The sequence below is a fragment of the Panulirus ornatus genome, chromosome 59 (assembly GCF_036320965.1).
Source record: "Panulirus ornatus isolate Po-2019 chromosome 59, ASM3632096v1, whole genome shotgun sequence".
Taxonomy (NCBI): domain Eukaryota; kingdom Metazoa; phylum Arthropoda; class Malacostraca; order Decapoda; family Palinuridae; genus Panulirus; species Panulirus ornatus.
This window is the reverse complement of record NC_092282.1, coordinates 23,100,891-23,172,979: the sequence shown is the minus strand read 5'-3', so window position 1 is coordinate 23,172,979 and position 72,089 is coordinate 23,100,891. Positions and strand designations below refer to the sequence as shown.

At 44.5% G+C, this 72,089-nt stretch overlaps 3 protein-coding genes and 2 long non-coding RNA genes across 9 annotated transcripts in view; 2 read left to right on the top strand and 3 right to left on the bottom strand.

Annotated features, from left to right (window-relative positions):
• LOC139767257 (paired box protein Pax-6-like) overlaps positions 1 to 10,525 on the top strand; it is a 224,616-nt gene extending 214,091 nt beyond the window's left edge. For all 5 annotated transcript variants that reach the window (XM_071696419.1, XM_071696418.1, XM_071696415.1 and 2 more), the window contains 4 exons: positions 139 to 221; positions 523 to 701; positions 5,401 to 5,723; positions 6,652 to 10,525. In XM_071696419.1, the coding sequence (XP_071552520.1) occupies positions 139 to 221; positions 523 to 701; positions 5,401 to 5,723; positions 6,652 to 6,740 (674 nt within the window). In that variant the 3' untranslated portion in view covers positions 6,741 to 10,525. The remainder of the gene's footprint in view (positions 1 to 138; positions 222 to 522; positions 702 to 5,400; positions 5,724 to 6,651) is intronic.
• Positions 10,526 to 10,527: 2 nt separating this feature from the next.
• LOC139767258 (uncharacterized) lies at positions 10,528 to 15,305 on the bottom strand. Its single transcript, XR_011717028.1, has 2 exons — positions 12,118 to 15,305; positions 10,528 to 10,736 (listed from the first exon to the last, which is right to left on the bottom strand). It is a non-coding gene; the product is annotated as an uncharacterized lncRNA (long non-coding RNA).
• A 5,631-nt stretch (positions 15,306 to 20,936) lies between these two features.
• Positions 20,937 to 42,279, bottom strand: LOC139767254 (uncharacterized). Its single transcript, XM_071696413.1, has 12 exons — positions 42,146 to 42,279; positions 41,818 to 42,032; positions 38,744 to 38,951; positions 36,482 to 36,705; positions 33,519 to 33,720; positions 32,072 to 32,153; positions 30,942 to 31,044; positions 30,363 to 30,543; positions 29,639 to 29,757; positions 28,473 to 28,642; positions 26,334 to 26,473; positions 20,937 to 21,613 (listed from the first exon to the last, which is right to left on the bottom strand). Exons 1-12 carry the CDS (start codon positions 42,195 to 42,197, stop codon positions 21,474 to 21,476), a joined length of 1,836 nt encoding a protein of 611 aa, XP_071552514.1. The 5' UTR covers positions 42,198 to 42,279; the 3' UTR covers positions 20,937 to 21,473.
• LOC139767256 (uncharacterized) lies at positions 26,400 to 57,969 on the top strand. Its single transcript, XR_011717027.1, has 3 exons — positions 26,400 to 26,504; positions 26,911 to 27,040; positions 55,013 to 57,969. It is a non-coding gene; the product is annotated as an uncharacterized lncRNA (long non-coding RNA).
• A 7,319-nt stretch (positions 57,970 to 65,288) lies between these two features.
• Positions 65,289 to 72,089, bottom strand: part of Cad99C (cadherin 99C) — a 175,790-nt gene continuing 168,989 nt past the window's right edge. The window contains exons 30-32 of the mRNA XM_071696412.1: positions 67,358 to 67,466; positions 66,942 to 67,056; positions 65,289 to 66,837 (exon numbers count right to left, since the gene is read on the bottom strand). Of these exons, the coding sequence (XP_071552513.1) occupies positions 66,503 to 66,837; positions 66,942 to 67,056; positions 67,358 to 67,466 (559 nt within the window). The 3' untranslated portion in view covers positions 65,289 to 66,502. The remainder of the gene's footprint in view (positions 66,838 to 66,941; positions 67,057 to 67,357; positions 67,467 to 72,089) is intronic.

The following is a 72,089-nucleotide window of genomic DNA, read 5'->3' as shown; positions in this document are numbered from 1 at the left end:
TTGAAGGTATGATTCATAGAGTTATCATGTGCTTTGCTTGATGGGTAATCTCAATGTGATTCGATGTTTTTTTTTTTTATATTTAGTTGAGGCAATTCTTGACGACTTTTCCTCTCACCTTCTGCCGCTTGTCCACAGAATTCGAACGCACCCACTACCCGGATGTGTTCGCGCGAGAGAGACTTGCTGCTAAAATTGGCCTTCCTGAAGCACGAATACAGGTAAGTTCCTCTGGCTCAGCTCCAACACAGCTGACGAAGTGTTTCCTCTGATCAAAATGTTGGTTTCTGTACAATCCCCTGCGTTAGTTAGGTCAAAGTGAGACACGGCAAGCATAAAACATTAATACTCATTATACCAGAAGAATTTCAGATGACTAATTGTCTTTTAAGCAAAATATACACATATGCATCATGTCCAAGAAGGAGAAATAATTCCTAAATGTAAGGAAGTTAATTAAATAAGAAATTAAGATATAATTATCGCTAAATAAGGCATTACAATGATCTGTGTCTGAGGCAGGTTTGGTTCAGTAACCGACGCGCAAAATGGCGGCGGGAGGAGAAACTGCGGAACCAGAGGCGGGCGGCCGAGAGCGTAGCGCCTTCCTCGCCCACAAGAATTATCAACAACTCCTTCACGCCCACGCCCATGTACACGCCGCTACCGCCGCCCCCGATGTCCGTGGCTGATACCTATGGGTGAGTCCCGTAAACAGTGATTGAGCAGAATTATAGAAAATGTTTACCATTATAATTATATATATATCATTATCATTATTATTATTATACTTTGTCGCTGTCTCTCGCATTAGCGAGGTAGCGCAAGGAAACAGACGAAAGAATGGCCAAACCCACCCACATACACATTTGTATACAGACACGTCCACACACGCACTATATATACATACCTATACATTTCAGCGTATACATATATATACATACACAGACATATACATATATACACATATACATAATTCATACTTGCTGCCTTTATTCATTCTCGTCGCCACCACGCCACACATGAAATGACAACTCCCTCCCCCCCCATGCGCGCGAGGTAGCGCTAGGAAAAGATAACAGAGGCTACATTCGTTCACACTCAGTCTTTAGCTGTCATGTATAATGCACCGAAACCACAGCCCCCTTTCCACATCCAGGCCCCACAAAACTTCCATGGTTTACCCCAGACGCTTCACATGCCCTGGTTCAATCCATTGACAGCACGTCGACCCCGGTATGCCACATCGTTCCAATTCACTCTGTTCCTTGCGCGCCTTTCACCCACTTGCATGGTCAGGCCCCGATCGCTCAAAATCTTTTTCACTCCATCCTTCCACCTCCAATTTGGTCTCCCACTTCTCCTCGTTCCCTCAACCTCTGACACATAATCCTCTTTGTCAATCTTTCCTCACTCATTCTCTCCATGTGACCATACCATATCAAAACACCCTCCTCTGCTCTCTCAACCACGCTCTTTTTATTACCACACATCTCTCTTACCCTTTCATTACTTATTCGATCAAACCACCTCACACCACATATTGTCCTCAAACATCTCATTTCCAGCACATCCACCCCCCTCTGCACAACTCTATCTATAGCCCACGCCTTGCAACTATATAACATTGTTGGAACCACTATTCCTTCAAACATACCCATTTTTGCTTTCCGAGATAATGTTCTCGCCTTCCACACATTTTACAACGCTCCCAGAACTTTCGTCCCCTCCCCCACCCTGTGATTCACTTCCGCTTCCATGGTTCCATCCGCTGCCAAATCCACTCCCAGATATCTTAAACACTTTACCTCCTCCAGTTTTTCTCCATTCAAACTTACCTCCCAATTGACTTGTCCTTCAACCCTACTGTACCTAATAATCTTGCTCTTATTCCCATTTACTCTCAGCTTTCTTCTTTCACACAGTTTACCAAACTCAGTCACCAACTTCTGCAGTTTCTCAGCCGAATCAGCCACCAGCGCTGTATCATCAGCGAACAACTGACTCGCTTCCCAAGCCCTCTCATCCACAACAGACTGCGTACTTTCCCCTCTCTCCAAAACTCTTGCATTCACCTCCCTAACAACCCCATCCATAAACAAATTAGACAACCATGGAGACATCACGCTTCCCTGCCGAAAACCGACATTCACTGAGAACCAATCACTTTCCTCTCTTCCTACACGTACACATGCTCTACATCCTCGATAAAAACTTTTCACTGCTTCTAACAACTTACCTCCCACACCATATATTCTTAATACCTTCCACCGAGCATCTCTATCAACTCTATCGTATGCCTTCTCCAGATCCATAAATGCTACATACAAATCCTTTTGCTTTTCTAAGTATTTCTTACATACATTCTTCAAAGCAAACACCTGATCCACACATTCTCTACCACTTCTGAAACCACGCTGCTCACCCCCAATCTGATGCTCTGTACATGCCTTCACCCTCTCAATCAATACCCTCCCATATAATTTCCCAGGAATACTCAACAAACTTATACCTCTGTAATTTCAGCACTCACCTTTATCCCCTTTGCCTTTGTACAATGGCACTATGCATGCATTCCGCCATTCCTCAGGCACCTCACCATGAGTCATACATACATTACATAACCTTACCAACCAGTCAACATCACAGTCACCCCCTTTTTTAATAAATTCCACTGCAATACCATCCAAACCCGCTGCCTTGCCAGCTTTCATCTTCTGCAAAGCTTTTACTACCTCTTCTCTGTTTACCAAATCATTCTCCCTAACACCACCTTGACCAAAACACCCTATATCTAACACTGTATCTCACTCCATCTCCTAACATCACCACTACTTGTTATCATCTCCTCATTAGCCTCCTTCACTGATGTTCCCATTTGTTCTCTTGTCTTACGCACTTTATTTACCTCCTTCCAAAACATCTTTTTATTCTCCCTAACATTTAATGATACTCTCTCACCCCAACTCTCATTTGCCCTCTTTTTCACCTCCTGCACCTTTCTCTTGACCCCCTTTATATATATATATATATATATATATATATATATATATATATATATATATATATATATATATATATATATATATATATGTATATGTGTGTGTGTGTGTGTGTGTGTATTTGACCTCCACGGTCGGGTTGTGGCGTCTCGTCTTTGTTCATTTAGTCATCATATTCTTGCTTCTTTCCCTTAATGAGACTGTCAGTTGTTCATACACGAATGGAATTCCTTCCGATTCTTTGCCTCCATTTATTTTCTTCAAACATACTTACGTTTTAATTAACAACAGCAGTTCATTTTGCATGACGAATGGTGTTGACATCTTGTCAGAAATTATTTCATACCTCCGTCTATTTTGGTTGGTAACCGTCTTTGTCTTGGTAACCTGTTACTTTGTCCTGGTAACCATATTTTACTTTGTCCTGGTAACCATCTTTTACTTTGTCCTAGTAACCAATCTTTTACATTGTCCTGGTAACCTGTTACTTTGTCCTGGTAACCTATTACTTTGTCCAGGTGATCATATTTCACTTTGTCCTTAACCTACTCTCCCATGATCACGTTTACTAAACTAGAAGTAAACAAACAAACAAATCAAACATTTAAGAAATCTTTCATCATAAATAATACACTGCAAAGATTTTTTTAATAATAAATGTTTAACGTTCATAATCCCTCCTGAAAATCATCCCTTTTACCTTTCTAGAAAAAAAAATCCTACAATGGGGATAGGGGAGAAAGAATACTTCCCACGTATTCCCTGCGTGTCGTAGAAGGCGACTAAAAGGGGAGGGAGCGGGGGGGGGGGGGGGCTGGAAATTCTCCCATCTCGTTTTTTTTTTTGATTTTCCAAAAGAAGGAACAGAGAAGGGGGTCAGGTGAGGATATGCCATCTAAGGTTCAGTCCTCTGTTCTTAAAGCTACCTCGCTAACGCGGGAAATGGCGAATACGCAGAGAGAGAGAGAGAGAGAGAGAGAGAGAGAGAGAGAGAGAGAGAATTATATATGTATATATATATATATATATATATATATATATATATATATATATATATATATATATATATATATATATATTCACGTACATATACATATACACACTTGTCCATATTCATACTTGCTCGCCCTTATCCATTCCCGGCGCCACCGTGCCCCCATAGGAAACAGGATCGCCACCCCCTGCGTCACCAAGGTAGCGCCAGGAAACATAAGACGAAAGACCACATCCGCGCACATCCATTCTCTAGCTGTCATATGTAATGCACCGAAACCACAGCTCCCTATCCACATCCAGGCCCCACAGACCTTTCCATGGTTTACCCCAGACGTTAAACATGCGTCCTGTGATGCCCTGTGTTATCAGGGATAGACCATAGCTGACCATGTGATTATTACCTTTCCATGAATTTCATTATAGTTTGATACCTGTTCAGAATTCCTACAAAGCTGAGCTGTACGGTTCTTTTATTCCTTTTGTCTTTCCCTTTCCCTGTAACCTTGGCTTTCCCTGTAACCTTGGCTTTCCCTGTAACCTTGGCTTTCCCTGTAACCTTGGCTTTCCCTGTAACCTTGGCTTTCCCTGTAACCTTGGCTTTACCTCTCCCTGTAACCTTGTCTTTCCCTTTCCCTGTAACCTTGGCTTTACCTCTCCCTGTAACCTTGGCTTTCCCTCTCCCTGTAACCTTGGCTTTCCCTGTAACCTTGTCTTTCCCTTTCCCTGTAACCTTGGCTTTCCCTGTAACCTTGGCTTTCCCTGTAACCTTGGCTTTCCCTGTAACCTTGGCTTTCCCTGTAACCTTGGCTTTCCCTGTAACCTTGGCTTTACCTCTCCCTGTAACCTTGTCTTTCCCTCTCCCTGTAACCTTGTCTTTCCCTTTCCCTGTAACCTTGGCTTTCCCTCTCCCTGTAACCTTGGCTTTCCCTGTAACCTTGTCTTTCCCTTTCCCTGTAACCTTGGCTTTCCCTCTCCCTGTAACCTTGGCTTTCCCTCTTCCTGTAACATGTAACAGACACCTGGAAAGCCTTGGTCATTTCTGCCTTCCTTTCCTTAATAAGAATTGAACTTAGATTAGGCAAGTTTGACTCGTGCTATGTTGGTCACTATATCTATATATTTAAGCTATGTTAACTTGCAGGTCAGAATGATCCATTGCTTCAATAAGAATATTTCTATTGTTCATTCCGACAGCGATAGTCAAACAAGAATATTTCTGTCGTTTATTTCTGTGGGAATCACCAGCGATAGTCAAACGACCCGTATTCTTAAGGTTGACCTCTGTAGTAAACAGAATGGCAACTACATCTTAAAGTAGTGTCGTAAGTAAACAACTTTTAACGGGTGATCAGACTTGGTGTTTGTCTTGTTGCCTTGTTGACTGTTTTCCTTTTCGTCTTAGGTCAATGGGCGGTGGCGGAGGAGGGTTTGGTATGACTTCAAGTGTTGGACCCGTGGCTTCGAGCCCCAGTTGCCTCGGGCCACAGCAGCCTCCACCGACAGTCGTCCACTCCAGCAGCCCGGCCACCGCTGGGATGGCTGTCAGCAGGGACAACGCCCACGGCCACAACCCATACATGGCGCGCCCCACGTACGACTCCCTGTACTCCCACGCCCGCGCCTCGCCCACGTGCCCTCCCATGCTCTACCACCCAGCTTCCCACCATCACCAGTCCCCACACGCCCACGAGTACAACACGCCCACACCGCCCAACTCACAGGCTGGTAAGTTGAACCTCCTCCTTCTTCCTTTACCTCCAGCTGCCCCAGGGTTGTGTCCCCCACCACACTGGATGTCCTCCAACACACTGGGTGTCCTCCACCAACACACTGGGTGTCCTCCACCACCGCACTGGGTGTCCTCCACCACCGCACTGGGTGTCCTGTACCACACTGGGTGTCCTGTACCACACTGGGTGTCCTGTGCCACACTGGGTGTCCTGTGCCACACTGGGTGTCCTGTGCCACACTGAGTGTCCTGTGCCACACTGAGTGTCCTGTGCCACACTGGGTGTCCTGTACCACACTGGGTGTCAGGAAAGCTTCAACCAGAAAACTATTCAGATGTCGCGTGTTGTTTGTGGTAGAGATTGTGGTACAAGTGTGTTGCTAGCATCACTCACATTAGAAGACTTGACCAACACTTTCCCACCTTGACTGTAGTACTGTAGGCTCACAGTTGACAGCTGTAGTTTTACTGTAGCGAATCTTACAGAACATTTCTGAAACAGAGATATTCTCACATTGTTGTTAACTATACTTGTGGTAATATATAGTCAATCAACATGCTCGACTTTGTGATAAATGGTCATTTATCGACGATATAGTTATCAGGGGATAATGCATTTGATACAGCATCTTCATCTTTATTGGGTAGATGCCTTTCTTCCATCCAGACTCACAGAAAGAATGTACTGTGTGCCTTTACTTCACAACAGATGCTGGTATTTCATACCATGAACTTTATATACACACATCCATGAGCACAGATGTGTGTGTGTATGTCTTCTGTTCTTAGCACCCCATGTGAGCATTTGTTATTGATTTTGAGGGCAACCAGTGAGTTCTGTCTGTGAGTTGGGACTTATGAGAGGCCCTATCTATACCTGTTGTGTGGTTCATGTGGTAAAAATTACATATGTATGTATTCCAGGTCTACTGTCTCCTGGTGTATCGGTCCCTGTTGCCGTGCCTGGCCAACACCACGACATGAACACCCAGTACTGGACACGCCTACAGTAACCCCGAGGCTCGACCTGCTCCTAGAAGAGGGCGAGGGAGTGAGGCAGCTGTGCTGGACGAGACGGTGGAGCGAAGAACGTAGGGACGTGGGTTGGGATGTGTTTGCTGATGTCTCGTGTCTGCCTGCCACCGGGTGTGTCATGCCACCCCTGCTGCCACCAATGGCCAGTGGTGGGATGTGTGTCATGCCATCAGCACCCAGTGATGGGATGTGTAACATGCCACCAGCATCCAGTGATGGGATGTGTGTCATGCCACCAGCACCCAGTGATGGGATGTGTAACATGCCACCAGCATATAGTGATGAGATGTGTGTCATGCCACTGCTGCTGCTGCCACCTAGTGATGGGACGTGTCATTGAACACAAAACACTGAAATGCATCTGCAGTTATTAACCACGGTAGCAACACATTGCTTCTGGTCACCATATTAACACAGCTTTTTATTAACCAAGTCTGTCTCTATCAACACAATGTTGCTCTCTGGCTTGGGTTACCTGAGGGTGTGGTATACCTCCTCCTCCTTCTCCTCCTCCTCCTCTTCCTCCTCCTTCACTCCACTATATCACAACCTTATCACAACCTTAGCGTAACCCATGATTGTTGAAATTTCTCTCGGTTGTGACTCTAGCCAAAGTGAACCTGGATGGTTTGCTGAAACATTCCAATTTACCGATTAAAATACAAGTACCTCTTTATATATTCAGTTTTCATTCTTGACTGCAGTGCAAAGCCTTGTCATACAAAGAAAAGTGAAGAAAGATATATATAGGTATACATATATATATATAAATATATTTTTAAATTCCATTACTTATATTTCGGTGAATATTTACTAGTCTCAAGCTTCGTATATTGATACACATAAGTCTTATTTATTTTTCAAATTCCCTGGATTAAAAACAAAAAAAAGAGGAAAGTTGTTTACCAGTTAGATTTATTTTGTGAGACAAAATTGACTGCTGTAAATGTACGATTGATGGACAGGTTGAGGGTCTGTGTTGACTACTGTCTGACGAATGAAAATGAGGACCACCACTGTGGCCAATTGCGTCCAAGTGGGGTAGTTTATGAGATGAAATCACTGACCTAAGACCGGCTCTTCGATCCATGCTGACTGTCAGGAAGGCCACGACAGACCACTCAGCCTCCTGATGGAGGGGCTGTAGATAAACACGGAAGATAAGGTCATACAATCAGCTCCTCTTTGAAGGCCCTCCTCCTCTTCCCCTTCCCCATGAGATCAGGGAGGGATTAAGGGGGAGTTGGAGGGATGACAGCTCGAGCTAAACCAACCAACACCACAACAACATGTATGTGATATATATATATATATATATATATATATATATATATTCACTGTTCCTTTTCTCCATTCTTGTAGGTATCATTTCACTGCTGACAGTGCTAACACTCTGCATTTGTGCTCCTCGAATCACAACACTTGAACCTCGGCCTTGAGAGAGTGTGTGTGTGTGTGTGTGTGTGTGTGTGCGTAATCCTCCACCTCACTGTGTAATATATATCGTGACGCGAGGGCGAGTCTATGAACACGTAAGCGACAGCAGTTTCCATTGTTGGGTTTAATGGCCATTGACCCAGTGACAGGTCATATCAAGCCGCCTTGAGCTTTGCATCAGGGTAATTTGGAGGGACGACCTGACCTGATATTTTAAGACAGGATCCACTTGTGACTGTACATAGGAAAGTACTGTATAAATGGGACAATTAATATAAATGGGACAATTGATTAATAATCAGGTACTTGTTTATTTGTGTGTACATTCGAACTAGGCTTAAGTGACGTTTGTGAACTTCTTCTTTTTTTTTTTTCTTTTAAGTTTTGGGGGATATAGTCGAGAGGGGAGGGAGGGGGGTGGGTGCCTCTCTCTCTCTCTCTCTCTCTCTCTCTCTCTCTCTCTCTCTCTCTCTCTCTCTCTCTCTCTCTCTCTCTCTCTCTCTCTCTTGAAGGTCGAGAGGGAACAATTTTTGTATTGTTCTCCCCATGAATGAACATTGCCACATTCCAGCGTCTTGTTCAACTGATTAGAATTTCCTTTAAAATTCCTCCTTAGTCAACAAATGACTTCATCTGCCTGTAACGTATATATATATATATATATATATATATATATATATATATATATATATATATATATATATATATATATATATATATATATGTATGTATATATATTGGTCTCTCGATGCACAAAGTACCCCAGCGTTATCCATGACTTATGTACTTTCATTTTCATTCAGTTACATGAAGATAGAAGAGATGTGCAGCTTCAGAACTGATTTCAGGAACCCATGTGGTCTTCAGGGCTCGTTCGGGAACCCATGTGGTCTTCAGGACTAGTTTCAGGAACCCATGTGGTCTTCAGGACTAGTTTCAGGAACCCATGTGGTCTTCAGGGCTAGTTCAGGAACCCATGTGGTCTTCAGGACTAGTTTCAGGGACCCGTGTGGTCTTCAGGACTAGTTTGAGAAGGTCACTGGCCGCTTGGGAAGTACCTGACATCATTGCATAGTTTCCTGACAGTGACCTGTTCTACAGGCAGTTCTCTTCCCCAGCTACTGTTCTACAGGCAGTTCTCTTCCCCAGCTACTGTTCTACAGACAGTTCTCTTCCCCAGCTACTGTTCTACAGACAGTTCTCTTCCCCAGCTACTGTTCTACAGGCAGTTCTCTTCCCCAGCTACTGTTCTACAGACAGTTCTCTTCCCCAGCTACTGTTCTACAGATAGTTCTCTTCCCCAGCTACTGTTCTACAGACAGTTCTCTTCCCCAGCTACTGTTCTACAGACAGTTCTCTTCCCCAGCTACTGTTCTACAGACAGTTCTCTTCCCCCAGTTCTACAGTGGTGTTGACAATACTCCAAGGCCCTCTGTTCCTACAGTTCATACAGTGTTGAGGAAACAGACCAGCTTGTCTGTGTCTCGGTTTTCAAGATTTCCAGCACATTGCTTCTGTTCGTTTCACTATGCTTCGTTGCTACTGACAAAATAAATATTAATAATGATAATAATAATAATAAAAAAAAAAACATGTTATTGAGGAGTGTGGGTGAATGATACCTTTGCCTTATATTACATATATGGCACATTATTTTCTTTTTTTTCCCCTTTGTGTTTCTCTAAAGGGTCAACCACCTTGTTGAATTAGCTTAGGGGATGAAGGTGACTTGGTGTGGAGATGGTGGAGGCAGCAAACATGGGACAGAGATATATATATTTCCCCTCTCACTCACTCCCACGGTAGGATGGCCCATGACCTTTGACCTGACCCTTATAGGGGAAAGACGGGGCCATCCTAGGGGGGGGGGGTTGGTGGGTCGTACCATCATGTTCCAAGGGGTCGTACCGTGTGTGTAAGGTGGTCGTCCTTGTAAGTCGAGTATCATATACTTAAATATGATACTCGACTTACAAGGACGACCTCCTTACACACAGTGGCCTCCTCCACCAACCCACTTGGTCATCCTTGATCAGTCATTTTCTAACAAAAGTCAAACACGTAGCCTTTGTTGATAATTGTCCTTTAATTTGTAAGGGGCTGCCACGCCACTCTATTGGCCTTTGGCGGGGGGCCAAAGGCCATTTCCCTGGGGGGGGGGGCTTTTAAACTGGTGTTAGTCTTGCCCAAAGGTGTTACGTGGCTAAGTTGACGAGGTGTCTTTGTTGATCCCCCTCCCATTCATCCATGGTGGAGTAACGTGTTTTTTGACAGAAGTTGCTTTGTGGTATGGACTATAGTCTGTAATAAAAAGGTTTCATAAGGACATTTCTCTCTCATTTATCCCCTTTTTTATTATTATTCTTTCTTACAAACTATGGAATCAAAAGTTTACTACACGTTGGTGATTTGGCGTCGGGTCTAACGACTTTGTAAGGGTCGTTCAAGGCCGACAAGGTCAAATCATAACAGCCAACACAGTGGAACGATGATGAACACCCTTCTTCAGGTGTTCATGTTCTCACTACACACATGACCTGTGTTACAAGATGTCGTCATTCACATGAAGAACATACACATGAAGAACATATACATGAAGAACATACACATGATGAACATTCACATCAAAAACATACACATGAAGAACATTAACATGAAGAACATACGCATGAAGAACATTCACATGAAGAATATACACATGAAGAACATTCACATGAAGAACATACACATGAAGAACATTCACATGAAGAATATGCACATGAAGAACATTCACATAAAGAACATACACATGAAGAACATTCACATGAAGAACATACACATGAAGAACACACTTTTTTAACGGAAAAAATTTTAAAAGCTAAATTATCAATATTATTATTATGACTCGAAAGAAAAAAATCTAATTTCCAACTCTGAATATTTTGTTTACTTAATCCTTTAAACATTTAGGTACTACGTTATGATTATTGTATGTTGTATACTGGAATATACAATATACAGACCCTCCACTCCTATATACTGCATTACACAAACCATTCCAATTTCTTAATAATCTTTTTGACTGTTTGAAATAGTAATGTTAATTCGATTCTCGATTCGTTGAATAATTTACACCCAGAAATAGAAAATGGACAGCGTCCACACAGCACAGAGAACGGGAGTACTTCAGACATGGGTTAGCTGAAGCACTCCTCTTCCCTCACAGTTACTGGAATGGGTGGTCTCCTGACTGTTCATTCATGACTGGGATGGAACTGCTTTTCCACCGGATTGTATACACTGGGACGGGCCCGTAGTGCTTGTGGTGGTGGCAAACATCAACTAAGGGACGAGGGATATCCTATGGAAGGAAGTGACGAACATCAACTAAGGGACGAGGGATATCCTTTGGAAGGAAGTGACGAACATCAACTAAGGGACGAGGGATATCCTTTGGAAGGAAGTGACGAACATCAACTAAGGGACGAGGGATATCCTTTGGAAGGAAGTGACGAACATCAACTAAGGAACGAGGGATATCCTTTGGAAGGAAGTGACGGTGGCGGGGTGATGCTGTGGACGCTGGCATGGTGGGGGTGATGTGAGGTGGGAAATGTAGGAGCAGCACTTGAGTGCGCAGGCGCGGGCGCGTCCTGTCTGACAGGTGGTGTAGGAGGGAGGAGAGGAGGCCCTACCACACCCTCCTATCCTGCCAGTCCAGGGACGTTCAGTCCGAGTGTCTTGAGTCCAGGGACGTACAGTCCGAGTGTCTTGAGTCTAGGAACGCACAGTCCGAGTGTCTTGAGTCCAGAGGGGCGTACGGTCCGAGTGTCTTGAGTCCAGAGGGACGTACGGTCCGAGTGTCTTGAGTCCAGAGGGACGTACAGATGATGATAACTGGACTTGATGATGAAGGTGGTGGTGACTCTGAAGTCTTACTTGGTGGAAGAACTTGGAGGGGGTCGGGAATGGTCTGTTAAGACGGCCAGCAGACCACCCTCCTCCTCACGAAGGCCAGCAGACCCCCCTCCTCCTCACGACGACCAGCAGACCCCCCTCCCTCGTAACAGCCATCTGTAGTAAACCAGATCTTTAAGTTCACTATATTCTCATAGGGTCTGACAGACTGAAGGAGCCATATTGTAAACTCCAGATATTTACAACCGTGATAGAAATAGCGACGATGAAAACAATGTCGCAGGGAAGCTGTAAATTCACACACAGAGATCAGGATGTTATTTACAGTGATGTTATGAATATTTACATATTTACAACAGCGAGTGATACGCAACATATTTGACTTAAAGAAAAATAGCGAGTTTAAGGGGGCTAGCGAATGCTACAGAATAATATCAATAGCTGGAAAAAAAAAAAAAAAGCATAGAAGAGTCATAGATTATAGAGAGAGCAAGACAGTGACCTGTTTGAAGGAAGCAACATTGTAATCCCATGTTAAATACAACGTGTGACAGAGTAAGTTGAAAAGCAAGGTATAGCAGTATCGTACTTTGTATAAATTCTCACGTAAAAAATAGTATTAGAAACTGTGAGTTAAACATGAATTGCCTCGAAGGTGATACAAAAAAAAGGGGGTTTATTAGGAATCATGGGAAAAGTAATTTTCTGAAACATAACAGAATACGTGTTGAAAAAAGTACAATGTTTTTTCTGTCTTGCGGAAATGGCGTTGCGGTATCGTACACTACGTTGGCGGAGGTACGACTCGTATCATTTGAATTCTGCTTATCTCTTATACATACGCATCTAGATCACTTCAATTTATGCGCATAGAAAACACTGAGTTAACAAGTACTGGTTGTATGTATCATAACGAAGTTTTAGTCGGTATGTGAAGGTGAATTAATTAAGTCAGTAATAGACAACTTGATACCCGTTTATGTAAACATTGCAGGACCTCGCCATTTTTGAGGTAGAGTTCGCACGACAGGCCGGGGGGACGCTACGCACCGTCCCTTGTGCTCCAGGATGGCGTGACACACTTGCAATTACTTTATTCCAGCCGCTGACAGGTACGTGAGGGTCGAGGTTGACTCAGGAGGGCAAAATGGATGAGAATGGCCACAGTGATATAGACAGGAATTCATTATTAGTCATTAGGTAGGGGAGTTGAACTGCTAGTTTGGCCATTAGGTTGGAAATGGCAGGAGAGAGGCTCTTTTTTATTTAGCAATTATGATGGGAATCATTGTAGGATAACGGAAGCCATCCTGAAGCGTAATTATTCTGTAGGATTATTATTCATAGTTGTAGGTTCAGCCGCCTCCACCTACACAACCCAGGGACACTCAAGGTTGTGAACCCTTTCGTTCGGTGAGGTGTGAACCCGAGTGAGTATCGCTCGCTCGCTCGCTGCTTCGAAGCTTTCATTTAGTGAGGTGTGAATCTAAGGGAGTATCGCTCGCTCGCTCGCTGCTTCGAAGCTTTCATTTAGTGAGGTGTGGACTCAAGGGAGTATCGCTCGCTCGCTCGCTGCTTCGAAGCTTTCATTTAGTGAGGTGTGGACTCAAGGGAGTATCGCTCGCTCGCTCGCTGCTTCGAAGCTTTCATTTACTGAGGTGTGGACCCAAGAGAGTATCGCTCGCTCCCTCGCTGCTTCGAAGCTTTCATTGAGTGAAGCTGGAGCGTAGTGGGTCACAGTTCACAACCTGGAACATAGATGTTGTTTGTTGAAGTGTAACGGTGGATGATGTAGTGACATCACCAGACATGTAAGAAGAGTTAGGAGTCAAGCATCATCACACAAGGTTACACCTGTATGTTGTGGTTAGTAAGCAGTGGATAGTATACTGTGGTGGTTGTGGTTGATAGTATACTGTGGTGGTGGAGGTTGATAGTATGCTGTGGTGGTTGTGGTTGATAGTATACTGTGGTGGTGGAGGTTGATAGTATGCTGTGGTGGTTGTGGTTGATAGTATACTGTGGTGGTTATGGTTGATAGAATACTGTGGTGGTGGTGGTTGTGGTTGATAGTATACTGTGGTTGTGGTTGATAGTATACTGTGGTGGTTGTGGTTGATAGAATACTGTGGTGGTGGTGGTTGATAGTATACTGTGGTGGTTGTGGTTGATAGTATACTGTGGTGGTGGTGGTTGATAGTATACTGTGGTGGTGGTGGTTGATAGTATACTGTGGTGGTTGTGGTTGATAGTATACTATGGTGATGGTTGATAGTATACTGTGGTGGTGGTGGTTGATAGTATACTGTGGTGGTTATGGTTGATAGTATACTGTTTTGGTTGTGGTTGATAGTATACTGTGGTGGTGGTGGTTGATAGTATACTGTGGTGGTGGTGGTTGATAGTATACTGTGGTGGTTATGGTTGATAGTATACTGTGGTGGTGGTGGTTGATAGTATACTATGGTGATGGTTGATAGTATACTGTGGTGGTGGTGGTTGATAGTATACTGTGGTGGTTGTGGTTGATAGTATACTGTGGTGGTTGTGGTTGATAGTATATTGTGGTGGTGGTTGATAGTAGTATACTGTGGTGGTGGTTGATCATAGTATACTGTGGTGGTCTTGATGATAGTATACTGTGGTTGTGGTTGATAGTATACTGTGGTGGTGGTGGCTGATAGTATACTGTGGTGGTGGCTGGATGGCCTTCAGCAATAACTAGTTCAAGGAAGTGTTTGCCGCTGTGTTAAGAATACGTGATTTATACAAGCTCTTTCGGCGAATTCACTGTAAACTGTCATGGCGCTAGAAAAATTAAATTAAACTGTTGAAAATGGGGATGGCCAGATATTAATGGGAATGGAGTCATTTCTTCCCCATTTATTATTCATATCGTTATTAAGTTGAGTCTAATGGCGTTGGGTAGGTTCGACAAGTTATTTAAAAGCTCTGTCTCTAAGGCGAAGTAATATATATATATGTATATATATATATATATATATATATATATATATATATATATATATATATATATATATATATTTTTTTTTTATACTTTGTCGCTGTCTCCCGCGTTTGCGAGGTAGCGCAAGGAAACAGACGAAAGAAATGGCCCAACCCCCCCCCATACACATGTATATACATACGTCCACACACGCAAATATACATACCTACACAGCTTTCCATGGTTTACCCCAGACGCTTCACATGCCTTGATTCAATCCACTGACAGCACGTCAACCCCGGTATACCACATCGCTCCAATTCACTCTATTCCTTGCCCTCCTTTCACCCTCCTGCATGTTCAGGCCCCGATCACACAAAATCTTTTTCACTCCATCTTTCCACCTCCAATTTGGTCTCCCTCTTCTCCTCGTTCCCTCCACCTCCGACACATATATCCTCTTGGTCAATCTTTCCTCACTCATTCTCTCCATGTGCCCAAACCACTTCAAAACACCCTCTTCTGCTCTCTCAACCACGCTCTTTTTATTTCCACACATCTCTCTTAACCTTACGTTACTCACTCGATCAAACCACCTCACACCACACATTGTCCTCAAACATCTCATTTCCAGCACATCCATCCTCCTGCGCACAACTCTATCCATAGCCCACGCCTCGCAACCATACAACATTGTTGGAACCACTATTCCTTCAAACATACCCATTTTTGCTTTCCGAGATAATGTTCTCGACTTCCACACATTCTTCAGGGCCCCCAGAATTTTTGCCCCCTCCCCCACCCTATGATCCACTTCCGCTTCCATGGTTCCATCCGCTGCCAGATCCACTCCCAGATATCTAAAACACTTCACTTCCTCCAGTTTTTCTCCATTCAAACTCACCTCCCAATTGACTTGACCCTCAACCCTACTGTACCTAATAACCTTGCTCTTATTCACATTTACTCTTAACTTTCTTCTTCCACACACTTTACCAAACTCAGTCACCAGCTTCTGCAGTTTCTCACATGAATCAGCCACCAGCGCTGTATCATCAGCGAACAACAACTGACTCACTTCCCAAGCTCTCTCATCCCCAACAGACTTCATACTTGCCCCTCTTTCCAAAACTCTTGCATTTACCTCCCTAACAACCCCATCCATAAACAAATTAAACAACCATGGAGACATCACACACCCCTGCCGCAAACCTACATTCACTGAGAACCAATCACTTTCCTCTCTTCCTACACGTACACATGCCTTACATCCTCGATAAAAACTTTTCACTGCTTCTAACAACTTTCCTCCCACACCATATATTCTTAATACCTTCCACAGAGCATCTCTATCAACTCTATCATATGCCTTCTCCAGATCCATAAATGCTACATACAAATCCATTTGCTTTTCTAAGTATTTCTCACATACATTCTTCAAAGCAAACACCTGAACATCAGATTGGGGATGAGCAGTGTGGTTTCAGAAGTGGTAGAGGATGTGTGGATCAGGTGTTTGCTTTGAAGAATGTATGTGAGAAATACTTAGAAAAGTAAATGGATTTGTATGTAGCATCTATGGATCTGGAGAAGGCATATGATAGAGTTGATAGAGATGCTCTGCGGAAGGTATTAAGAGTATATGGTATGGGAGGCAAGTTGCTAGAAGCAGTGAAAATTTTTTATTGCTGTAAGGCATGTGTACGAGTAGGAAGGGAGGAAAGTGATTGGTTCCCAGTGAATGTCGGTTTGCGGCAGGGGTGCGTGATGTCTCAATGGTTGTCTAATTTGTTTGTGGATGGGGTTGTTAGGGAGGTACATGCAAGAGTTTTGGAGAGAGGGGCAAGTATGCAGTCTGTTGTGGATGAGAGGGCTTGGGAAGTGAGTCAGTTGTTCGCTGATGATACAGCGCTGGAGGCTGATTCGGCTGAGAAACTGCAGAAGCTGGTGACTGAGTTTGGTACAATGTGTGAAAGAAGAAAGCTAAGAGTGAATGTGAAAAGAGCAAGGTTATTAGGTACAATAGGGTTGAGGGACAAGTCAATTGGGAGGTAAGTTTGAATGGAGAAAAACTGGAGGAAGTGAAGTGTTTTAGATACCTGGGAGTGGATTTGGCAGCGGATGGAACCATGGAAGCGGAAGTGAGTCACAGGGTGGGGAAGAGGGCGAAGGCTCTGGGAACGTTGAAAAATGTGTGAAAGGCGGGAACATTATCTCGGAATGCAAAAATGGGTATGTTTGATGGAATAGTGGTTCCAACAATGTTGTATGGTTGCGAGGCGTGGGCTGTAGATAGGGTTGTTCGGAGGAGAGTGGATGTTTTGGAAATGAGATATCTGAGGACAATATGTGGTGTGAGGTGGTTTGATCGAGTATGTAATGAAAGGGTATGAGAGATGTGTGGTAATTAAAAAGAGTGTGGCTGAGAGAGCAGAAGAGGGTCTTTGGAAATGGTTTGGTCACATAGAGAGAATGAGTGAGGAAAGATTGAGAAAGAGGATATATGTGTCAGAGATGGAGGGAACAGAGAAGTGGGAAACCAAATTGGAGGTGGAAGGATGGAGTGGAAAAAGATTTTGAGGGTGAAAGGCGTGCAAGGAATAGAGTGAATTGGAACGATGTAGTATACCAAGGTCGACGTGCTTTCAATGGACTGAACCAGGCGCATGTGAAGCGTCTGGGGTAAACCATGAAAGTTTTGTGGGACCTGGATGTGGAAAGGGAGCTGTGGTTTCGGTGCATTATTACATGACAGCTAGAGACTGAGTGTGAACGAATGTGGCCTTTGTTGTCTTTTCCTAGCGCTACCTCGCGCTCGTGCGAGAGAGGGGGGTTGTCATTGCATGTTTGGTGGTTTGGCGACAGGAATGAATAAAGGCAGCAAGTATGAATTTTATCGACTAATGCCAAACTGGATGTATGTGTGGATCACACATGACGACTCCTAGCTAATATATGACCCGTACCACAGCCACGACGAACACCACACTCACGCCACACTCACACCACACGAACACCACACTCACGCCACGACGAACACCACCACACTCACACCACACTCACACCACACGAACACCACACGAACACCTCACTCACGCCACGACGAACACCACCACACTCCCACCACACGAACACCGCACTCACGCCACGACGAACACCACCACACTCCCAACTCACTCACGCCACACGAACTCCACACGAACACTGCACTCACGCCGCACTCCCACCACACTCACGACGCACTCCCACCGCACTCACGACGCACTCACGCCACACTCGTCCCCGCTCACACGCCACACTCCTACCGCACTCACGACGCAATCCCGCCACACTCACGATGTAGCCCCACCACACTCACGCCACACTCCCACCACACTCCGTGAGAAAGCCAACCATTGGCCTCCATTTTCCTCACGTCTTATGTTTTCCTCTTACTAAATCACCTTCACATGTTGCACACCATTACACCATACCAACGAAGTCGGCGTAACATTCATGAGACACGTGTAACCACGCGTGAGCCCTCATCCACACTAGGTGCAGCCCTACATACTGTAGGATTTCTAACAGAAAAAAAAACGGGAAATTATTGTTGTTGTGTTACATGGATTAAAGATCTTTTTTTATGAATGCGATAATCACCAGCCCGTAAGAGAGAGAGAGAGAGAGAGAGAGAGAGAGAGAGAGAGAGAGAGAGAGAGAGAGAGATATTTGACATAAATCATTCTAATCTATTGTATGTGGTTCATTAATGGCCACAGTTTAAGGTGGGTGGGGGGGGGGGGGGAACATCCAGTGGGTAGCGCAGGAATAAACCAGCGAAGTGCTGTTAGAACATGACATCGTCCACTAAGGTTACTCCATAAAGTTACCATTGTTACCCCCCCCCTGCACCATGCTAGGATTACCAGAAGCAGCCCAGCCTCCCCCCCCCCCAACCCCCAACACACACACACACACACACACACACCATGCTTCACTCTACCCCTACTTCCTCGTTTTCCCTCGCCACCACCACCACCCAACCACTCCACTGGCATTTTCACCTCCGGACAGGTAAATCATCCTCAGGTATTGGGTAATTATTCATTTAGTGTTCGTTTTTTTGTGTTTTTTTTTTTTTTAAGTTAAAATCCATTTATGAATTGATATATATGGCGGGATGGTCAAGTTGGCATTCGCCTACGGCAGTCGCTGGCGTCATCGGGAGACGGACGTGGCCTCAGTGTGAGCTGAGAAGCCGACTCATTTTGGCTCCTACGTCTGGCTCCCACTTCACCACATAACCCCACCCCAGGTTCACAGGCTACGGAGGGGCGGGGCGCGCTTGGGGTGGAGCTGTGGCGTCGAATTGACTTCTTCGTTTATCCTAAGTTAACGTTACCTCATTTATTGAGACGGTGTTCGAATACTGGGAACGTCCCCCACCGATGAGCGAAACTCTGGGTGACGAAAGCTTCGGGGAAAAAGCTTCATATGGAAGCTTGGGAGAGAACTGCTTCGTGATGGAGGCTTCGAAGCAGCGAAGTCTCGATACTCCATTGGGTTCACACCTCACGGAAGGAGAGAGTTGACAACGCTGACTCTCTCTCTCTCTCTCTCTCTCTCTCTCTCTCTCTCTCTCTCTCGTGGCAAGTGTAGGCGGCTAAACGTACTAGCATACATAAGTATACATGACCATACATGTGTATACATGCCCATACATCCAGACACATGCATGCATTTATATTTATACATATAGCCTTACATGTTTATATACACATGCATTCATGCACATGTGTACCAACCTTTATGTATTTGTACATCGCCATTTCCCGCGTTTGCGAGGTAGCGTTGAGAACAGAGGACTGAGCCTAAGAGGGAATATCCTCACTTCGCTCGTTCTCTGTTCCATTTTTCGGACAATTAGAAACGGGAGGGAGGATTTCCAGTCCCCCCGCTCCCTCCCCTTTTTAGTCGCCTTCTACGACACGTGTAATGATCACATCGTCAGATGAAATACAAAAATGCGATGTAGGACGTAGAACAGCCTGTTGATATACAGGGAAGAGACGTAGCTAAGACGCCATTGGTAAACAAGCGTTACCAAATGGTGATATTCGGGTCTGGTGGCATTATGCCTGTCATAGAAGTTTTATTATGTGGACAGGAAAGGGAACTGTTTTCAAATTGTGCGTACGACAAAACTTTATCAAGTTTGTATAGACCTTCAGTAATGTTACAATCTTTGTGTCATTAATGAGAGAAGATTCAAAGATTCGGTGAAAATTTCTCGTGGTAAAGGAGTTACAGATAATAACTGAATGGGCGTTACTGCAGCCAGTACAGTGGTCATAATGTTATAAGAACAGAACAAGAACAAAGCATTTGATTCTGGTTCTGTTCTTATACTGCATTTATGTTGCTTAAGTCTGACATAAAATCCATAGCAGTCTGCCCAACGTACATCATATAACAGTTCTTACAAGGTATTCTGTAAACACAGCCCGCAGACTTTTCTGGTGAGTTTTTCAGATATTTTTAATAGTATTGTAATTGCTGAAGATTACATTTACATCTAAGGATTTAAGCAACCTGGGGAAACAATGTAGAATTATCACTTAAAGGAAGAACTAAAAGATTCATAATATCAAGGGAAGGTTTGGGTTTAACTTTATAAAGTAATTTCTTTGCCAAATTAAGGGATTTATCAATGAAAGGTTTTTGATACTTTAACTTGGATCCAGTAGAATGTGTCTTCTCAAACTCGTCAATAAATTCCGGACTGTATATACGTAATGCCTTATGGAACATCGACTGAAATTATGATAATTTAGCTCTCTCATGTTGAGATGAGTAATAATGAATATATGAACATGTCATGTTGAGTTGAGTAATAATGAATATGTGAACAAACATTGATGGATTTATTGTGCTAAACTTAAACATGTTTCTATCCCTATGGATTATGCAATCTGAAAATGGCAACATATAATTGTTTTCCACTTCCACAGTAGAGTTGTTAGAAGGAACTAGATAGTTAAGTAAAGGGAGAAATGTTTGTAGATTTCCTTTGTGACAATCCATGCATGTTAGTTGTGGGGTCACAAGCCAGTAACCTGTTGTAGGATTTCTAAAACGAGTTCCCTCTGCATATTGATGTGGTAGAAGCCTTATAGTGGAAGTAGTTGTAACGGTGTGGCTGACGAGAAAATACAGATTAAATAGGTCAACCCTAAAAGCAGGGAGTGATAATGCAGTTGTATTTTACTCAGGAGAAGGGAGGAGGAGGAGAATGAGACAGTAACAGATAACAAGGCACTGTCCCCACCACACACACACAAACATAAGCCTTTCACTGAGCAGTAGGAGAGGCGCGGGGTTGCGCGAGCCACTCTCGTAGAATGGGACGCGCACGGGTCCTGTAGACATGCAAACGTCTGGAGAAGTCCTAGAGCTCAGGCATGTAGGAGCCGCAGGTGGGGAAGCCCTTGGGTAAGGGCGGGAGGTCCTGGGGTTCCCCGACATGCAGGAGGGCTGCCATTCCCAGCTCGGCGTGAAACACAAGGTGACAGTGTAGCAGCCACCATCCTGCCGGGTGAACATACCACATTACTGTACCACACTTACAACCTGCATCATGCAACTACCACACTTACAACCTGCATCATGCAACTACCACACTTACAACCTGCATCATGCAACTACCACACTTACAACCTGCATCATGCAACTACCACACTTACAACATGCATCTTACAGCTGTACCACACTTACAACCTGCATCATGCAACTACCACACTTACAACCTGCATCATGCAACTACCACACTTACAACCTGCATCATGCAACTACCACACTTACAACCTGCATCATGCAACTACCACACTTACAACATGCATCTTACAGCTGTACCACACTTACAACCTGCATCATGCAACTACCACACTTACAACCTGCATCATGCAACTACCACACTTACAACCTGCATCATGCAACTACCACACTTACAACCTGCATCATGCAACTACCACACTTACAACATGCATCTTACAGCTGTACCACACTTACAACCTGCATCATGCAACTACCACACTTACAACCTGCATCATGCAACTACCACACTTACAACCTGCATCATGCAACTACCACACTTACAACCTGCATCTTACAGCTGTACCACACTTACAACCTGCATCATGCAACTACCACACTTACAACCTGCATCATACAGCTGTACCACACTTACAACCTGCATCATGCAACTACCACACTTACAACCTGCATCATGCAACTACCACACTTACAACCTGCATCTTACAGCTGTACCACACTCACCTCCTGCATCATGCAACTACCACACTTACAACCTGCATCTTACAGCTGTACCACACTCACCTCCTGCATCATGCAACTACCACACTTACAACCTGCATCTTACAGCTGTACCACACTTACAACCTGCATCATGCAACTACCACACTTACAACATGCATCTTACAGCTGTACCACACTTACAACCTGCATCATGCAACTACCACACTTACAAACATTGCATCATGGCAACTACCACACTTACAACCTGCATCTTACAGCTGTACCACACTCACCTCCTGCATCATGCAACTCACCACACTTACAACATGCATCTACCGCTGTACCCACACTCACCCCTCATCATGCAACTACCACACTTTACACCTGCATCTACAGCTGTACACACCCCCCCATCAACTACCACACATTACAACCTTGCTCTTACAGCTGTACCACACTTTACCACCTGCAAACATAGAACTACCACACTCACAACATGCATCTTACAGCTGTACCACACTCACAACCTGCATCATAGAACTACCACACTCACAACATGCATCTTACAGCTGTACCACACTTACAACCTGCATCATGCAACTACCACACTTACAACATGCATCTTACAGCTGTACCACACTTACAACCTGCAACATAGAACTACCACACTCACAACATGCATCATACAGCTGTACCACACTCACAACCTGCATCATGCAACTACCACGCTTACAACATGCATCTTACAGCTGTACCACACTCACAACCTGCATCATGCAACTACCACACTTACAACATGCATCTTACAGCTGTACCACACTCACAACCTTGCTATCATGCAACTACCACACTTACAACCTGCATCATTACAAAGGGCTTAACACACTCACAACCTGCATCATGCCCAACTACCACACTTACAACCTGCATCTTACAGCTGTACCACACTCACAATCCTGCAACATTGCTACTACCACACTTACAACCTGCATCTTACAGCTGTACCACACTCACAACCTGCATCATGCAACGACCACACTTACAACCTGCATCATACAGCTGTACCACACCCACAACCTGCATCACAGAACTACCACACTCACAACATGCATCTTACAGCTGTACCACACTCACAACCTGCATCATGCAACTACCACACTTTACAAAATGCATCTTACAGCTGTACCTCACTCAAAACCTGCATCATGCAACTACCACACTTACAACCTGCATCATACAGCTGTACCACACTCACAACCTGCATCACAGAACTACCACACTCACAACCTGCATCATACAGCTGTACCACACTCACAACATGCATCATACTGCTCTACCACACTTACAACATGCATCACAGAACTACCACACTCACAACATGCATCATGCTGCTGTACCACACTCACAACCTGCATCATACAGCTGTACCACACTCACAACCTGCATCATACAACTGTACCACACTTACAACCTGCATCATAGAACTACCACACTCACAACATGCATCATACAGCTGTACCACACTTACTTCATGCATTATACAGTTGTACCACACTCACAACATGCATCATACTGCTGTACCACAATCACAGCATGCATCATACAGCTGTACCACACTTACATCATGCATCATACAGCTGTACCACACTTACATCATGCATCATACAGCTGTACCACACTTACATCATGCATCATACAGCTGTACCACACTTACATCATTCATCATACAGCTGTACCACACTTACATCATGCATCATACAGCTGTACCACACTTACAACATGCATCATACAGCTGTACCACACTTACAACCTGCATCATGCAACTACCACACTCACAACCTACATCATACAGCTGTACCACACTCACAACCTACATCATACAGCTGTACCACACTTACAACCTGCAGCATGCAACTACCACACTTACAACCTGCATCATACTGCCGTACCACACTCACAACATGCATCATACTGCTGTACCACACTTACATCATGCATCATACAGCTGTACCACTCTTACATCATGCATCATACAGTTGTACCACACTCACAACCTACATCATACAGCTGTACCACACTTACAACATGCATCATACTGCTGTACCACACTCACAACCTGCATCATACAGCTGTACCACACTCACAACAAGCATGATACAGCTGTACCACACTTACAACCTGCATCATACTGCTGTACCACACTTACAACCTGCGTAATACAGCTGTACCACACTTACAATCTGCATCATGCAACTACCACACTCACAACATGCATCATATGCTGTACCACACTTACATCATGCATCATACAGGTGTACCACACTCACAACCTACATCATACAGCTGTACCACACTCACAACCTACATCATACAGCTGTACCACACTTACAACCTTCATCATACTGCTGTACCACACTTACAACCTTCATCATACAGCTGTACCACACTTACAACCTTCATCATACTGCTGTACCACACTTACAACCTTCATCATACAGCTGTACCACACTCACAACAAGCATCATACAGCTGTACCACACTTACAACCTGCATCATACAGCTGTACCACACTTACAACCTTCATCATACTGCTGTACCACACTCACAACATGCATCATACAGCTGTACCACACTCACAACAAGCATGATACAGCTGTACCACACTTACAACCTGCATCATACAGCTGTACCACACTTACAACCAGCATCATACAGCTGTACCACACTTACATCATGCATCATACTGCTGTACTACACTTACAACCTGCATCATACAGCTGTACCACACTCACAACAAGCATGATACAGCATGATACAGCTGTACCACACTTACAACCTGCATCATACAGCTGTACCACACTTACAACCAGCATCATACAGCTGTACCACACTTACATCATGCATCATACTGCTGTACTACACTTACAACCTGCATCATACAGCTGTACCACACTCACAACAAGCATGATACAGCTGTACCACACTTATAACCTGCATCATACAACTACCACACTCACAACATGCATGATACTGCTGTACCACACTCACAACCTGCATCATACTGCCTTCTTTCCCAGACTTACTTCAAAAGTTAACCCCCTTGCCCTACGCCGCAATGTTTGTTCACTTTCCTTCTATAGGTATTACTTTGGTCTTTGCTCCCGAGAACTGGATGCTTGTGCGCCCCCCACCACCAGATACACCAAGCAATACTTGGCAAGTTGCTGTCACGTCACGTGATTACCGTGTGGCCAATTAGCACCTCTAGGATGGGTTGTTCTGATGAATGTTTCTTCCCCTACACCTCGAAGCTTTGGAACTCTGCCTTCTTGTGTCTTTCCCAATAACTGTGCCGTGACACATTTCAAAAGACATCTTGTTCATTTCCTCCAAAATTTTTGAATACTTTCCCTTGTCTCTCTCCTTTTTCCCCCCACTCATAAACCTCTCTATTTTTCAATTAAGGCCCGGCCTTGATATGGACTTTTGTCCATATATATATATATATATATATATATATATATATATATATATATATATATATATATATATATATATATTATATTATCCCTGGGGATAGGGGAGAAAGAATACTTCCCACGTATTCCCTGCGTGTCGTAGAAGGCGACTAAAAGGGAAGGGAGCGGGGGGCTGGAAATCCTCCCCTCTCGTTTTTTTTTTTTATTTTTTTTTTCCAAAAGAAGGAACAGAGAAGGGGGCCAGGTGAGGATATTCCCTCAAAGGCCCAGTCCTCTGTTCTTAGCGCTACCTCGCTAATGCGGGAAATGGCGAATAGTATGAAAAAAAAAAAAGAAAAAAAAAATATATATATATGACCTGCCAGCTACTATGACCCCACCTGCTACTATAACCCTACTTCCTACTGTAACCCTACCTACTGCTATGACCCTACCATCCTACTATAACCTGCCAGCCACTATGACCTTGGGAAAGTTACAGTTTGTTGAATGACCTCTGTAGATTATGTCCTTACCAGGGTTGTTAGCAGTAAACCTGATGATGGTGTAGCCACCATCAGGAATTGTGACCGTGTCCTTCTTCACAGGATTCTCCAGCTTCCTGGGGATGCCTCCAGCAGCGTCCAGGGCCGCCACTTCCTCCGCCGACGTGTGGCTGTCATGGTCAAGCAGGAAAATACAATTAGGTAAGTTTGGGGTCGTAAGATGATTAGAGAAAACGGGTATTTGAGAGATTACGAAAACATGAGAGAAAACGGGTATTTTGGGGATACTATATAAAAGTAATGTTCCTCTTGCAAGTCTAGAAATAATGTGCAGTAGAATATAACTCAACAAGAAGAGAGCAGATTAGGCTTAACGGTTTTGGGGAAATCATCAAGAGTTCAGGTGGATATTTGAGAGATGACTACGGAAAATTTTACGCTCCGTCAGTAGCAGGGCAGGGTTTGTGGAGCTGGTGGTAGACGACATGTTTCTAAGGGTTTATGACGGGTCTCGAGGCTATAGTCTTAACAAACATCTTAGTTTGGCCAATTTGTCTGCTCAAAAGGGGGACTCGTAACCAGTAGTTAATTTACTTCCTCGTCACAGGGAGGAGGTGATGGAGCCTCGTCAGCGAAACCTGAGGTTGACCGAATGAGAAATATATCTTGTGGCCACTCGTGTCGGGGGTCCACGCCAGGTGTACACAAGCCAAGAGAAGCTCAACACAGCGCTAGAGGTAAGTACACCTGTAGTTACGTCAGTGATAACGAATAAGATTAAATGCTTTCCAGTCAAACGAACTGGATCGATGTGGTATACAGGGGACGACGTGCATTCAGTGGGCTAAGCCAGGGTGTGTGAAGTGCTCAAGGTAAACCAAATAGAATGGTATGTGGTTCTTGGTTGGGCGTGGTAAGCTATAGTTTCAGTACACTACATATGATAGCTCAGACATGGATGTGCTTTTGTTCCTTACGCAACGCCACTAAGGCGAGAGAAGGGAGAGTATGTGTGGGTGTGTATCGACACTATATATATATATATATATATATATATATATATATATATATATATATATATATATATATATATATATTATTTTCATTTATTTATTATACTTTGTCGCTGTCTTCCGCGTTAGCTAGGTAGCGCTAGGAAACAGACGAAAGAATGGCCCGACCCACCCACATACACATGTATATACATACACGTCCACACACGCACATATACATACCCATACATTTCAACGTAAGCATAGATATACATACACAGACATATACATACATACACATGTACATAATTCATACTTGCTGCCTTCACTCATTCCCGTCGCCACCCCGCCACACATGAAATGTGTGTGTGATTATTACACGAAAGTGCACTTGGGAACTTATCGTGTTTTATTTCCCCGTGGACTTGCAGGAACATATATTCTGTTTTGGTCCAGTAACCCCTTGCTTAGAGCTCCTGCAGCACACAGGAAGTCAGCCACGTTCAACGGGCGGGACCAAAGGTCAGGAAGTGTGATAATGTTTGTATGTGTTTGAGTTGAGTGCAGGAGAATTCTGTATGAAGGACAGATAAAATGGAGACATGACGAGGTTACCTATTGTCATCATCTTAATTATGGAGGAAACTGGATGGTAAATCAGAAGGGTACCTCACTACCCACTTCAGAAAGCAGCGCCATCCAGCATGGGAAAATTTTTCTGCCAAGAAAATGTTACAGGAACCTGTTAAGGTCCGAAAAGCTCCCTCCTCCAGACGCGAACTACCTTATGTGACTGGACTGGACTGATGAAGCAGAAAACAGTTAACTGATAAACGGATGAAACTGAAGTATTTGATATTGATATGGAGGCGTTGATCGTCTTTACTTACATCTGGTTGTCCTGTATTTCTACAACCAGGTAAACTTTGCCCACGTTGTCAATACATCTCGCTTTTTATAATTCTACGGTTGTTTCTGGTCATTGAATTATTGTCCAGTACGTAGAAGTATTCATACCAGCGCCACACACATTCCCTCGGGACACTCACAAGAAAGCAGTGGCAACACCCCACACACACACACACACACACACACACACACACACACGCGCGACCCGGGGAGATAGGTGTAGCACGGCCGTCCTACTGGGCCGCTACAAGAAGCGGTCTTGGCTCACTCTCCGAGACGGCCCATGGCCACGACGTCGAAGCTGTAGCCGTGCAGGTGGAAGGGATGGTTTTCGTCGCCGATGTTTCCCTCGTCCACCAGGACCATTTCCACCGTCTGGCCAAGCCTCACCTCCAAGACGTAGGTGCAGCTGCAGAAATCCCCCATGCACGGTGGCGTCTGTGTGGTGGAGGAAGATGGGTTCATGTAAAGCACAGACTTGATGGAAATTGAAGCGTGCCACAAGCACAGGGCTTGTGTATCCCCTCCTGTACACACTTGCTGTAACCTCTCCTCCACACACACTTGCTGTAACCTCTACCCCACACACACTTGCTGTAACCTCTCCCCCACACACACTTGCTGTAACCTCTCGTACATACACTCGCCGATCTATATGCTCGACATAGCCTATCACACTGTCTCCTGAAACTGACTGAACCTATCTCTATGCACATATTTCTATTACATTTCTCTTTGCTTCAGGATGAGTGACACTCTCGCAGAACTCTTCAGTTCGATCAGACTTAAATTTGGTGACTGATAACTACAAGGAGAAGTATATTCAGTGATTGTGTGTATCTTTTTCGATAGCCACGCGTGCCGTCAGCTTGGCTTGGTCTCCTGCCTCCCTCTCACTCACTCTGCTCCACACACAAGTGCTTCAAATGCTCTCAACATCCCTTGGTTCATACCTAACTCATACTTCTTGTTGAGTCTTCACCCCCTCACCCTCTTGTGTCTTTTGCACCTCCTCTCCTCAATCCATTCGACCCTTTAGATCTGCATATATATTTTTAGGAGACACAGACACTCGTGTGAATGAATCTCTGTTGACAAATGGGTGGATCAAGGTGGTGGAGGATCACAGGACAGAGCTGGGGTTGTGTTTTATACAGTTACGTTAAGCTTCAAGTCTTGTCCACACAGATCAACAGTGAAAGAATACAACCATGGCTCCATCTAATGTGTGTTTACCCCCCTGAATCATTCGGTAGACACCCGGCTGACATGTGAGACCAAAATGGACCTTATGTGGGGAACGGAGTACAGAGAACAGGGTTTCTACCTAAAGGATATTGCCAAGACCCTAATTCCTCCTCCACTGTAACTGTTTGTCTAATAATGATGAGAAAGAGGGCGTCGCAAGAGGAGCCAGTGGAAGGAAACACTTACCTCGTCGTAGAGACAGATGGTGGGCTGCGCTGCCTCGGGTTGCGACAGTGGCGGTGTGGCGGGGAATTTGAAGCTGAGGCCGTTCACCTGAGGAGTGTAGATCTGCCACTCCTCGGACACTGTGGGGGGAGAGTGGCATTGGCATTATACATCACGCTGGGTCGCTGCATATAATGATAACTCTGTTTGGTGTGACGTTATCATCTGTTAGGAGGGAATACAGCACGAGTGGAACTCCCTCCCTCCCAAACTGGAGAAGGCCAGGTTTGTAGACGAAGGAATTGATAATACTCGTGTTCATATCACTTGAGTCTTCTACCACTTGTATACTGTTGGCACACCCTAACCTGCCAACAGCTAAGGACTACAATCCTCAACACCCCAACCTGCCAACAGCTAAGGCCTACAATTCACAAACACCCCAACCTACCAACAGCTAAGGCCTACAATTCACAACACCCCAACCTGCCAACAGCTAAGGCCTAGAATTCACAACACCCCAACCTGCCAATAGCTAAGGCCTACAGTCCTCAACACCCCAACCTGCCAACAGCTAAGGCCTAGAATTCTAGCTAGATCGGAGTAGGACGATGAAGCAAGGAAAGTAATTGTAACCCGACCATCAGACTGAACAAGGATCGTACTAACTACCTTACTAACCGAACAAGGATCGTACTAACTACCTTACTAACCGAACAAGGATCGTACTAACTGCCTTACTAACCTCCATTAAACGGGTAGAGGTCAGGGTTGAACAACATGCTGTTGTTAACCTGTTTGAAGTCGAAGGCGAGGTAGAACTGCCGGTCGACCTGGGGTTGCAGGAGGCTAGGGGCCAGGGCGTCCAGGTCAACCATCGTTACCTCGTGGGGTTCGTCGCCGTTCGTGTTGACTGGGTTCACGACCTGGCGGCCAAGTGACACCAGTGGTCGTTAACGGTGGCAATTAGTGGGAGGAGGTCAGGAGGGTCATTACTGGGAAGGGGTCAAGTGTGCATAGCTAGGGTGATGCACAGTACATGGTTAGGACTATACCCAGTACCTGGGACACTGGACTATACCCAGTACCTGGGACACTGGACTGTACCCAGTACCTGGGACGCTGGACTGTACCCAATACCTGGGACACTAGACTGTACCCAGTACCTGGGACTTTGGACTATACCCAGTACCTGGGACACTGGACAGTACCCAGTACCTGGGACATGTGTTATCCCAGCGGATGACTAGGATAACACGTAAGTTAGTATTGAGTACACACGACCCTCCTGCTGGACGACATACACGACCGTGAAGGTACTTACGACTCCTGGGGGATAACTGGGGTCGTAGACAAGGCTGGGGGTAGGGTCGTTCTCGGGGGCCCCGTCGTACCGCAGCACAGCGCCCTGCACACACTGGTTCTGCCTGTACGAGGAGAGGAAGAGGGACGACTCGTAAAGATCAGGTCAGGTCAAAGGCCAGGAAAATTTATGCTAAGGATTCGTGTCGTCTTGGTCAAGGGGTCGTGTCGTCTTGGTCAAGGGGTCTTGTCGTCTTGGTCAAGGGGTCGTGTCGTCTTGGTCAAGGGGTCTTGTCGTCTTGGTCAAGGGGTCGTGTCGTCTTGGTCAAGGGGTCTTGTCGTCTTGGTCAAGGGGTCTTGTCGTCTTGGTCAAGGGGTCGTGTCGTCTTGGTCAAGGGGTCTTGTCGTCTTGGTCAAGGGGTCGTGTCGTCTTGGTCGAGGGGTCATGTCGTCTTGGTCAAGGATTCGTGTCGTCTTGGTCAAGGATTCGTGTCGTCTTGGTCAAGGGTTCATGTCGTCTTGCTCAAGGGGTCGTGTCGTCTTGCTCAAGGGGTCGTGTCGTCTTGGTCAAGGGGTCGTGTCGTCTTGGTCAAGGGGTCGTGTCGTCTTGGTCAAGGGGTCGTGTCATCTTGGTTAAGGGGTCGTGTCGTCTTGGTCAAGGGTCATTAGCATTATCGCCTTACACTTTGGGACATGTGAGGAATAAATGAAAAATATAAAGCAATGAAATATTTTGGTCAGTTTCTGATAGTCCCACAATGAGGTGAAACCATCCGAGGCATTACTACAAACTATGGCTCAGACTGAACACATGCAGGTCAACCAGGTCATGCAGGAGGTCAACCAGGTCATGCAGGGGGTCAACCAGGTCATGCAGGAGGTCAACCAGGTCATGCAGGGGGTCAACCAAGTCATGCAGGGGGTCAACCAGGTCATGCAGGAGGTCAACCAGGTCATGCAGGGGGTCAACCAGGTCATGCAGGAGGTCAACCAGGTCATGCAGGAGGTTAACCAGGTCATGCAGGAGGTCAACCAGGTCATGGAGGAGGTTAACCAGGTCATGGAGGAGGTTAACCAGGTCATGCAAGAGTTCAACTAGGTGAACATCTGGATGTGTATGTGTAGTTCCTCCTCACAGTTGTACATACTTACTGGCAGTCTATAAGGCCATTGAACTTGATCCAGTAGTTCCCCACAGGTTGATTGGCTTCCAGGACGACGTCATATCTCTCCCCTGGAATGGTGGAAGTAATGTACATACACACACACTTCTTGGGGGCTTGTATGTCCATCCCTTACGATGGTTGGGACGAGGTAAACTTTTTCGTTAGGCTCTTTGGAAAAGGTAAATGAGAACCCTATGAGCCAAGGAATATATTATCATTAGTTTATGAGACAAGGAACTTTCTTTTTTTTTCATATACGCCATTTCCCGCGTCAGCGAGGTAGCGTTAAGAACGTGATTATTTATGAACCTTCGTCATCCATGTACCGGGATCCATTTGAACCCTCTCTCTCTCCCGCTCCAGGGAGGTGATATCTGGCACAAGAACCAGAGCCATTTAGGGGGAAAAAAAATCCTCACGTGGCTCGTCCGTGTGTTCCTGCTTTTAGAAAGGGATAATGCAGGAAGGGAGGATTTCCAGCTCCCTCAACCCTTCCCACCCCTCTTAAACGTCGCTTACAACACACACACACACACACACACACACACACACAACATATATGGTTGGATTCCCCTGCCTATTCCCCTTCCCATGGGATGATCAGTCCTCCCCTATCCTCAGGGATGACCGTTCCTTTCCTATCCCTAGAGATGACGGCCCCTCTCCTATCCCTAGGGATGATATGTTGATATACAATCCCGTGTAAGGGTCGATGTTTCTCTTGTCCCCACTCCCACCCAGCTACTCATCGTCATACGCTAACGCGTAGCACAACCCCGTGCAGTATACGCTAACGCGTAGTACAACCCTGTGCAGTATACGCTGACGCGTGGTATAGAACCGTGGTCTACTTAGTAACCCTTCGTCTGCCTCGTGTGGGGAGGGTGCGTACCAGGCGCGGGCCCAGCCTCGTGTAGGGAGGGTGAGAACCAGGCGCGGTTTAGCCTTGAGTAGGGAGGGTGCGTACCAGGCGCGAGTCCAGCCTCGTGTAGGGAGGGTGCGTACCAGGCACGGGCCCAGCCTCGTGTAGGGAGGGTGAGAACCAGGCGCGGTTTAGCCTCATGTAGGGAGGGTGCGTACCAGGCGCGGTTTAGCCTTGAGTAGGGAGGGTGCGTACCAGGTGCGGTTTAGCCTTGAGTAGGGAGGGTGCGTACCAGGCGCGGTTTAGCCTTGAGTAGGGAGGGTGCGTACCAGGTGCGGTTTAGCCTTGAGTAGGGAGGGTACGTACCAGGCGCGGTTTAGCCTTGAGTAGGGAGGGTGCGTACCAGGCGCGGTTTAGCCTTGAGTAGGGAGGGTGCGTACCAGGTGCGGTTTAGCCTTGAGTAGGGAGGGTGCGTACCAGGCGCGGTTTAGCCTTGAGTAGGGAGGGTGTGTACCAGGCGCGGGTCCAGCCTCGTGTAGGGAGGGTGAGTACCAGGCGCGGGTCTACTCACCGCTGTAGATGACGAAAGAATCTGTGGTGAAGGGGATGGTTTCCTGGCCATCCAAGGCGATGATGGTGAGGCGGTGGCTGTCCACGCTAACGACGATGGGGCAGTTGAGGCCCGTGGCGCCAACGATGCGCAGACGATGCTTCGTCCCAGAGGTCACGTGGATGACCTCCAGAGGCACGACCACTCGCTCCACGCCCTCTATCTGCCAAGGGTAGGTGGAGAAGGTCACTGTCTCACTAAGGTCATTGTCTCATTAAGGTCACTGTCTCACTAAGGTCACTGTCTCACTAAGGTCACTGTCTCGCTAAGGCCACTGTCTCGCTAAGGTCACTGTCACACTAAGGTCACTGTCACACTAAGGGCACTGTCTCGCTGAGGTCACTGTCTCGCTAAGGTCACTCTCTGATGTCACTGTCTCGCTAAGATCACTGTCTCACTGAGGTCACTGTCTCGCTAAGGAACATTCATGCTGTGTCGCTATCGCTTGGGAAACTGAACATAAGATATCAGCAAACTTTCTTCTTGTTTTCTGTGCAGCAAAATGTAAGAAAAGCATGCATGAGTATCTCTGTGGTATGGTGTGTCTGTGGTATGATGTCTCTGTGGTATGGTGACTGTGGTATGCTGTTTGTGGTATGGTGACTCTGGTATGCTGTCTGTGGTATGGTGATTGTGGTATGCTGTTTCTGTGGCATGGTGACTGTGGTATGCTATTTCTGTGGTATGCTGTCTGGTCTGGTGACTTCTGTGGTGACTGTGGTATGCTGTCTCTGTGGTATGGTGACTGTGTTATGGTGTCTGTGGTATGGTGACTGTGGTATGGTGACTGTGGTATGGTATCTCTGTGGTATGGTGACTGTGGTATGCTGTCTCTGGTATGGACTGTGGTATGGTGACTGTGGTATGGTGTCTGTGGTATGGTGACAGGTATGGTATCTCTGTGGTATGGTGTCTGTGATATGGTATCTCTGTGGTATGGTGTCCGTGATATGGTATCTCTTTGGTATGGTGACTGGCATGCTGTCTGTGATATGCTGTCTCTGGTATGCTGTCTTTGTGGTATGCTGTCTCTGTGATCTGGTGACTGTGGTATGCTCTGTGGTATTGTGACTCTGTTATGCTGTCTCTGTGGTATGGTGATTGTAGTATTTTGTTTCTGTGGTATGGTGACTGTGGTATGCTATTTCTGTGGTATGGTGACTGGTATGCTGTCTCTTTGGTATGGTGACTGTGGTATGCTGTCTCTGCGGTATGGTGACTGGTATGCTGTCTCTGTGGTATGGTGACTGTGGTATGTTGTCTTTGTGGTATGGTGACTGGTATGCTGTCTTTGTGGTATAGTGACTGTGGTTTGCTGTTTCTGTGGTATGGTGACTGTGGTTTGCTGTTTCTGTGGTATGTTGTCTCTGTGGTATGGTGACTGTGGTATGCTGTCTCTGGTATGGTGACTGTGGTATGGTGACTCTGGTATGCTGTTTCTGTGGCATGGTGACTGTGGTTTGCTGTTTCTGTGGTATGGTGACTGTGGTTTGCTGTTTCTGTGGTATGTTGTCTCTGTGGTATGGTGACTGTGGTATGCTGTCTCTGGTATGGTGACTGTGGTATGGTGACTCTGGTATGCTGTTTCTGTGGTATGGTGACTGGTATGGTTTTTGTGGTATGGTTTCTGTGGTATGGTGACTGTGGTATGCTGTCTTTGCGGTTGGGTGACTGGTATGGTGACTCTGGTATGCTGTCTGGTATGGTGACTGGTATGCTGTTTTTTTGGTATGGTGACTGGTATGCTGTCTCTGCGGTATGGTGACTGGTATGCTGTCTCTGTGGTATGGTAACTGTGGTATGTTGTCTCTGTGGTATGGTGACTGGTATGCTGTTTCTGTGGTATAGTGACTGTGGTTTGCTGTTTCTGTGGTATGGTGACTGTGGTTTGCCGTTTCTGTGGTATGTTGTCTCTGTGGTATGGTGTCTGTGGTATGCTGTCTGGTATGGTGACTGTGGTATGGTGACTCTGGTATGCTGTTTCTGTGGTATGGTGACTGGTATGGTTTTTGTGGTATGATGACTGTGGTATGGTTTCTATGGTATGCTGTCTCTGCGGTTGGGTGACTGGTATGGTGACTCTGGTATGCTGTCTGGTATGATGACTGGTATGCTGTTTTTTTGGTATGGTGACTGGTATGCTGTCTTTGTGGTATGGTGACTGTGGTATGCTGTCTGTGGTTGGGTGACTGTGGTATGGTGTCTCTAGTATGCTGTCTATGTGGTATGGTGACTGGTATGCTGTCTGTGGTTGGATGATTGTGGTATGGTGACTCTGGTATGCTGTCTCTGTGATATGGTGACTGGTATGCTGTCTATGGTTGGGTGATTCTGGTATGGTGACTGTGGTATGGTGACTCTGGTATGCTGTCTGTGGTTGGGTGACTGTGGTATGCTGTCTTTGTGGTATGGTAACTGGTATGCTGTTTTTGTGGTATGATAACTGTGGTATGCTGTTTCTGTGGTATGGTGCCTGTGGTATGCTGTCTGTGATATGGTGACTCTGGTATGCTGTTTCTGTGGTATGGTGCCTGTGGTATGCTGACTGTGGTATGGTGACTCTGGTATGCTGTTTTTTGGTATGGTGACTGGTATGCTGTCTCTGTGGTATGGTGACTGGTATGCTGTCTGTGGTATGGTGCCTGTGGTATGCTGTCTGTGGTATGGTGCCTGTGGTATGCTGTCTGTGGTATGGTGACTCTGGTATGCAGTTTCTGTGGTATGCTGTCTGTGGTATGGTGACTCTGGTATGCTGTTTCTATGGTATGCTGTCTTTGGTATGGTGACTCTGGTATGCTGTTTCTGTGGTATGGTGTCCCTGGCAGCTAAGACACAGTTCGTCTTTAACAGCACTGTAATGAAAGTACATCACTGTACTACCTCTGTGATGCAGACGCTGTAATAAAAGTACATCACTGTACTACCTCTGCTGCCGAGTTGATGCCCTTGCCGTTCACCAGGATGGTGCTGGCGAAGTCCTTCATGGTGTAGTGATAATGGCTGCTGAACATGCTCGAGGCAGACAGGTGTACCCAGTCCTGCAGGACGATAACATGGGCGAAGGAGTCGTCGTGGTATATCCCCAAGTGCTCATCGTCTGCCTGACGCACGACCAACGACCCGAACACTGCGCTCCCACGGTGAACACCTGTTGTCAACAGTATATATATATATATATATATATATATATATATATATATATATATATATATATATATATATATATATATATCATGACAAGTAAACAGAATCAGTATATATGTACGAATATATATTCACATAATTCTTGCTGTCATGTGTAAGACATTACTGGTCTCTTGTTTACCCGGAAGTTGACTTGTTGATGCTATTCGCTTCATAACAGTAGACCCACAACAACATAACAAGGTTATTACTTTATTACTTGGTCACTATTGGTCGTGCTATCACGCAGTGGGCAATACTGTTACCTAGTGGTCAGTACTGGTGGATACTGTCATCCAGTGGTCAGTACTGGTGGATACTGTCATCCAGTGGTCAGTACTGGTGGATACTGTCATCCAGTGGTCAGTACTGGTGGATACTGTCATCCAGTGGTCAGTACTGGTGGATACTGTCACCCAATACAGTAATCAGTACTGGTGGATACTGTCACCCAGTGGTCAGCACTGGTGGATACTGTCATCCAGTGGTCAGTGCTGGTGGATACTGTCGCCCAGTACAGTGGTCCGAGCTGGTGGATAGTCACCCAGTACAGTGGTCATTACTGGTGGATACTATCACCCAGTACAGTGGTCACTGCTGGTGGATACTGTCACCCAGTGGTCAGTACTGATGGATACTGTCACCCAGTACAGTGGTCAGGACTGGTGGATACTGTCATCCAGTGGTCAGTACTGGTGGATACTGTCACCCAGTACAGTGGTCAGTACTGGTGGATACTGTCATCCAGTGGTCAGTACTGGTGGATACTGTCACCCAGTACAGTGGTCAGTATTGGTGGATACTGTCATCCAGTGGTCAGTACTGGTGGATACTGTCACCCAGTGGTCACTACTGGTGGATACTGTCACCCAGTTGTCAGTACTGGTGGATACTGTCACCCAGTACAGTGGTCAGTACTGGTGGATACTGTCATCCAGTGGTCAGTACTGGTGGATACTGTCACCCAGTACAGTGGTCAGTACTGGTGGACACTGTTACCCAGTACAGTGGTCAGTACTGGTGGATACTGTCACCCAGCACAGTAGTCATTACTGGTGAATACTGTCACCCAGTACAGTGGTCAGTACTGGTGGATACTGTCACCCAGTACAGTGGTCACTACTGGTGGATACTGTCACCCAGTACAGTGGTCAGTACTGGTGGATACTGTCACCCAGTGCAGTGGTCAGTACTGGTGGATACTGTCACCCAGTACAGTGGTCAGTATTAGTGGATACTGTCATCCAGTGGTCACTACTGGTGGATACTGTCACCCAGTACAGTGGTCAGTACTGGTGGATACTGTCACCCAGTACAGTGGTCACTACTGGTGGATACTGTCACCCAGTACAGTGGTCAGTACTGGTGGATACTGTCACCCAGTGCAGTGGTCAGTACTGGTGGATACTGTCACCCAGTACAGTGGTCAGTATTAGTGGATACTGTCATCCAGTGGTCACTACTGGTGGATACTGTCACCCAGTACAGTGGTCAGTACTGGTGGATACCGTTACCCAGTACAGTGGTCAATACTGGTGGATACTGTCACCCAGTGGTCAGTACTGGTGGATACTGTCACCCAGTACAGTGGTCAATACTGGTGGATACTGTCACCCAGTGGTCAGTACTGGTGGATACTGTCACCCAGTGGTCAGTACTGGTGGATACTGTCACCCAGTGGTCAGTACTGGTGGATACTGTCACCCAGTGGTCAGTACTGGTGGATACTGTCACCCAGTACAGTGGTCAATACTGGTGGATACTGTCACCCAGTGGTCAGTACTGGTGGATACTGTCACCCAGTGGTCAGTACTGGTGGATACTGTCACCCAGTGGTCAGTACTGGTGTATACTATCACCCAGTACAATGGTCAGTACTGGTGGATACTGTCACCCAGTACTCAGTACTGATGTATACTATCACCCAGTACAGTGGTCAGTACTGGTGTATACTATCACCCAGTACAATGGTCAGTACTGGTAAGGCCTGTGGGTGGACTTACCTACGTGGGAGTGCCAGAAGTGTGTACCGGGAGTGTTGGCCAGGAAGTTGTACCGGAAGACCCCTCCCATCATGGGGCACTGGGTGATGAACGGTGCCCCATCATAGTACTGCTGGCCCATCATTTTCATCCCGTGCCAGTGGATGATCTCCGTGTCCGACAGCTGGTTGTTGAACACGTCTACCACCACCTGGTCACCCTCACACACCTGCCGTACGAAACCATCACACCTGGTAAACTTTTGAAGCATTTTGGGTTCATCGTGGAATGTACATGACAGTGGCCACAGTTACCTCCAGTGGCCACAGTGGCTCCAGTGGCCACAGTTGCCCCCCAGTGGCCACAGTGGCTCCAGTGGCCACAGTTGCCCTCCAGTGGCCACAGTGGCTCACAGCCACAATGTGGTAGGATTCTCATGTCATTGATCGTAAGTGATTCACTCAAAAGAATCACAGAATCTTTTCCTCTTGACCAATTTTGTGAATAAATTCTCTATACAAAACTTTTGGGACACGCCTGAGGTCCCAAGGACACGCCTGAGGTCCCAGGACACGCCTGTGGTCCCAGGACACACGCCTGAGGTCCCAGGACACGCCTGAGGTCCCAGGACACGCCTGAGGTCCCATGACACGCCTGAGGTCCCAGGACACGCCTGAGGTCCCATGACACGCCTGAGGTCCCAGGACACGCCTGAGGTCCCAGGACACGCCTGAGGTCCCAAGGACACGCCTGAGGTCCCAGGACACGCCTGAGGTCCCAAGGACACGCCTGAGGTCCCAAGGACACGCCTGAGGTCCCAAGGACACGCCTGAGGTCCCAAGGACACGCCTGAGGTCCCCAGGACACGCCTGAGGTCCTAGGACTCGCCTGTGGTCCCAGGACACGCCTGAGGTCCCAGGACACGCCTGTGGTCCCAGGACACGCCTGAGGTCCCAAGGACACGCCTGAGGTCCCAGGACACGCCTGAGGTCCCAGGACACGCCTGTGGTCCCAGGACACGCCTGAGGTCCCAGGACACGCCTGAGGTCCCAGGACACGCCTGAGGTCCCCTGGACACGCCTGAGGTCCCAGGACACGCCTGTGGTCCCAGGACACGCCTGAGGTCCCCTGGACACGCCTGAGGTCCCAGGACACGCCTGTGGTCCCAGGACACGCCTGAGGTCCCAAGGACACGCCTGAGGTCCCAGGACACGCCTGAGGTCCCCTGGACACGCCTGAGGTCCCAGGACACGCCTGTGGTCCCAGGACACGCCTGAGGTCCCAGGACACGCCTGAGGTCCCAGGACACGCCTAAGGTCCCAGGACACGCCTGAAGTCCCAGGACACGCCTGTGGTCCCAGGACACGCCTGAGGTCCCAGGACACGCCTGAGGTCCCAGGACACGCCTGAGGTCCCATGACACGCCTGAGGTCCTAGGACTCGCCTGTGGTCCCAGGACACGCCTGAGGTCCCAGGACACGCCTGTGGTCCCAGGACACGCCTGAGGTCCCAAGGACACGCCTGAGGTCCCAGGACACGCCTGAGGTCCCAGGACACGCCTGAGGTCCCAGGACACGCCTAAGGTCCCAGGACACGCCTGAGGTCCCAGGACACGCCTGAGGTCCAAAGGACACGCCTGAGGTCCAAGGACACGCCTGAGGTCCCAGGACACGCGCCTGAGTTCCCCAGGACATGCCTGAGGTCCCAGGACACGCCTGTGGTCCCAGGACACGCCTGAGGTCCCAGGACACACCTGAGGTCCCAAGGACACGCCTGAGGTCCCCAGGACACGCCTGAGGTCCCCAGGACACGCCTGTGGTCCCAGGACACGCCCGAGGTTCCAGGACACGCCTGTGGTCCCAGGACACGCCTGAGGTCCCAGGACACACCTGAGGTCCCAAGGACACGCCTGAGGTCCCAGGACACGCGCCTGAGTTCCCCAGGACACGCCTGAGGTCCCCAGGACACGCCTGAGGTCTCAGGACACGCCTGTGGTCCCAGGACACGCCTGAGGTCCCAGGACACGCCTGAGGTCCCAGGACACGCCTGTGGTCCCAGGACACGTCACGTGTGTAGCAGCAGCTTTTAAATAGACGCTCTGCTCAGTGGGACATCATCCACTGGGACGAGTGTATTGATCTTGAGAATTGTCACACGTATAGAAGAAATCGTGATCAATACGTTAAGCCAGTAGTGTACACCACGGCTGACACCCGCACACATACACACACACACACACACACACACACACACACACACGTGAGGATAAATTTTGTCCCACAATTGCTAAATGTAGAGTAAAGAAATGAATGATACGTACCTGGTTCATTGTTTAATACGCTGTACAGATTGAAGTACCCTTTGATGGCGATGTTTGTTTTTGAATTCCATTTCGTTAAGATTTATCTCGAGAAAAGATATAGATAATCTAGTCCTCCCCCGCCCACAGAGGTCACGAGGAAGTAGAACACATTCGACTCTGGAGTGGAACACATATACTTTCACCATCTGTTCTTACCTTTTCTTTTGCAAGTGGAACTTGTGTGGAGGAGGCTGGGACACACTCCAATCCTGTGGTACTTATGACTCTCCCACGCGAAGTTGCGTCGTCTATATATATATATATATATATATATATATATATATATATATATATATATATATATATATATATATATATACGAACATAGTGCATAGAAACGCGCACCTTCATAGAACATACAAACCTCCAACAGCCAGGATCGAACCCTGTTCTATGCAGGTGCGCGTTTCTATGCACTATGTTCGTATTCATATACCTCCGCGTTGTACAGTTCGGTTCGGTAAAATGCTATCTGCTGGCTATGTGCGCCTGTTGGGAAATGACCGGTGTAGACCCCGTTGCTCACCAACGTGAGACGAAGGGTATTCGAGTACATAGTATTCGAATAGTTATTTCCTATTAACCAGGCCCATAGCCTAGTGGTTAGCATTCCCGCCCCTTGCACAGGGTTCCCGGGTTCGATCCTGGCTGTTGCAGGTATGTATGTGATATATATATATATATATATATATATATATATATATGTGTGTGTGTCCTTTGTTTTTGTTCTGACCTGAATACTTGGTCCTGGCATCTGACGGTTGACGGTCAGGAGCGGTCTGGGGACACCGTCCCCCGCCACACACTCCGCGCGCGAGCAGTCCTCCAGGGTCCGAGGGCAGTCGAAGCAGGCACGGCTCAGCGTGTGGTACTCCTGCACGTGGAACTCGTAGTGGCACGTGCGGGTTTCGCCCACGACGCAGAGACGCTCGCACTCGTGGCCCGCCCCTGGGAAGGCACAAGGGAGAGGGGGATAGGTCTTATGGTGTGTGGTGGAGCAACTTACCAACAAACATAGCGATAGAAGACGCCATACAAACTATACAGTTAAACTTCCTCACTTGCGATGGTGGCGACCAGGAGCAAGCTTAGGGCGCGCGCCAACCCCGCCATGGTCACACGGCAGCACTGCTCTGCTTGCCGACGATGTCTCGATGTTCTTCGCGAGCCGATAACTGATAAGTGAATAACTGATATCTAGTGTATGTAGTGACAAAGTGAATAAGTGATATCTAGTGTATGTAGTGACAAAGTGAATAAGTGATATCTAGTGTATGTAGTGACAAAGTGAATAAGTGATATCTAGTGTATGTAGTGACAAAGTGAATAAATGATATCTAGTGTATGTAGTGACAAAGTGAATAGCTGATATCTTGTGTGTAAAGTTAACGTGACCAAAGGGACTGTGGAGGGAGTAATAAGACTAATAAAGGGAGCGCGCGCTAAGTTGGTAAAGTCTTGCACGCACTGGTACACAGACCTCCTCTGCTGTCAAGACCTTAGGTTCCATGGCTTATATAACCTCTTTTGACACCCCCCTCACTGTCAAGGTCAAACGAGGGTGTGTGTAACATGCAGGGGGTTGGAGTTCGTCCGCGTCTTCTGTATCTCTTCCCACGATAACAACTGAGCAGCAAGCCAAGTAAACAAAAAAATCATTTTACCTCAGAAATGGGAGCATGGAACTTCCGTTTTCTTCCGTCGCTCAAAAGATGTGTTACCATGGAGGAAGGGGAGACGCTGCTCCATCGACAACCACGGAAATAGGTCGATCAGAAAGAAAACGAGATACGAGGGAGCAAAGTGAGGGAGGGAAGGCAAAATAGGAGAATAGAGGTGAGACCCCAATGCCACACGCTTTCAAAAGCTTTAGATATATCAAGGGCAAATACATAGGAGTCCCCAAAAATCTTTCAGGGAAGATGACCTTAAATTAGTATAAGAAAGGATATCACAAGTGCATCTTCTTGCCTTAGGGAAGCCATACTAATGAAAAGAGAGAAGAGTGTGAGATTTGAAGATGTCTGAGGGTATGGGAGTTGAGGCGGGATTCAAAGACTTTTGGAAATAGCGGATGTCAAAGCAATAGGTCGATAGGTAGAGGGGCCAGAACGGTCACCCTTCTTAGGGATGGAATGCATCAACGCATGCTTGCAAGAAGGAAAACTTCTGGTTCGTAAACAGAAACTGAGCAGACGAGGAAACAGATCCAGGTTCAGAGGCACACTCTATCAGCAGACGGGGATGGATGCCATCAGGACCGTAAGCCTTGTGTCCAGAGAGAGAGAGAGAAAGCACTTTTCGGACAGTTGGAAAAGAGATTACAAGGAATTGCATAGGATTAGTAAAAGGAGCATTAGGAGGTGACGGAATGTTAGAGTCATCCAGGATGGAATTAGAGGAGAAACGGGAACCAAAGAGAGTTGTTCTGTCAACGGGAGAGACAGCTATAGTACCGTCAGAACGGAAAAGTGAAGGAAAGGTAGAGCGAGACGGAGTTGTTAGCGATGCCTTTAGCTAAAAGACCTGAAAGACCTATCAGTGGATGACGAGGAGGAGAGGGTATCGCACTTCCTTGTAACACAGGAATATTTGCCTCATGGATAACGTACCTGCCATGATTTTGGGCGGTGATAAAAGCTGAATAAGAGCCAGAGGAAGGAGAGTTATTCCAAGCCCGATATGCCTGATCCCTTGCCTGAAGGACCGCTTTTTCTTATGGGCAACCGATCCTTTTATACGTTTCATATTTCATCTTAGCTGAAAGGAAGGAATACTGTCTTCCTAACTCCAGTGCTCAGGAAGAGGGGTTGTGTTCCTCTTGTACACATAATAGGAGGAGGGTTATCTTCCTCCTGTACACACGAGACGGGAGTGTTGCCTTCCTCAAGTTGTATTTACCTATTTTCGCCATTTTTTGATTATTATTTGGCTCTGTACAGGGAAGGAGTTGTACACTCGTTGGGTCTCATGTCTTGTACTGTACGGGGAGGGAGTTGTACACTCGTGGAGCCCCATCTCTTGCACTGTACGGGGAGGGAGTTGTACATTCGTGGGGCCCCATCTTTTGAATTTTTTCTATCATACGACCACATCGTCATCCATTTAATTCATTCAATACTACTGTGATATGACAAAAGTACTTCGTCACATCTTTCATAAGAGTCCTGTTGAGTTTCGTATCATTTCCTCAGGTTGTTCTAGTGCTACATCTTTCGAAGCACTGGTTAACTATTAACGTCATCCATTGTTTGCAAAACTTAAAAGATGGTGGACGGGTCATCCCTCAGTTATCTCTTTTCCAAGCTGCACGAATTTAGGGCCTTAAATCTTCCCTTGTGACTCTGTCCTCAATTCTGTTGCCACCTTTGGTGCTTACCTCTGCCCCTTGTCTGTCAAGTTCTTCGTGCTTCTTTAGGAGCAATGACCAAAGGGCTTGCTGAACGTTTCTTAAATGCAGGACTTCTACTTGCTAGCAGACAGTCGACTGCACGATAGTCTGGGGGACGATGAGGACTACCAAGGAATCCCTCACACACACACACACACACACACACACATATATTCTTCCAGCATATATCCTAATGGACCATAATCATATCAAAGTCTCGTACCAATTAAGAGGTCTGTCAAAGTCGCCTCTTAAGTTGACGCGATCCTTTGCGCTTTTCATTCCCCCCACTCACTTCCCTTCCATACCTGCCGATAAGCCATTCACATAGATCAAGAAAACCTATGGCCCTGCGGCACTACCCCGCTGGTGTCCTTTACCCATTTTGCTTACATTCCTCTGACATGCGTGGCTTGTTTCCTTCCTCCGAGGCAATCCTGTATCCTTTTAAGGAGCCTAATCTTTATCTCTGCTTGGCGTTGCAGCTTCTTAATCAGCCTCCCATGCGGACTAGCGTCAAATGCTATTTTGGCAGTCCAGGTTCACACAATCCACCCAGTCTTTCCTATTTTGTCTTATGAGTTCACACCCTCCTACCAGACAGTCTTTCTCTAACACCGTACAGTCTCTCACGTAGATAATTACTCCTATAGGAAATCATTCATTTGCTTTCTGATTGACTTTTCTAAACGCTTTACAGACCACACTCGTCTGGAGGACGGGTCTCAGTGTGGTTCAGTGCTTCCTCTCTCTCTCTCTCTCTTGGCACTCTGCCTTTTGCCAGCGACATCTTGGAATGGTATTTCAAGATGTTTTCATGGGGTATCTGCCTGCACACGAACACACGTGATAAAGTATTATGAAGATCCTGAGCCTCCTGTAGATCAAGACCTTTCAGTAATCTGTTGATGTCTTTTCTAGATGTCAGAGCTTCTTAAAACCTCCTTCCTTAGGCCAGCTAGCTGCTGTTGGGGGGCTGTTGTGTCTTCCAGTATGAAGGCACTTTTGAATTAGTTTTGGTTTCTCACAGATCTTTATATCACCCTCCATGGTTCACCCTGACCATCTCGCTCTATAATCCTATTAATACTTTTTCCTTGCTCTCCAGTATCGTCCAAATGCTGACTGACTAGTGTTGTCTATAATTTGGTACAGCACATTTCGAAGTTTCTTATCTTGACATCTTTGACTGAACATATCCTCACTCCTTTTCTAACTTCCCCTCTATATTAGTAGTCCTGTGGAGGTAGAAGAGCCATCCTCCTCCCGCATGCACGTCGCTATCAGTCTGTTGACATTGTAAGTGTCTCATCCTGTTATCTAGAAAGGAAAAGTCAACTCTTATTTTGTATTTCTCCCAAGACATATTCACAGAGGGTGAGTGTGTCTCTCTACGGGTCATGAGTGATGTTTGAATAGCATGTGCGTTTCTTCCCTGGCCAGAACACGAGACACTTCGAGGTGAAAAAATTGAAAAAATACAGAAGTGCAGGATAATACGTCAGTCCTTGAAAAAAAAAAAAATCACGTTTATCTTCACTTTTTACGTCGTGTTGAGACCCTAAATGTGCCAGCGATAGGAGCGGGGGCGATCTGGAGACACTTGGCAGCTGCTCTTTCCCAGGGAAGCGCGGGGTGGGAGAATGAATGAATGAGGGGACCCCCCCCCCCTTCCCAAGGAGGCCAGTCCTGGTCGTGGTAGAAGGGCACGTGGAAAAGTGCGTGCAGAGGCGAGTGATGACGCGACGCGCGTGAGAAAAGAGAGGGCGGAAGGAGGCCAGCGGGAGGTACGGACCAGCTGGTCGTTCAGGCCAATTGATGATATAGGTCAGGTGCTGGCGTAGGTTAGATGGTGATTTAGGCCAGCTGGTGATATAGGTTATCTGGTGGTGTAGGCTAGCTGGTGATGTAGGCCAGTTGATGGTGTAGGCCAGCTGGTGATGTAGGCGAGCTAGTAGTGTAGGCCAGCTGGTGATGTAGGCTAGCTGGTGGTATTGGCTAGCTGGTGATGTAGTCCAGCTGGTGATGTAGGCCAGTTGGTGGTGTAGGCCAGCTGGTGGTGTAGGCCAGCTGGTGGTGCAGAGTCAGCCAAATGATACAGGCCAGCTGGTGTTGTGGCCAGCTGGTGGTGCAGGGTCAACCAATGATACAGGCCAGCTGGTGGTGCAGGTCCACCTTGTGTTGCAAAATCAGCTTTTGATGCACAGATAAGACCTTTTGGGGTGCGGGCCTACTGGCGGAGGTTTAGGGTTAAAACCAGCTGGTGATGAAGACCAGTTGATGATGTAAAGCTTGCTGGAGACGCAAGCCACAAGGTGGTGCAGGGTCTGCTGGAAGTAGAGGCCAGCTGGTGGTGGAGGCTAGTTAGTGACGTAGGCCAGGTGGTGCAAGGCCAGCTGGTGGTGCAGGGCCAGCTGGTTGTGCAGGGATGAGGCCAGCTGGTATTGCCATGATAGTGCTAGCTGGTGGTACAAGGGTGGAAACAGATGGTCGTAGATCCGTAGGTATGTGGAACAAGCTAAATGAAAAGTAGATGAATGCAAATAACAAATAAGAGTTACAATATGGTACACTTGCAGACCAAAGTTCTGCCCCACCCTTGGCCAGAGTGTGACTTGAGAACACTTGAGGTTCGAATATCAGAACAGCAGAGAGGGTCTAAAGGAATGCACTAAGGATGGTACCAGAATTAAGAGAGCTCAGTTACGGGGAAAGGTTAGAAGCCTTGGATTTGTCTATAATAGCAGAGAGTAGAGTAAGGTGTCCTGGCCACAAACTTTATGTTTCTAAACCAGTAGAACAACCAGAGGCCATAACATGAAATTAAGGTAGAAATTGTTGGAAATGATGTAAAGAAGTACTTTTATAGTATAAAAGTATTGGATGAATGAGATAAACTGAGTGATGAAGTTGTTACTGTTATCAGCATAAATATGTTTGAAAGTTTGTATGATAAAGTTCAAGAGATGGGGCCCCATGAGTGAAGAACTCCCTCCCAGTACACTTCAAGGAGGTGGTTATCACTCAGATATTTTTTTTTTATTTATTAATTTTGCTTTGTCGCTGTCTCCTGCGTTAGCGAGGTAGCGCAAGGAAACAGATGAAAGAATGGCCCGGCCCACCCACATACACATGTATATACATACACGTCCACACACGCAATATACATACTAGTACATCTCAATGTACACATATAAATACAAACACAGACATATACATATATACACATGTACATAATTCATACTGTCTGCCTTTATTTATTCCCATCGCCACCCCGCCACACATGGAATAACAACCCCCTCCCCCCTCATTTGTGCGAGGTAGCGCTAGGAAAAGACAACAAAGGCCCCATTTGTTCACACTCAGTCTCGAGCTGTCATGTAATAATGCACCAAAACCACAGCTCCCTTTCCACATCCAGGCCCCACAGAACTTTCCATGGTTTACTCCAGATGCTTCACATGCCCTACTTCAATCCATTGACAGCATGTCGACCACGGTATAGCACATTGTTCCAATTCACTCTGTTCCTTGCACGCCCTTCACCCTCCTACATGTTCAGGCCCCGATCACTCAAAATCTTTTTCACTTCATCTTTCCACCTCCAATTTTGTCTTCCACTTCTTCTCGTTCTCTCCACCTCTGACACATATATCCTCTTAGTCAATCTTTCCTCACTCATTCTCTCCATGTGACCAAACCATTTCAAAACACCCTCTTCTGCTATCTCAACCACACTCTTTTTATTTCCACACATCTCTCTTACCCTTACATTACTTACTCGATCAAACCACCTCACACCACATATTGTCCTCAAACATCTCATTTCCAGCACATCCACCCTCCTGCGCACAACTCTATCCATAGCCCGCGCCTTGCAACCATACAACATTGTTGGAACCACTATTCCTTCAAACATACCCATTTTTGCTTTCCAAGATAATGTTCTCGACTTCCAAACATTTTTCAAGGCTCCCAGAATTTTCGCCCCTCCCCCACCCTATGATTCACTTCCACTTCCATGGTTCCATCCGCTGCCAAATCCACTCCCAGATATCTAAAACACTTTACTTCCTCCAGTTTTTCTCCATTCAAACTTACCTCCCAATTGACTTGACCCTCAACCCTACTGTACCTAATAACCTTGCTCTTATTCACATTTACTCTTAACTTTCTATTTTCACAAACTTTACCAAACTCAGTCACCACCTTCTGCAGTTTCTCACCCAAATCAGCCACCAGCGCTGTATCATCAGCTAACAACAACTGACTCACTTCCCAAGCTCTCTCATCCATAACAGACTGCATACTTGCCCCTCTTTCCAAAATTCTTGCATTCACCTCCCTAACAACCCCATCCATAAACAAATTAAACAACCATGGGGACATCACACACCCCTGCCGCAACCCTACATTTACTGAGAACCAATCACTTTCCTCTCTTCCTACACGTACACATGCCTTACACCCTCGATAAAAACTTTCACTGCTTCTAACAACTTGCCTCCCACACCATATATTCTTAATACCTTCCACAGAGCATCTCTATCAACTCTATCATATGCCTTCTCCAGATCCATAAATGCTACATACAATTCCATTTGCTTTTCTAAGTACTTCTCACATACATTCTTCAAAGCAAACACCTGATCCACACATCCTCTACCACTTCTGAAACCACACTTCTCTTCCCCAATCTGATGCTCTGTACATGCCTTCATCCTCTCAATCAATACCCTCCCATATAATTTCCAGGAATACTCAACAAACTTATACCTCTGTAATTTGAGCACTCACTCTTATCCCCTTTGCCTTTGTATGCTGGCACTATGCAAGCATTCCGCCAATCCTCAGGCACCTCACCATGAATCATGTATACATTAAATAACCTTACCAACCAGTCAACAATACAGTCACCCCCTCTTTTAATAAATTCCACTGCAATACCATCCAAACCTGCTGCCTTAACGGCTTTCATCTCCCACAAAGCTTTTACTACCCCTTCTCTGTTTACCAAATCATTTTCCCTAACCCTCTCACTTTGCACACCACCTCAACCAAAACACCCTATATCTGCCACTCTATCATCAAACACATTCAACAAACCTTCAAAATACTCACTCCATCTCCTTCTCACATCACCACTACTTGTTATCACCTCCCCATTACCCCCCCCCCCCCCCTTCACTGATGTTCCCATTTGTTCCTTTGTCTTACACACTTTATTTACCTCCTTCCAAAACATCTTTTTATTCTCCCTAAAATTTTATGATACTCTCTCACCCCAACTCTCATTTGCCCTCTTTTTCACCTTTTGCACCTTTCTCTTGACCTCCTGCCTCTTTCTTTTATACGTCTCCCACTCATTTGCATTTTTTCCCTGCAAAAATCGTCCAAATGCCTCTCTCTTCTCTTTCACTAATAATCTTACTTCTTCATCCCACCACTCACTACCCTTTCTAATCAACGCACCTCCCACGCTTCTCATGCCACAAGCATCTTTTGCGCAAGCCATCACTGCTTCCCTAAATACATCCCATTCCTCCCCCACTCCCCTTACCTCCTTTGTTCTCACCTTTTTCCATTCTGTACTCAGTCTTTCCTGGTACTTCCTCATACAAGTCTCCTTCCCAAGCTCCCTTACTCTCACCACTCTCTTCACCCCAACATTCTCTCTTCTTTTCTGAAAACTCTCAGCACATTAACATCCAAAAGTCTCTCTTTCGCATGCCTATCAGTTAACACGTAATCCAATAATGCTCTCTGGCCATCTCTCCTACTTACATACATATACTTATGTATATCTCGCTTTTTAAACCAGGTTTTCCAATCACCAGTCCTTTTTCAGCACATAAATCTACAAGCTCTTCACCATTTCCATTTACAACACTGAACACCCCATGTATACCAATTATTCCCTCAACTGCCACATTACTCACCTTTGCATTCAAATCACCCATCACTATAACCTGGTCAGATATATTTAAAGTAATAAGAATGGGACACAGTAACAAAAGACTTCAGTATGAATATTTTCTAGCAGGAGATGAATTGCTGGAATCTGTGTGAGGGACTAGAGGGTAGACATGGTCTTACACCTATTAGCAGAGTTCCACTTAAGGAGAACAGTAAGGAGACATACTGTCTACTGGCAAATATTAGCAATGCATTCATGTACATGGCAAAGGAAATATTCAGCAAGTTCTTCACCTCTGAGACTAGGCCCAAAGTATATATATTTTTTTTTCATATTATTCGCCATCTCCCGCATCAGCGAGGTAGCATTAAGAACAGAGGACTGAGCCTTTGGGGGGAATCCTCACTTGGCCCCCCTTCTCTGTTCCTTCTTTTGGAAAATTAAAAACGAGAGGGGAGGATTTCCAGCTCCCTGCTCCCTCCCCTTTCAGTTGCCTCCTGTGACACGCAGGGAATACATGAGAAGTATTCTTTCTCCCCTACCTCATAGGTACATGAGGCCAAAGTATCATATGCTTCTTAATTTTGGTCACCACACTTAAAAGAAGCACTAAGACCTGATACAAAGGATCTAGAGGAAAACAGGGGAGATGGCACCAGGATAAAGAGAGATGGGTTACAGCGAGTACTCAAAGGTATTAAAGTTGCCCACCATCTATTTATTCGTCTATCTGTATCTTTAATGCCCTTTCCTCTAGGATTTTCCCATCAAAGGGGTGACCATAGAAAAAGAGCCTCCAATTATCCCTTTCCTTACATGCCATCCTTGCATACACCATTCCTCACATTCTTTTATCATTTCTGTCCCTCCAGTGTTCTCTGCCATTTTCCCATGTCACAGGTGGTCTTCCTCTCACACCATCCCTTTTAATGGTACTATCAAACACTCTTCCTGTATACTCCCCATCTTGGATTCTTTCCACGTCACTTCAAAGTATTACATTTCACACTCTATACCACCCCATAATTCATTTCCTTTGCATTCCCTGCCATACCAAATCTATCATATACCCCCTCATTTCTTTCTTCATTCCATCTCAGATAGCTCATTTCCACAACCAGGATTCTTAATTTCTGTGACTCATTTCATATCCATGTTTTAGTTACATAGCTTAGGATCAGTAGGGCTATGCTGTCCCTTAATCATATCTTGGCTTCCTTACTTATACCTCTACCCTTCATTATTCTCTTAAGGGACCCAATGATTCCTTTACACAGTACTGCCCTCTCCCTTATCTCCTTCCATATCACCAGACTTACCCAAGGTAGCTTCTAAATACCTAAATTCTCCCACCTCTTCCAGTGTTTCTCCTCTCATATCTATAACACAGCTTGTACACTTTCTTCTTTCATTATAGGATTTTGCAAAATCTTTTCTTCGACTCTGTTTTCTTTCAAACACCACAACTCAACTTTTACTTACCTTCAGTTACCTCATCATAAAACATGCTCATTACCTTCTACAGCCCCTCTTCACTCTCAACAAACAACACAGTATCACCTGCAAACGGGCTTATTTCTATCCACCATACCTCGCCATCACACTCCATCTATGTATCCCCTTCCCCTAGTTTTACTTTCACCTCTCTCATCTCTTCATCCATATATATGTTAAAAAGCTGTGGTGACATCACACAGCTCTACCTCAAACTCACATGTATAACAAAACTTTGGTTCATATCTCTATCCACTCTTACACAGGCATTTGTTATTCTTTAGAAGGCTTTCAAACCATCCAACAGTCATCCCCCTTCTGCATATATTTGTAGCACACCCCCTAAAGCATTCCACTCTGCCATACACTTTCTCCAGATCCATAAAAGCTGCATACAGCTTCTTACCTTTTGCTAGATACTTTTCCACAGTCATTTTTACCACAGAACTCTGATTCACATATCTCCTACATTTTCCTAGAATCCCCTGTCCCCTCACTTATTCTATATTCAGTCACTTCTATCTCTCTATCAGTCAACACTCTTTGCATGCACTTTTCCTGGTATACTTAACAGAATTATTTCACTATAATTGCTACATACATCCTTAGTATCTTTTTCATTGTTTCCATATTGAATTACATATCATATGCATCCAATCTGTCACACTTTCTCCTCCATGCTTCAGCATTTCAGCCATAATCCCATCCTCTTCAGCTGCCTTTCCTACATTGAACCTCATTACCACCCTTTTTACCTCTTTGCTATAGGTCTTTGCACTTGTATCCTCTTCCCTTCCATCCTATACAGTACATGTAACAGCTGCTGCCTCACCTTTTCCCATATTCATCAGTTCTTCATATTACTCTTTCCATCTTCCTTTCACTTTCTTGTTTTGATTCATAAACTCCCCTTCCTTACTTCTCATATCAACATTTCGAAACATACATCCACCTCTTTCCTTTTTTTCACCTTCCAGTACAAGTACTTATTTTTCCTAAACTTTCTTCCAAAATCTTCACCTACTTTCTTCCTCCATCAATTTTTTAACATTCCACTTACACATCTTTTGTTCTTTCCTCCACCTTGCTGAACTTCCATTGGTATGTTCCTGTTGAACAATCTACCATATGTTTTTTTCTTCTTTTCCTCAGCATTTTTGATCTCATTTGTCCTCCATACATTTCCCTTTTTATTGTTATATCTCGCGACCTGGTATCCATTCACTAATTTTACAACCATCAACAGTCTTTCTCTAAACATTTTAAAACACCTCATTCTCACACGACTACACCCTACATTTATGGCACTTCCATATAAGCTTTCGGTTGCCCTTCTTTCATATTCACACACGACTACACCCTACATTTACGGCACTTCCATGTAAGCTTTCGGTTGCCGTTCTTTCATACTCCTCCATGCATTCTTTCTGATTCATCCTCTTACTTGCCAATACTTATACCTTTCCATTTTTCCTTATATCATACCTCCACTTCTCCCCCACAAGAACCACAAAATGTTCATGGTCTCCAAAGAATCCTCTCATAATTTTAGCATTCAGAATAGCCTTTCCTAAACTTTCATCACTGCCACATAGTCAATCAAATGCTTTTGTTCTTTTCTCATCATTTCTCATCCATGCTTACCTGTAGATAGTCTTGTGCTGAAAAAGGTGTTTGCAAGGGATAAACCCCTTCTCATCTGGGATTTCCACAAGATAACTTCCATTCCTATTTACTTTAGGCATCCCCCCCTTTTCCCATTTGCCTGCTATCTCGCCAATTTCATCATGTCCTTCCTTCTTATTCATATCACCCATTACAACCACTTTTCTTTTCTTCTCAAAGCCATATATTCAGTCATTCAAACTTCTACAGACACACTTCATTTCATCCTTTGCACAGTCATCATTCACACATACATATGCATACTTCACAATTCCAATCTTTCCTTTCATCCACACTAATCTTGATCCATTCCATCCATACTATGTAACACCCTCCGATACTCTCGGCAATATCACAATTGCATATCCTTCTTCCCAGATAATTTTCATTCATTCCTGTCCATACCACTCCTCCTTCCATGCCCTTCCACAACTAGCATTTATCATTTCTAGTTTTATTTCATACACCCTGCCCAAGGATATGGGTTTCCCCAATCACCAGCTCATCCAACCTATGAATTTTGAATTTATCCACAAGCTTCCTCCTTTTACTCTCTGTAGTCATTCCTTTTACATTCAGAGCCTTCACCCTCAATCACTCATTTCTTTTTCTTCCCAGCATAGATGGTAGACTCCAGTGCCACTTCTTAGCCTTTTGTGCCTTTCTCTTAATAGGCCACTGGCAGAGGACAATTCCAGCACAGTGTTTCCATGAGGTAGCAGGGTTCTCAAATTGTCCATAAAACTGAAATTGTCCATAAAACACCTGAAGTGTTTACTACTATTACCCTGATGGAGTTGGACAATACCTCCAATTTCTATTCCACCCCTAAGAATGCAATAAAGAGGTCACCACAAGAAGGCAGGGTGAGATTTGCATACTCAGGTAAACTACAGTATCCCCTTGAGATACTGAAATTCAAAACTTTACCCAGCTTCTAAACCTGTACTGCAGAGCAGTATCTTCTAACCTGTGGTTATGGTACTGCTACTGCCCACCATAGAAGAGCAAAAAGTAAAGGATGAATTGATAAGATATGCAAGTTTTTAAACCATGATTGTGACTATCTATCTATCTATCTATCTATATCCCATTGATGTCAGCAGTGAATGGTTCTTTGAAAGATGTAGACAAAACAACCAGCAGCCATAACATGAGATTATTCAGAAATGTTCGAAAAGATATAAAAAAATAATTTTATGGTATGAAGAGCAAATGAATGAAGTTGATTGAGTGATGAAATTTTGAATATAGACTGCATATAAATGTTTAAAAAGTCTTTAGATAGAGAAGTTCACTGGCATGAACTCCCTCCCCATACAGTGCAAATATTTGATGACACACACACACACAAATACATGAAATCTTCTCATAACACAGTGTAAGCCTTAGGCGTAGTGTTGATAGATTGTGTAAAGAATATTACCATTGGTGAAAATTACTTTCTTTTTTGTTTAACAGAAATGGAAAGATAAACCTATCAAGCAACACAGCTGTCAAGATCTGCCAACTATCATGTATGGGAGGCATTCCATGGACAGGGCTTAACCAGAAGGGTAACCAGTTTCTGCATACCATCTAGATGAGTAACAGACGTACTGGACATCTGAAACATCACACAGCAGTGAGAAGAATGTTCATCTGTCAAATTATCCCCCATTATTTCTCTCATCTGGATGGCCCACCTCAAGAGCCTTACTTTTTCTTTTTGGGATTCTTTTAGAAAATTGTTTGATAAATTAGCATACATTTTTTTCATTTCTTTGCAATCATTTTTGGAAATTTGATCTTGGTATTACTAGAAGATACAGAAAACAAAACAGGAGTTGAAATTCTCTGGTTCTTATCTATAATAGTGTATTCACAAACAAACTTCTCAGTGGTATTGGGAAAGCATTGCATGTGTTAAGAATCATATTCTAAAAGTGAGTGAAGTTCTTTTCCTTGATACAAATATAGAAACTTGGCTGGGAAAGACAAGTTTAGTGTATCACAAGGTGTTAACAACAGTAGTGAGAAGTGTCACTGGCCACTAGTGATGGCCATACACGTTACAACTACTATTGAAAAAAAAAAATAGAAACCTCAGAAACAATTCGGAGGAAAAGGGGATGAAAGACGTCCTTAAAAACACTTCATAAAGGCTAATAATGTTCGCCATATTCATAGATATTGCATGTGAAATCTCTTGAAAAATTGATAGCTGTTGTCTTCTATGTTGATTAGAAATATTAAGTTTGCAACCAAGACATCAAAGTGGGCCAGGCTTGTATACTGCTTCTCATATTTTCTATACTAACAGAATTCTAACTCAACACATGCAATGAGAAGTGAAAGATATCATTTTAAGAAACTGGTTACATGGTTTTCCATTTCACCTAATAATCTTACAACAATTCAGATAATATATTAAGTTTTTCATTCTTTTCACTACTCTATCTTTTCATTCTTTTCACTACTCTATCCACTGCATGACCAGTAAACCACACTTTCTCTCATTATGTTTCCCAGGTATATAAGTCCTCCAGTTCCTTCCTCCTCAGGAGACAAATTATTTAGGTGGGAGGGCTTACGTGCTTCGATAAAGCAATGATTTCTGCTAGTGGGGACTTGGGCAGGGTTACTCAAGCTTTGCTTTGAAGAATGCGTGCAAGAAATACTTAGAAAAACAGATGGATTTGTACAAAGCATATTTGGATCTGGAGAAGGCATATGATAGGGTGGACAGAGATGCTTTGTGGAAAGTCTTAAGAGTGTATGGTGTGGGAGGTAAGCTGCTAGAAGCAGTGAGAAGTTTTATCAAGAGTGTAATGCATGTATATGAGTAGGAAGAGAGGAGAGTGATTGGTTCCCAGTGAAGGTCGGTAAATGGCAGGGGTGTGTGATATCCCTGTGGTTGTTTAATTTGTTTATCGATGGGGTGGTTAGGGAGGTAAATGCAAGAGTTTTGGAGATGGGGAGAGTATGTAGTCTATTAGGGATGAGAAGGCCTGGGAAGTGAGTCAGTTGTTGTTTGCTGATGATACAGCACTGGTGGCTGATTCAAGTGAGAAACTGTGGAAGTTGGTGACTGAGTTTGGAAAATTGTGTGAAAATGAATAAATGAGAATAAAAGCTAGGTTATTAGGTTCAGCAGGGTTGAGGGACAAGTTAGTTGAGATGTGAGTTTGAATGGAGAAACATTGGAGGAAGTGAAATGTTTTAGATATCTGGGAGTGGACTTAGCAGTGAATGGAACCAAGGAAGTGGAAGTGAGTCACAGGGTGGAGGAGGGAGTGAAGGTGTTGGGAACAATGAAGCATGTATAGAGAGAACATTATCTTGGAGCAAAAATGGGTGTTTTTGAAGGAATAGTAGCTCCAAAAGTGATATATGGTTGTGAGGCATGGGCTATAGATAGGGTTGTATGGAGGAGGGTGGATGTGTTGGATATGAACAGGTTGGGGATAGTGTGTGGTGTGAGTAGGTTTGATCGAGCACATAATGAAAGGTAGGAGAGATGTGTGGTAATAAAAAGAGTGTGGTTGAGAGAGCAGAAGAGGGTGTGTTGAAGTGGTTTGGACATTTAGAGAGAATGAGTGAGGAAAGGTTGAGAAAGAGGATATATGTGTTAGAGGTGGAGGGAACAAGGAGAACAGGAGACCAAATTGGAGGTGGAAGAATGGAGTGAAAATGATTTTGAGCAATTGGGGCCTAAACATGCAGGAGGGTGAGAGGCATGCAAGGATTAGAGTGAATTGGAACGATGTGGTATACTGAGGTCAACATGCTGTCAATGGACTGAACCACGGCATGTGAAACATCTGGGGTAAACCATGGAAAGGTCTGTTGGGCCTGGATGTGGATAAGGAGTTGTGGTTAAGGTGCATTACATATGACAGCTAGAGACTGAGTGTGAATGATTGTGGCTTTTTTATCCATTTTCCTGGCACTGCTTTACTGATGCAGGAGGTGGCGATGCTGTTTCCTGTGCAGCAGGATGGCGCCAGGAATGGATGAAGGCAAGCAAGTATGAATATGTACATGGATACATATGTGTATGGCTGTGTATATGTATGTATATGTTGTTACAAACGTGTGTGTGTATTTCCCATGTTCGTATGTGTGTCCCTTTGTGTGTTTATGGTGTAAGTGATATTTTATGTTGTAGGACGACAGAGAAGAGGGCCAGGGCCTCCATTATCCCGGCTTGGGTTTCACTCCCCTGGCCGGGTTATCAATTCAGGCACTGTCATCCCTTAGGCCTGCCGTCTTTCCAATACCCAAGGAACCAGATGGTCAAGAATAGGGGTCATGCCTGGCCATCAGTCCAATTAACCACAACACTTGGACCTTTCATTTCTCCCCTGTCCAAGGCACCAGACGACTAGGGTCAGGATAGGAGGTCAGCTAGGAGATATGGCTTCCTGTATATCATTTTTACCGTCAGGACAAGAGGAGGTTGGGCCTTAGGCAAGATATGGGCCAGACCTAAGATCCTCCAGCCAACCAGGAGTGGCACTATGAGCCACCCTCCTCCAGTCACAGCCAGACCTAAGACCCTCCAGCCAAGTAGGAGTGGTACTATGAGCCACCCTCTTCCAATCACAACTGGACCTTAGGCCTCTAGCCAATCAAAAGTGGTACAATGGGTCACCCTTCACCAATCCCACCTGAGACTAGGGCAGCAAGGCGGGGCAGGCCGCTCCTGGCTCGCTCCTTCCTGCAATAAAAACCTCTGACACCAGCTGGGCCAGGATTTCCTCTCTACCCCATAGCCTAGCCAAGGTGAGTGGATTTCTCCTCTGTTTCAAGCCCATAGCCTATGATCAGTGTAAAGTGGCGCTATACGAAACTCTACGATGTTGAACTGCATCTGTCATTTAGTTTCGAGTGTCATAGGGTATTGTAACTTGTCATAGAAGTGTCCAACAAATAAGTGTATCTTGAATCATGTTGCTAGAGTACAAAATAACAGAAGCACATTAATCAGGCACAAATCATTTACGGTAACACTGAACATGAGTTCAGTATTCCAGGTAAGATTTCAAACTAGGAGATCTCTTTCCTTTATGACAATTTGCTGCCCTAGTCTCAGGTGGGATTGGTGAAGCGTGACCCTTAGTGCCACTCTTGATTGGCTAGAGGCCTAAGGTCCAGTTGTGATTGGAGGAGGGTGGCTCATAGTGCCACTCCTTCTTGGCTAGAAGGTTTTAGGTCCAGCCGTGACTGGAGAAGGGTGGCTCATAGTGCCACTCCTGGTTGGCTGGAGGATCTTAGGTCCAACCCACATCTTGCCTAAGGCCCGACCTCCTCTTGTCCTGACAGTAACGACTATATACAGGAAGCCATATATCCTAGCTAACTTCCTATCTTGACCCTAGTCGTCTGGTGCCTCGAATGGGGGAGAAATGAAAGGACCAAGAGTTGGTTACCTCCTGAGCACTTAATTAATGAAATATGTAATTTGCTATTTATAAAAGCCGGTTGTGGTGAAATGATAATAAAGATTAGTGGGAAAACATATTTATTAGGAAGAAACAAAATAATTTCTTCAGTCTTTTATACAAATTGTTGGTGGATTGTAATTATGGTTGTAATGGTAGTAGTGGTAGTAGAAGTGCCTTTGATGAGGTAGTGTGGTAGTAGAGATGGTTGTGGTGAGATGGTCATGTTAGAAGTCACTCATTGAAGAATTTTTATGACATTTTATTCTCTTTTAAGGTCCACCTCCACTTTTGTATTTTTTTGTATAAAAAATGGGCAACACCCCCAATTTTGCAACTTTTTTGGGGAAAAATTGTACGGCTCATAATCAAGGAAGTAACATATATTTTGGGCCATCTTTTGCTGTATTTCTAAATTATCATATATTTTGTGCAAATTCAAGATATACATGCTTGTTAACTGTTGTAAGTTGGACCCTATTCACATCTTAAATATTTTGCTTGAAGAGTGAGATGCCATGTGTGCTATATTCAGTGAGAAAAAGCATTTGCCATTCAAAGAAAACAGCAAAGGCTCTGTATGATAAAATGCTCCTTTTCATTAATGACATCCTCTCTATAACATCACTGTGGCTGAATTATTTGTTACTGATAGGTTATACTCTGTAACAATGCTCTTGGGTTCAAGAGATTGGTAGATGTGTCTGAATAGAAGTGTATGAAAATCAACAGAAATCTTGAAAAAGTGCTATATCTTTTGATGTTATAAATCAGTGATTAGAAAGTGTGTGTGGGTCAATATTAGTGACCATCATATAATTATATAGTGATTATTGGTATTTTCCTTTATTCTACTGTATGAATTAGCCAAGATGTTTCTGTTGTGAACTGTTAAAATGGTATCAATAGCTTAAGAAGCCACTTTTTGGCAAATGTTTTTCCAGCCAGATGCCAACATGGTATCATTGGCATCCAAACAGCATTACAAACATCAGATGCACTGACATTCTACATTGTACAATTTCTTTTTGTAGCTTTCACTAACTGTGTTCTTTTTAAGAGTTTGCTTGAACCTTCAATCCAGGGCTGCCACAGCACTTGGAAAGTTGGTCACATCCACTGCCTGGGATCACAGGTCATGAAAGATTATGACGTATGTTTGTTTGAGCAGGATAAATGCAAGACAGTTGAAAATATGTGTTTGGTGTCTTCAGTGTGGAAGTTGCACTTTGGGAACAGGAAACCTGTAACGTATTTAATCATTGTTTATACAGTTGAATAAATGAGTAGTGTCCAGAGTGCATGTGCACAGGTATGATTCATGTTTTTCTGAAGAAAGCAGTTTCACACAGGTATATTTCTGGTGGAATGGAGTTTCAGACTTGGTTGTTAGATGAATTATTTAATGTTTGTCAGGCTACAGAATTTAAGTTACAGAATAACTGGTGAGAATTGGGCCAAGGTGGTCCTTATATTAGTTCACATTCTTTGGTATGTGTACATCCATCAAATGTTCTCTAAACTATCATGATTTTCTTATGTATTTATTTATTAATTTATTATACTTATCCCTGGGGATAGGGGAGAAAGAATACTTCCCAGGCATGCCTCAGGTGTTGTAGAAGGCGACTAAAGGGGACGGGAGCGGAGGGCTAGAAACCCTCCCCTCCTTGTATTTTAACTTTGTAAAAAGGTAAACAGAAGAAGGAGTCACAGGAGGAGTGCTCATCCTCCTCGAAGGCTCAGATTGGGGTGTCTAAATGTGTGTGGATGTAACCAAGATGAGAAAAAAGGAGAGATAGGTAGTATGTTTGACTAAAGGAACCTGGATGTTTTGGCGTTGAGTGAAACGAAGCTCAAGGGTAAAGGGGAAGAGTGGTTTGGGAATGTCTTGGGAGTAAAGTCAGGGGTTAGTGAGAGGACGAGAGCAAGGGAAGGAGTAGCACTACTCCTGAAACAGGAGTGGTGGGAGTATGTGATAGAATGTAAGAAAGTAAACTCTAGATTAATATGTGTAAAATTGAAAGTGGATGGAGAGAGATGGGTAATTATTGATGTATATGCACCTGGGCATGAGAAAAAAGATCATGAGAGGCAAGTGTTTTGGAAGCAGCTCAGTGAGTGTGTTAGTAGTTTTGATGCACGAGACCGGGTTACAGTGATGGGTGATTTGAATGCAAAAGTAAGTAATGTGGCAGTTGAGAGAATAATTGGTGTACATGGGGTGGTCAGTGTTGTGAATGGAAATGGTGAAGAGCTTGTAGATTTATGTGCTGAAAAAGGACTGGTGATTTGGAATGCCTGGTTTAAAAAGAGAGATATACATAAGTATACATATGTAAGTAGGAGAGATGGCCAGAGAGCATTATTGGATTACATGTTGATAGGCGCGCAAAAGAGGGACTTTTGGATGTTAATGCGCTGAGAGGTGCAACTGGAGGGATGTCTGATCATTATCTTGTGGAGGCGAAAGTGAAGATTTGTAGGGGTTTTCAGAAAACAAGAGAGAATGTTGGGGTGAAGAGAGTGGTGAGAGTAAGTGAGCTTGGGAAGGAGACTTGTGTGAGGAAGTACCAGGAGAGACTGAGTACTGAGTGGAAAAAGGTGAGAACAAAGGAGGTAAGGGGAGTGGGGGAGGAATGGGATGTATTTAGGGAAACAGTGATGGATTGCGCAAAAGATGCTTGTGGCATGAGAAGCGTGGGAGGTGGGCAGATTAGAAAGGTTGTGAGTGGTGGGATGAAGAAGTAAGGTTATTAGTGAAAGAGAAGAGAGAGGCATTTAGACAGTTTTTGCAGGGGAATAATGCAAATGAGTGGGAGATGTATGAAAGAGAGAGGCAGGAGGTCAAGAGAAAGGTGCAAGAGGTGAAAAAGAGGGCAAATGAGAGTTGGGGTGACAGAGTATCATTAAATTTTAGGGAGGATAAAAAGATGTTTTGGAAGGAGGTAAATAAAGTGCGTAAGACAAAGGTACAAATGGGAACATCAGTGAAGGGGGGAGGGGGGTAATGGGGAGGTGATAACAAGTAGTGGTGATGTGAGAAGGAGATGGAGTGAGTATTTTAAAGGTTTGTTGAATGTGTTTGATGATAGAGTGGCAGATATAGGGTGTTTTGGTTGAGGTGGTGTGCAAAGTGAGAGGGTTAGGGAAAATGATTTGGTAAACAGAGAAGAGGTAGTAAAAGCTTTGTGGAAGATGAAAGCCAGCAAGGCAGCAGGTTTGGATGGTATTGCAGTGGAATTTATTAAAAAGGGAGTGAGTATTGTTGACTGGTTGGTAAGATTATCTAATGTATGTATGACTCATGGTGAGGTGCCTGAGGATTGGCGGAATGCTTGCATAGTGCCACTGTACAAAGGCAAAGGGGATAAAAGTGAGTGCTAAAATTACAGAGGTATAAGTTTGTTGACTATTCCTGTGAAATTATATGGGAGGGTATTGATTGAGAGGATGAAGGCATGTACAGAGCATCAGATTGGGGAAGAGCAGTGTGGTTTCAGAAGTGGTAGAGGATGTGTGGATCAGGTGTTTGCTTTGAAGAATGTATGTGAGAAATACTTAGAAAAGCAAATGGATTTGTATGTAGCTTTTATGGATCTGGAGAAGGCATATGATAGAGCTGATAGAGATGCTCTGTGGAAGGTATAAAGAATATATGGTGTGGGAGGCAAGTTGTTAGAAGCAGTGAAAGTTTTTATCGAGGATGTAAGGCATGTGTATGTGTAGGAAGACAGGAAAGTGATTGGTTCTCAGTGAATGTAGGTTTGCGGCAGGGGTGCGTGATGTCTCCATGGTTGTTTAATTTGTTTATGGATGGGGTTGTGAGGGAGGTGAATGCAAGAGTTTTGGAAAAAGGGGCAAGTATGCAGTCTGTTGTGGATGAGAGAGCTTGGGAAGTGAGTAAGTTGTTGTTCACTGATGATACAGCGCTGGTGGCTGATTTGGGTGAGAAACTGCAGAAGCTGGTGACTGAGTTAGGCAAAGTGTGTGAAAGGAGATAGCTGAGAGTAAATGTGAATTAGAGCAAAGTTATAAGGTACAGTAGGGTTGAGTAGCAAGTCAACTGGGAGGTAAGTTTGAATGGAGAAAAACTGGAGGAAGTAATGTGTTTTAGATATCTGGGAGTGGATTTGGCAGCGGATGGAGCCATGGAAGCAGAAGTGAATCATAGGGTGGGGGAGGGGGCGAAAGTTCTGAGAGCGTTGAAGAATGTGTGGAAGACGAGAACGTTATCTTGGAAAGCAAAAATGGGTATGTTTGAAGGAATAGTGGTTCCAACAGTGACATATGGTTGCGAGGCGTGGGGTATAGATAGAGTTGTGCAGAGAAGGGTGGATGTGCTGGAAATGAGATGTTTGAGGACAGTATCTGGTGGGAGGTGGTTTGATCGAGTAAGTAATGAATGGGTAAGAGAGATGTGTCGTAATAAAATGAGTGTGGATGAGAGAGCAGAAGAGGGTCTTTTGAAATGGTTTGGTCACATGGAGAGAATGAGTGAGGAAAGATTGACCAAGAGGATATATGTGTCAGAGATGAAGGGAACTGGGAGAAGTGGGAGACCAAATTGGAGGTGGAAAGATGGAGTGAAAAAGATTTTGAGTGATCGGGGCCTGAACATGCAGGAGGGTGAAAGGCGTGCAAGGAATAGAGTGAATTGGAACGATGTGGTATACCAGGGTCGGCATGCTATCAATGGATTGAACCAGGGCATGTGAAGCATCTGGGGTGAACCATGGAAAGTTCTGTGGGGCCTGGATATAGAAAGGGAGCTGTGGTTTCGGTGCATTATACATGAAAGCTAGAGACTGTGAACGAATGTGGCCTTTGTTGTCTTTTCTTAGCACTACCTCACGCACATGCGGGGGGAGGAGGTTGTTATTTCATGTGTGGTAGGGTGGCGACAGGGATGAATAAGGGCAGACAGTATGAATTATGCACACGTGTATATATGTATATGTCTGTGTGTGTATATATATATGTATATGCTGAGATGTATAGGTATGTATATGTGTGTGTGTGGACGTGTGTGTATATACATGTGTACGTGGGTGGGTCTGGCCATTCTTCCATCTTATTTCCTTGTGCTACCTCGCTAACGCGGGAGACAGCTACAAAGTATAATAAATATAAAATAAATTATTATACTTGATTGCCGCTTCTTGCATTAGCAAGGTAGTGCCAGGAAACAGATGAAGAATGGCCCATCCACTCATATGCATATCCTTATGAGTCCACGGAGAAAATGAAACATCATAAGTTCCCAAGTGCACTTTCGTGTAATAATCACATCATCATGGGAGACACGAGAGAAATATAATGGTCAGTTGATATACAACGAAGAGAAGTAGCTAGGACGCCATTTGGTAAACATGCATGTTTACCAAATGGCGTCCTAGCTACATCTCTTCATTGTGTATTGACTGACTGTTATATTTCTCTCTTGTGTCTCCCCTGATGTGATTATTACATGAAAGTTCACTTGGGAACTTATTGTTTCATTTTCCCTGTGGACTCATAGGAATATACTTGATCACGTATAAAATTGTGATCCTTTCCATCATATACATATATACGTAAATGCTCATACATGCATATATACTTAACATATACAAATATTCATACATACCCATACACATAAACAGACATATACATATATGCACATGTACATATTCATACTTGCTTGCCTTCATCCATTCCTGGCACTACCCCCCACCCACACACAGGAAACAGCATCACTACCCCCTGCCTCAGTGAGGTAGTGCCAGGAAAACAGACAAAAATGGCCACAATCAGTCACACCAAGTCTCTAGCTGTCATGTGTAATGCACCAAAACCATAGCACTTTATCCACATCCAGGCCCCATAGACCTTTCCATGATTTACCCTAGACATTTCACATGTCCATTGACAGCACATAAATAATAATATAGACAAGCTCTTGGTTATATCCACACACATTCAGAAACCTCAGTCTGAGCTTTCGAGGAGGATGAGCACTAATCACTAGACTCTTTCTTCTGTTTCACCTTTTAAAAATTGAAATACACGGAGGGGAGGGTTCCCAGCCACCCACTCCTGCCCCCTTTAGTTGCCCTCTACGACACTTGGGGAAGTATTCTTCCTACCCTATTCCCAGGGATTTTTTGTGAACAAGAATTCATTTTACTCATTTGTTACAGCAGCATGAAAAAGTGCAATGGTGGAAAATACCCCCATGTACACAAATATACTTCTACCCTATAGAGCTTGGATAATAAGACCCCCTCAGTTGTGAGGATTAAACATTAAGGAATTTTCAATAACAGGAGTTTAAAAAAGAAAACTTTATTGTAAAAGCTGTTACGGCTATACATACATACATATATAATTAATATGAATCTAAGTATATACATACAAATATTTAACACTTAAATACATAATCAAAATCTAGAGGCATGTCCGTCATTTGTACAGAATACTGTTGATCAATAGGGAAGCTGCAGCATTATTATGTCACAAGAGAAACAGTATGATTATAATTCTTTACAAAGTTTCTAATATTGCAACTAAAAAGATGTGTTAATGGTAGATAGGGTTAAAATTTATGTAAACCTCAACATGAAAAGGCAGAAGAGATATAAATGTCTCATGTGCAATGTCCAAAAAAAGAAAACTTTAGAAAAATTTACTTTATGTTCTAGTTTACAAATCAGTCCCTGCATATATAAATATATATATATATATATATATATATATATATATATGGGGATAGGGGAGAAAGACTACTGCCCACATATTCCCTGTGTGTTGTAGGAGGAGACTAAAAGGTGTGAGAGCAGGGGGCTGGAAATCCAACTACCCCCATTCTACTTTTCCAAAAGGAGCAGCAGTGAAGGGGGCAAAGTGATGATTTTCCCCCTCACGCTCAATCATCTGTCCTTGACACTACCTCGCTAATGTGGGAAATGTTGAATATGTATGAAAAAAATATATATATATTGTTTTAGAGCAATTAAATGTGTAGAAATTTAAAGAAAACTGTCTTCAGTGAAATTTACAATCTGATAAATACACATATAACTTGAGCATATCCAATAAGCACCAAGTTCAACATTGAATAAGGATTACTCATGATTTGAACTGATACATGTTATTTCTGATATGGAGATGAAATACTCCTTTATATGACAACCTGTTACTTACCTTACCTGTTCTTTTCTGAAAATGACATATACTACATATACAAAAAGAGAAAAATCCATAAAAATTTTGCAAAAAATATAAATTTTTTCAAAACCCATTTTGTTAATTACTGAATACATCATTAGCTTTCCACTGTCAAAAATTTTTTTTTATGAAAACCTCACCTAAAGTTTGGTTGCTTCCTAAACAATATTTTCATTAGATAAAGTAAGAAATATTTACACTCCTTCACTGTTCACAGTATTTCTTGCATACCACTAATATTACATCTTCATAACTGATAAGTAAGCACTTGAGATATCATGGTACCTGTACCTTGTTTCAGTTTATACAGGAAATCCTAAAGTTCAGTGGTCGTCTGGACAGGTGAAGGATCTGGTATGTTTCGTCGCCCAAACATGACATTTTCATTGGTGGCACTAACACTCAGTGGCCCCTCACTACCATCTTCATCATCATCATCAGCAAAATGTTCATATGCTGGATTTCTACCAGCAGGAGAGGAGGCAGCCATTGCTGATATATGCTGAATGTGGCGCTGACTAGGAAGAGTGTCCCAGTCTAAACCAACAGTTTCATCATGCTGAGAATGCCGTGTGATCCCTCGGATACTCATATCACCATCTGCAATGCCTTCTATTTCATCACTGCTACCAGTGCTGCCATCATCACTCACTGCAAATATTATGTAAAGTAAAGGGACTGAGAAATTAATAAAATTCTAATACATAAATATTCCATTACTTCACATGCACCTTTTATCAAAAGAGCAGACCTACTTTGCTGTTTGGTGATGTAAGAAACATTGTCCATGGAAAAGTGGTGAGAGGGATGTGAATCCAAGGTTAATTCCTGCACTGACTCATCATCCATAGGAACACTCATGTGCAGCACCTGAAAAAATATAAAATAAATTGTAATTCTGGGCTTTGAAAAATACCCTCGAGCAGTTGGGTCAGGTGGAGAGAATTAATGGCAATGTGTTTGTAAAGAAATATATAAAAGTTGAGTTGAAGGATATAGAATAAGGGGAAGAAAGTTGGCCTCCTATGAGGGGCAAGTGACAGAATACATTAGGATGAGGATCTATGAAGAGTGAAGGGGATGGAGCATGATAGGGAGATGTGTTTGGATACGACCTGAAGACTTTCCTGATATGGCCATGTATACTGTATCATACAAATTTAGTTCTTACCTGAACTTCATACTCCTTAGCAACAGGTTCAATGACAGACCCAACTCTTTCATATGGTGGTGCCACAACTACCACAGCTTTACTTACTTCATCACGATGCCTAACATATCTGAAAGTAGAATTGTATTACTGTAATAGAATGTTTTTAAAAAATTATTGTATCTAATGATATCCTTCATTTTCAACAACAAATTTCAAATAAACAATCAATTTGTGTTATGAGCTCCATCCTTCAGATATTATCATTCTAATAAACTCTGAAACTCTTACTGAGATAATGAGAGGGACATATGGACAACAGCCACTCTCTAGTTACAAGAGATAATGTACTGAAACCAAAGTCGATAATCTAGCTAATTAATCTACCTTTCTTTTTTCACATTTCCTACAAACTTTCTCCTTTCACAAATACTCCCAAAGTCAGATACCACCTTCTAGAGTTTCTGTTTGAAGTCTGCTACCAAAGCATCTTATCTACAAAAACTTCCGTTTTTAATTTTCCAAAAGAAGGAACAGAGAAGTGGGGGCCAAGTAAGGATACTCCCTCTAAGGCTCAGTCCTCTGTCCTTGGCGCTACCTCGCTAATGATGATACAGCGCTGGTGTCTGATTCGGATGAGAAATTGCAGAAGTTGGTGACTGAGTTTGGTAAAGTGTGTGAAAGAAGAAAGCTGAGAGTAAATGTTAATAAGAGCAAGTTTATTAGGTACAGTAGGGTTGAGGGACAAGACAATTGGGAGGTAAGTTTGAATGGAGAAAAACTGGAGGAAGTGAAGTGTTTTAGGTAGCTAGGAGTAGATTTGGCAGCTGATGGAACTATGGAAGCGGAAGTGAGTCACAGGGTGGGGGAGGGGGTGAAAGTTCTGGGAACGTTGAAAAATGTGTGGAAGACGAGGATATTATCTCAGAAAGCAAAACTGGGTATGTCTGAAGGGATAGTGGTTCCAACAATGTTATATGGTTGCGGGGCGTGGGCTATAGATCGGGTTGTGCGGAGGAGGGTGGATTTGTTGGAAATGAGATGTTTAAGGACAATATGTGGTGTGAGGTGGTTTGATTAAGTAATGAAAGGGTAAGAGAGATGTGTGGTAATAAAAAGAGTGTGGTTGAGGGAGTAGAAGAGGGTGTTTTGAAATGGTTTGGTCACACAAAGAGAATGAGTGAGGAAAGATTAAAAAAGAGGATATATGTGTCAGAGGTGGAGGGAACAAGAAGTGGGAGACCAAACTGGAGGTGGAAGGATGGAGTGAAAAAGATTTTGAGCGATCAGAACCTGAACATGCAGGAGGGCGAAAGGCGGGCAAGGAATAGAGTGAATTGGATCGATGTGGTATACTGGGGTTAACGTGCTGTCAGTGGATTGAATCAGGGCATGTGAAGCGTCTGGGGTAAACCATGGAAAGTTGTGCGGGGCCTGGATGTGGAAAGGGAGCTGTGGTTTTGGGCATTATTGCATGACAGCTAGAGACCGAGTGTGAACGAATGGGGCCTTTGTTGTCTTTTCCTAGCGCTACCTCGCACACATGAGGGGGGAGGGGGATGGTATTCCATGGGTGGCGAGGTGGCAATGGGAATGAATAAAGGCAGACAGTGTGAATTGTGAGCATGGGTATATATGTATGTCTGTGTGTGTATATATATGTGTACATTGAGATGTATAGGTATGTATATTTGCATGTGTGGACGTGTATGTATATACATGTGTATGGGGATGGGTTGGGCCATTTCTTTCGTCTGTTTCCTTGCGCTACCTCACAAACGCGGGAGACAGCGACAAAGCAAAATAAAAAAAATATAAAAAAAAATATATATATTTTTATTTTTATATTCATTATACTTTGTTGCTGTCTCCCGCGTTAGCGAGGTAGCGCAAGGAAAGAAACGAAAGCATGGCCCACCCCACCCACATACACATGTATATACATACATGTCCACACACCCACACATATACATACCTATACATTTCAACGTATACATATATACATACATAGATTTCTTTCTTTCATACTATTTGCCATTTCCTTCGTTAGCAAGGTAGCACTAAGAACAGAGGACTGGGCCTTTGAGGAAATATCCTCACCTGGCCCCCTTCACCGTTCCTTCTTCTGGAAAATGAAAAAAAACGAGAGCGGAGGACTTCCAGCACCCCGCTCCCTTCCCTTTTAGTCACCTTCTATGACACACTGGGAATATATATATATATATATATTTTTTTTTTTTTTTTTTTTTTTTTTTTTATACTTTGTCGCTGTCTCCCGCGTTTGCGAGGTAGCGCAAGGAAACAGACGAAAGAAATGGCCCAACCCCCCCCCCATACACATGTACATACACACGTCCACACACGCAAATATACATACCTACACAGCTTTCCATGGTTTACCCCAGACGCTTCACATGCCTTGATTCAATCCACTGACAGCACGTCAAACCCTGTATACCACATTGCTCCAATTCACTCTATTCCTTGCCCTCCTTTCACCCTCCTGCATGTTCAGGCCCCGATCACACAAAATCTTTTTCACTCCATCTTTCCACCTCCAATTTGGTCTCCCTCTTCTCCTCGTTCCCTCCACCTCCGACACATATATCCTCTTGGTCAATCTTTCCTCACTCATTCTCTCCATGTGCCCAAACCATTTCAAAACACCCTCTTCAAAACACCCCCTTATATATATATATATATATAATTGCCGTTTCCCACATGAGCAAGGTAATGCCAGGAAACTGACAAAGAATGGCCCATCCACTCATATACACATATATATACACATAAATGCCCACATACGAGCATATACAAACATGCCTCAAAGAAAAACAGCATCGCTATCCCCAGCTTCAGCAAGGTAATGCCAGGAAAACAGACAAAAAAGGCCACATTCGTTCACACTAAGTCTCTAGCTGTTATGTGCACATATACATGAATATACATTATACATAACAGGTAAAGACTGAGTGTGAACGAATGTGGCCTTTGTTGTCTTTTCCATAAGCTACCTCGCACACGCGGGGGGAGGGGGGGTGCTATTTCATGTGTGGCGGGTGGTGACAGGAATGAATGAAGGCAGCAAGTATGAATATGTACATGTGTATATATGTATAAGTCTGTGTATGTATATGTTGAAATGTATAGGTATGTACATGTGCGTGTGTGGGCGTTTATGTATATGTGTGTATGTGGGTGGGTTGGGCCATTCTTTCATCTGTTTCCTTCCGTTACCTCACTGACACGAGAGATAGCAACTAGGTATAATAAAATAATAAATGAATATACATATAGATATACATACACATACATATACATATATACACATGTACATATTCATACTTCTCGTCTTCATCCATTCCCAATGGCACCCCACACCGCAGGAAACAGCACAAATGCATGAAGGAAAGGAAAAAAAATAACATAAATTCTTTTCTCCTCCCCAACACCTGATTGCATCCCTTTGCATCAGCAAGGTAGCACCAGAAAACAGTCAAAGAAAGGACACATCTACTCACACTCATTCACTAGCTATCCTGTGTAATGCAATGAAACCACAGCTCCCCATCCATATCCAGGCCCCACAGACCTTTCCATGGTTTATCCCAGATGTTTCACATGCCCTGGTTCAGTTCACCGATAGCACATTAACCCCAGCATATCACAGCATTCCAATGCACTCTATTTCCATAAACTCCTTTCACCCTCCTGCATATTCAGGTCGTGATCACTCAAAATTGTTTCCACTCCATCCTTTCATCTCCAATTAGGTCTCCCTTCACTTCTGACACATATATTCTCTTTGTCAACCATTCCTCACTCATTCTCTTCATATGTCAAAACTATTTCAAAACACCCTCTTCTGCCATCTCACCCACACTCTTTTTTATTACCACATATCTTTCTTCCCCTTTCATTACTTACTTGAACAAACCACCTCACATGACATATTGCCCTCCAATATTTCATTTCCAACAGATCCACCCTCCTCTGCACAACCCTATCTACAGCCCATGCCTTGCAACCATATAAATTACTGGAACTACTATTCCTATTCCTTCAAACATACCTATTTCTGCCCAGAGACAACATTCTCTCCTTCTACACATTCTTCATCACTCCTAGAACCTTAGCCCCTTCCCCTACCCTATGATTCACTTTTGCTTCCATGGTTCAAATTGCTGCAAAGTCACTCCTTCATATCTAAAACACTACTTCCTCCAATTTTTCTCCATTCAAACTTACATCCCAACTAGTCTCACAATCCTGCTGTACTTAATAACCTTGCTCTTATTCCAATTTACTCTCTACTTTCTCCTTTCACATACTTTTCTAAACTCAATCACCAACTTTTGTTTCTCACTCAAATCAGCCACCAGTGCTGTATTAACGGCAAACAATTGACTTACTTCCCAGGCCCTCTCATCCCCCACAGACTGCATACTTGCCCCCGTCTCTCCAAGACTTGCATTTATCTCCCTAACCACCCTATCCATAGAAAAATTAAATAACCAAGGTGAAAACAAACACCCTTCCCAAAGACCAACCTTCACCCTTCACTGGGCTCTTCCTACTCATACACATGCCTTACATCCTTGATAAAAAAACTCTCTGCTTCTAGCAGCTTACCTACCACACCATATATTTTTAAGACATTCCACAGATCATCTCTATCAACACTTTCATATGCCTTCTCCAGATCCATAAATGCCACATACAAATCCATCTGTTTTCCTGTGTATTTCTCACA

Excerpts from the sequence above, each read along its gene's own strand:
- LOC139767254 (XM_071696413.1), bottom strand. The coding sequence starts at position 42,197 with ATGGCGGGGTTGGCGCGCGCCCTAAGCTTGCTCCTGGTCGCCACCATC. Across the intron at positions 36,706-38,743 it reads CTTCTGGCACTCCCACGTAG|GTGTTCACCGTGGGAGCGCA; the intron begins GTAAGTCCACCC and ends TGTTGACAACAG. Across the intron at positions 32,154-33,518 it reads TTCTTTCGTCATCTACAGCG|GGGAGAGATATGACGTCGTC; the intron begins GTGAGTAGACCC and ends CCACCATTCCAG.